This window comes from Panthera tigris, chromosome A3 (assembly GCF_018350195.1).
Source record: "Panthera tigris isolate Pti1 chromosome A3, P.tigris_Pti1_mat1.1, whole genome shotgun sequence".
NCBI lineage: Eukaryota > Metazoa > Chordata > Mammalia > Carnivora > Felidae > Panthera > Panthera tigris.
This window is the reverse complement of record NC_056662.1, coordinates 97507458-97579546: the sequence shown is the minus strand read 5'-3', so window position 1 is coordinate 97579546 and position 72089 is coordinate 97507458. Positions and strand designations below refer to the sequence as shown.

Sequence of the window (72089 nt, the reverse complement as noted above, 5' to 3'; positions counted from 1 at the left end):
GCAGAATTTAAGAAACAAAACAAAAGAGCAAAGGGGGGAGAGAGAGAGAGAGAGAGAGAGAGAAGCAAACAAGAAACAGACCCTTAAGTATAGAGAACAAATTAATGGCTGATTATCAGAGGAGAGGTGGATAGGAAATGTGTGAAACAGATGATGGGGATTAAGGAGTACAGTTGTTGTGATGAACACTGGGTGTTGTATCGAAGTGTTGAACCAGTATATTGTACACGTGAAACTAAGATTATACTGTATCTTAACTAACTGTAATTTGAACAAAAAACTTAAAATATAAAAGCAAAAGTTTAGAAGAAATAAATAGCAAGTGTTGTTATGGGAAAAATTAAATGAAATATTTAGAATATACAAATATTTACAAAGTTAAGGAAAAATCAAGTATAAAATAGAAGAGGAACTGAACAGGTAGTTCAAAGATGAGTATATTTAAATACCTTTTTTTAAGTTTATTTATTTATTTTGAGAGAGAGAGAGAAAGTGTGAGTGGGGAAGGAGCAGAGATAGAGGGGGGGGAGGGGGGAGGGAGGGGGGGAGGGGGGGAGGGAGGGTGGGGGAGAGAGAGAGAGAGAGAGAGAGAGAGAGAGAGAGAGAGAATGAATCCCAAGCAGGCTCTACACTGTCAGTGCAGAGCCCGATGCAGAAATCAAACTCACAAACTGTGAGATGAAACCTGAGCTGATGTCAGGCACTTAACTGACTGAGCCACCCAGATGTCCCAGGATATTTAAATACTTTAAGAGATATATAAAATCTGCTCAAAACATTAGTGTAATTAGAAAATTGAGAATTAAAATAAATGAGTTTTCCTCTACTACTGACAGGAACATAAACATGCACGGTATCATGGGAAACACTTTTGGTATATATCAAGTTGGCCATATTGATACTTTATGACCTAGTGTTGGAACTCCAAAGGATAATAGCCAACAGAAAATCATGCACATGTCCACCAATATATGTAGAACCTTGGTCATAAAAAACATTATCTGTAATAGCTTTCAAAAAAATGTAACCCATAAGTGTACCAACAACTGAATGAATAAACTGTAGTGTATCTGTACAAAGAGCAATGATATTTCATATTATTTATTAAAATAGGTGAAACACCTAAGTTAATCATATTTTTATTCAGAATAACAAATAGTTCAGAATTTCATCAACACATAAATTCTTGACAAAAGCTGTTGGTAAAAGGTGTTTTACACCATTAATATTTCTGATTAAAAAAATATTGATCTCTCAGTGCCATTCACACAATGATGGCACATAGATTAGATGTCTAATAAATTCATCCTTTGTCCAACTGAAAATTTTACTTAGATATTAATTTACTTTCTCATTCAACAAACATTTCTTGACACTTTTTAGGTGTCTGGAAGTGAGAATGGTCTTGAAGTTAAAATAAATAAGAGAATATTATTTTTACAAATGTCATGTCTAGTTGAATATTCAGAAAATACAGCAAGGAACATGCTAGGAAATCAGGAAACCCTGATTTTCCACTATACACAGTAAGCTAGCTGTGGTAGTTGATCTAAAATTTGAAAGGTATTGTTTAGATTAATATAAGTGGAATATATTCTAAGCAGAGGAAAAGCTATGATTCAAGTAGAGCCCAAAATCTTAATTAACAGATATATGCCATTTAAATAATAAATACACATGGTAAACTGTATCACTTGAACAATAAATGTTCGCTGAGCACTGGCTGGGAGGGGCATAAAAGCAGATAATGTAAGTGAGGTTAGCAGCAATCAAATAAGGCAGGAAAGTATAAAAACTGTAGATTTTAAGGATTTCAAGCAGGTGGTTAACTTTTTCTGAAGGATATTTATGTATCTTTATACACTGCTGTAGTTTTATAGAGTGGTGGCAGGGAGGGAACAGGTACTATTTGACTACAGCTATTAAGTGAATTAGAATTTGGGGATAAAAATATATATATATATATTTATTTTTAGATATATTTAATTGGGATCCCCACTGGTTTCTACTATGGGAGATATCCTATAGGTAATCAGAAAGACATTCTATCTTCTACCTATCTCATTCTGTCCATACACATCCCCTTCAGGTCTTAGTAACTTAGCTCTCACTAGTGTCACTTCAATATACTTACTTTCTCTGCTTTAACTACATTAGTGTTCTTACATTCCTTGAAAACACCTAGATTTTTGTTTTTGTTTTTGTTTTTAACATCAGGCCTTTGAACTTATTGCATCGTGGAAGGATTTGCTTTTCACACAACTTCTTATTAGGCCCTTATAATTATTTCAATCTTACATTATCATCTCTTATGGGAAATATATGAATATTTTCAAGCTGATTCATGGTCAGGGCTTTCTCAGCAAAAAACTAATAGCAATCTGGAATAAAGGACAAGTCTTGGAAGTCAAAGGATGACTAAAAAGCATGGAAACAAATTATAGTAACAACTCTTTGGGGAGATTTTTATCTCCTCGGAGTGCTTGTATTTCAAAGGGTAATGAGAGCCAAAGGCATACATTTATCCTTCAAAGAAATGTAAGACATTAGGCAACAAAAGTTTCTGTCACTCTCTTCAGTAGGGAGGGGACAGGCGTCCAGGTTCCATATATGCTTCCAGATTAATATTCTCTGTGTTACTTTCCTGTGGTGCAAGAAACTCATGTTTCATAGGAAGAGTGACATCTGCCCTCCCTCCACTCATTGCCTTGAAGTGAAAATTTGAGGCATGGGAAGATGATGCATGTATTGCTATTAAAAAGTAACATCTTTGCCTCTGTTCCAGAAACCTCATGTGTTCCTTCATAACAAAATAAGTAAACAGAGATAAAGCTATTAATCAGCCATAAAAAAAGAACAAAATCTTGCCATTTGTAACAACATGGATGGAGCAAGAGAGTATAATGCTAAGTGAAGTAAGTGACAAATACTACATGATTTCACTCATATATCAAGTTTAAGAAACAAAACAAATGAATAAAAGAAAAAAGAGAGAGAGAGATAAACCAAGTAACAGACTATGGAGAACAAATTGATGGTTACTAGAGGGGAGATGGGTGAAGGGAGTTAAGAGTACACTTATCATGGTGAGCAATGTACAGAATTGTTGAATCACTATATTGTACACCTGAAACTAATAAACACAGTATGTTAACTATACTGGAATTAAAAATTAAAACTTAATTTAAAAAAGCTGATCACTTCTTCCCAGAAGACTTTCTTAATCCTATTATTAGAGCAAGGAAGGAACAAGCTTGTTATACTTTGTTTTACATAATTCTCTGTTTTCTAAATGTACTTATTAAAATTTGTAATTATATTTTTCTTCATTTCCTATGGACTTAAAAATTATTGGTGTTTTAAACATTTAATCTCCACAAGTGTTTTTCCAATCTATAGTATCCACACATCAGCGAACACTTCTGTCTGATATCACTCTCAATTCTAAAATTTTGCAAATGAAAGTATTCAATGAATGCTTTATATCTGCCCATCATATTTATTCAAGCAACCTCAGTTTGGCAACAATTTACGGTATCATATGTGGGTATAGCCACAAAACAATTTCCACAGCTTTTCCAAGTGTCAAAAATGGCATCTTTTGAGGAGACTTGGTGGCTCAGTTGAGCATTTCAGTTTAGATTTCAGTTCAAGTCATATCCAAGGTCGTGGGATCCAGCCACAGGTCCAGCTCCACACTGTGTGTAGAGTTTGCTTAAGGTTCTCTCTTTCTCAGGGCACGTGGGTGGCTTAGTCAGTTAAGCATCCAACTTCGGCCTAGGTCATGATCTCACCATTTCCAAGAGTGAGACCCACGTCAGGCTCTCTGCTGACAGCTCAGAACCTGGAGCCTATTTCAAATTCTGTGTCTCCCTGTCTCTCTCTGCCCCTCTCCCACTCACACACTGTCTCTCTCTCTCTCTCTCCAAAATAAACATTAACAAAAATATTTTTTAATTAAAAAAAAATTATCTCTTTCTCCCTCTGCTCCTCTCTGTAGCTCATGCTCTGTTTCCAAAATTAAAAAAATTAAAATTAAAAATTAGAAAGGCATCTTTTGGCAACCACGGGTAAAAAAAATGGTCTTGGAAAAGTTGACTATCATTATAAATTTAAAAAAAATTCTTTTTTATATGACAAACAAAATAGTAGAAAATGGCTTTTCCCTAACTTTCCACAGAAAAATTGATGACAGAAAACAATACTATGACACATGTAGTTACTTCATTTAGAATAAATTAAAAAAAAATTTTTCTTACATACAAACACAATCAGCAAGAAGAAATGAAATTCAAATCAGGTCAAAAGACCGCATGATGTAACTATTAGTGACACTTTAGAACTGTAGTATGAAATAGTATATTTCAGTTTTTATGTCAACTGCTGATTATATTTACAAATCAAAACTGTACCGCGAACCAAGCTCACTGACATTCTGACATCTGAATTTTAGCATAGGGCTCTATGGAAAATACATTTATTCCAGAAACCATGAATTCAAACCTAGATCATCCCTGTTATTACACTTCTTGGAAATGTTTATTTTGATGCCTTGAAGTTGATATGGACATCATTTCATTAAAGCACTTTCAGGATACTAAGAAAATTCTAGTCATATGATTACTCTATTATCAAGAAATGCATTCACTACTATATTTTCAAAAGGATGTAGAAGTTTTATGGTAATTATAAAGTCTTGTTAAATTGTACTGGTTTTAAAATCAAATCAGTATAGCTTCCTCCTTCCTTCGTTATAATTATATATACATCAAGAATATTTTGTTATCTGGAATCAAATAATTTGGAAAACATCAGCAAATTAAACTGTCCTTTCATCTGAACTAACTTGTGTTTAATGACAATTATAAACATTAGGAAAATTAGACTAACCATATTTTTTCAAAATATTTCCTGTACTCCCATTGTACGTGAATACTCCCTATTTCTACTTGGGCTGTTCCATATAACGGCAAAGTGATATTTAATACACCATTGTTTTAATAGTGGTGGAGAAGTTAGCATCAGACCAACCATCTTGCAAGTAGTTCCTTCTTTGGACAAATATTTTTTAAAAATACCATTTGAGCAACCTACTGAATGGAGAAATATATTTGCCAATGATATAACTGATAAGGTGTTAATACACAAAATATATAAAGAACTCACACAACTCAATATTTTAAAAAATCTAAAAAGATGGGCAGAGAACCTGAATAGACATTTCTCCAAAGAAGACAGATGGTAGCCAAAAGACACATGAAAAGATGTTTAACATCACTAGTCATCAGAGAAATGCAAATCAAAACTACAAGATATCACTTCATCTTGATTAAGAGTGGCCATTATCAAAAAAGACATAACAATTTCTCTTTTTCAGTTTATTTATTATATATACTTATTATATTAAGTATATTATATATACTTAATATAATAAGTATTACATTATTATATTTATTATATATACCTTAAGAGAGAGAGAGATACAGAGAGAGCATGAGAGTGGGGTAGGGGCAGAAAAAAGAGAGAGTCCCTGTCAGCATGGAGCCTGATGCTGGGCTGTTCTCATGAACCATGATACCATGACCTGAGCCAAAACCAAGAGTCGGATGCTCAACCGACTGAGTCACCCAGAGGCCCCAAGAAATAACAATTTCTGATGAAGATGTGAGGAATAGGGAAGCCTTGTGCACTGTTGATGGGACTGCAAACTGGTACAGCCTCTGCGGAAAATGGTTTGGAAGGTCTTCAAATGATTGAAAATAGAAGTACTGTATAATCCAGCAATTCCATTTTTAGAAATATATCCAAAGGAGAGGAAAACACTAACTTAAAAATATATCTGCACCCTTATATTCATAGCAACATTGCTCACAATAGCCATGGCATGGAAATACGCTAAGTATCCATCAATAGGTAAATGGATAAAGAAGTTGTGAAACACACACACACACACGAATATTATTTAGCCATAAAAAACAAGAAAACCCTGCCATTTGCAACATCATGGATAGACTTTGAGGATACTATGCTAAGTGAAATAAGTCAGATACAGCAAGAAGACAGCTACTGTATGATTTGACTTATATGTGGAATCTAAAACAGAAAGAAAACAAAAGCAAACAAAACAAAACTCATAGCAAAAGAGATCAAACTTGTGGTTACAAGAGGTAGAGTATGGCAAATTAGAGGAAGGTGGAAAAGGTACAAATTTCCAGTTGTATGATAAATAAGTACTAGAAATGTAATGTACAACATGTTGGCTACAGTAACACTACTGTGTGATACATATGAAAGCTGCTAAGAGAGTAAATCCTAAGAGTTCTCATCACAAGGAGAATGTTTTTCTCTTTTTCTTTTTTCTTTTCCATTTATCTATATGAGATGATGGGCATTAACCAAACATACTGGAGAAATCATTTCACAATATATGTAAGTCAAACCATTTTGCTGTATACCTTAAAATTATACAATGATGTATGTCAATTGTGTCTCAAAAAACAGGAAAAAAAACCTTAATACAAATCTACAGTAAGAAAAAACAAAAACAAAAACAAAAACAAAACCAACATGATATCGGCATGAAGACCAATGAAACAGAACAGAGAGCCCAGAAATAAGCCCACATATGTATGTTAAAAATAATTTGACGATGTTCCCAAGACCTTTCAATGAGGAAAGAAGTCTTTTCAATAAATGGCATTGGGAAAGCTGCATATGCACATGTAAAAGAATGAAGTTGCATTCTTACTTTACACCCTATATTTTAAAAAATGATTCAAAATGGATCAAAGGTCTAAAAACAAGAAATAAAACTGCTGGAGAAAAACATAAGGGAAAACTTCATAATATTGGCTTTAGTCATAATTTCATGGATATAGTTCCAAAAGCACAAGAATCAAAAGAAATAATAGAATAACTGTGCTACATCAAACTTAAAAGTTTTTGTGCACAAAAGGACACAATCAACAGTATAAAGGTAACTCATGAAATGGGAGAAAATATTTACAAATTGTATGTCTTGCAAGGGATTAATATCTAGAAACAAAGAAATCCTACAACAATATGTAGTAAATAACCCAATTTAAAGTGTAGTAAGTAACCCAATTTAAAAGAGGACTTGAACAGACACTTCTCCAGAGAAGATACATAAAATGGCTAACGTCCACCTGAAAATATGATTAACATCCCTAATGATTAGGGAAAGGCAAATCAAAATAACAATGAATATCAAGATATCAAGCCATTCCCATTAGGACAGCTAGTATCAAAAATTAAAACACACACACACACACACACACACACACACACACACAATCAGAACACCAATATTGTTGGTGATGATTTGGAGAAATTAGAATCCTGGTGCACTGCTGGTGGGAATGTAACATGGTGAAACCACTATGATTCAAAAATAATATGATGCTTTCTTAAAAAATTAACAATATATTTACCATATGATGCAGCAACTCTACTTCTGGTATATTATCCAGAAAAATTGAAAGCAGTGTCTCTAAAAATATTTGAATACCCATGTTCATAGCAGCATTATTCACCATAGCCAAAAGGTGGAAGCAAACCAAATATCCAGCAACAAATCAATGAACAAAATGTGGTGTATACATACAAGAGAATATTATGCAACCTTAAAAATTAAGGGAATTATGACAAAATTGCAAACATGGGTGATCTCGGAGGACATTATACTATGTGAAATAAGTCCACCCCCAAAAGACAAAGACTTCATAATTCTATTTATGTGGTAACCAAAGTAGTCAAATTCATAGATACAGAAAGTAGAATGCTGGATGCAGGCATTAAAGGGAAGGGGTGTGGAATTACTGTGTAATTGGAACAAAGTTCAGTTTTGCAAGAGCAACAGAGTTCTGGAGATGGACTATGGTGATGGTGGCATGATAATGTGAATGTACTTAATACTAACAATCTCTATCACTTCCCTGCCTTTTGGCTAAGATGAAGTGTAATACTAATAATCTCTACACTTCAAAGCGGTTAAAAATGTAAATTTTAAGTTATATTTGATGGAAATTCTTTTAATTCTAGAAACTATATACTTTTTAAAAAAGGACAGTCCACAAAGATGTGCGAGGCATTCCCAAGTAGTCTAACATATTTACATTTGGAGTCATAGAAAGAAAAAAGAAAGGAAACATGTATTTGCTGATTTTTTACAGTTTGGTAAAAGGCATGAACTGATGAAACTTAGAATCCCAGTGAAAATCCAAAGATTGTTTTAGTTTCGATTATTTTTCCTTTGCTCTTTGTTCTCTTTTGTATATATTTTGGATATGAATCCTTTGGTATCCGCTGCACTGAATATGTAGTCTCCTATAATCTGTTTTTTGGTTTTGTTTTATATTTTTATGATATTTTTTTCAAAAGTGTTAAATTTCAAAGTAGCAAAATTGTTCAATTTTCATTAGTTTTGGTAAATAACTTGGTTGTCTTTATGATTTAAAAATATCCTTTCATGTTCTAAATGTAAGTTATTTTCATAAATAGGCTTCTACAGTATTCTCTCTCATCTCCTTACAGAACTTCAATGCCATATGTACAGATATCTTGTATTATCTACATTTTTCATTCTTCTGCCACAATGTTTTTTCCAAGCTTCAATCCAACATTTTCAACTAACATCTAACTCACACTCCTGCATATTAACTCTTCATATTTGTCTGATCTGCTATTACATACAGCTGCAGAAATCTAAATATCACTAACGTTATGTTCCTTTCGTTTGGATCATACAAACTTTCCTTTGTATCATTTTTATAGTTTCCTTTTTCTGCTTAATTCTCAATTTTTCATCTAATTTCTTGATAAAGTTAATCAATTATTCTACTATCTTTATCTATTCACTTCATTATCTGAATCTCCCATAGGCCTATTTCTGTCATATTTTTACTCTCTTATTTATTTATTTATTTATTTATTTATTTATTTATTTATTTATTTATTTATTTATTTTTGTTTCCAGGTATGCATTTTTTAAATTGAAAGTTAGATGTCTATCAAATTGGGGAAACAATATAAAGTGTTATATAGTGCTACCTTCTCCCAGAAACAGTTTCCTGTTCTGGCACAAGTTGAGATAAGAATACACTACTATGGTGAAATTCATATTGAAATTTGTATGGTGAAATTCATATTTTGGGTTACATCATTATTAGTGCTTATGTAGTTCTGGCCTAATCCTTTCCGGTGGCAATTCTTGGACAGCAACAACTGAAGCCTACGTGTTTACCAGATATTTTAGTCTTCAGTTGAGTCTCTGTCCCCTTAGTTCCTTAATACTGTTGAGCTTAGCCCCTTAGCCACTACTTTTTTATGTTTATTTTTTTATTTTGAGAGAGAGAGAAAGAGCACAAGTGGGGGAGACGCAGAAAGAGATAGAGAGGCAAGGAGGGAGGGAGCGAGGGAGGGCGGGGGGAAGAGAGGAAGAGGGAGAGAGAGGGAGAGAGAGGGAGAGAGAGGGAGAGAGAGGGAGAGAGAGGGAGAGAGAGGGAGAGAGAGAGGGAGAGAGAGAGGGAGAGAGAGAGAGAGAGGGAGAGAGAGGGAGAGAGAGGGAGAGAGAGAGAGAGGGAGAGAGAGGGAGAGAGAGAGAGAGAGAGGGGGGAGAGAGAGAGGGGGAGAGAGAGAGAGAGAGAGAGAGAGAGAGAGAGAGAGAGAGAGAGAGAATCCCAAGCATGCTCTGCACTGTCAGCACAGAGCCCAATGTGGGGCTCGAACTCATGAACCGTGAAATCATGACCTGAGCTGAAATCAAGAGTTGGGAGTTGAACTGACTGAGCCACCCAGGTGCCCCAGCCACTATTTCTTAATCAGTAAATATCTTAGGAGAAATGCAGGGAAACAAGCTGGTCTCATTTCTTGCACTGTGCTATTCATTATGATTTTGTACACTCTAGTTTCTGAAGCCTGGATACATATAATTGCAATTTATCTACTATGTAGTTTTTCTTGGATAGTATAACAGTATTATGTATATGTATATGGCTACAGATGTTACACAAAAAGTATAAATTACAGCATATACACGTTTCTTTTCTAATTTTTTAAAATGTTTATTTATATTTTGAGAGAGAGCGAGAGCTTGTGCTCATGAGCAGGGGAGGGGCAGAGAGAGAGAAGGACAGAGGATCTGAAGTGGGCTCTGTGCTGACAGCAGCAAGACCGATGTAAAGTTCAAACTCACTACCTGTGAGATGGTGACCTGAGCCAAAGTCAAACACTCAACCAACTAAGCCACCTAGGTGCCCAGCATATACGTGTTTTTACACTAGAATATATATATATATATATATATATATACGTATATATATATATATGTATATATATATGATATATATATACATATATATGATATATGTATGTATATATATCATATATATATATGTATATATATGATATATATACATACATATATATATGATATATGTATGTATATATCTCATATATAAGCTTAGTTTGGATACTGTGTACTCTATACTCATATAGTATACAGTGTATTGCATGTAATACATTTACATGTATATACCACATTTTTAAGTGTGTATTACACTATATTTAATATTTTGCCCACCTTGTTTTAGATGTTTTCATATATCACTTATATTTTGCCATGTCTCTGCTTGGATGTTATATGCTTTTTTCTTTTCTTTTTTTTTTTTTTTTTTCAAACGCATACATATTAAATCCTATCTCTTCTTAGGGCTTTTAGTGCTTTTTATATGTCCCTTCCCAAAGTTTCCAGTGTTATTTTCCACTGATTCTAGCCATGGCTCTCTTGCTGTTCCTCATGTATACTCATGATTTCTCATGTTGGTCTCATTATCTACAAGTTCCTTGCCTAGCTCTTATTCCACCATGCAATCAATGTATAATAATTTGGGGAACCTGGGTGGCTCAGTCTGTTAAGTGGCTGACTTTGGCTCAGGTCATGAACTCATGGCTCATGGGTTTCAGCCCCACATCAGTCTCTGTGCTGACAGCTCAGAGCCTGGAGCCTGCTTCAGATTCTGTGTCTCCTCTGTGTCTCTGCCCCTCCCCTGCTCACAATCTGTCTCTCTCAAAAATAAGTAAACATTAAAAATTATAATAATTTATTTTGTTACCTGTGTATTATCTTGGAAGAGACAAGAAAGCATCATTTATTTTTTTTATCTATTCTTCTCTCTCTTTTTTTTTTACTCTTTAAAGGAACTAGTCTGAGGCCAACTCCATAATCAGATAATCGTTTCTCTAAATTTGTATGTATCAAAGCTTGTTTTACTTTTCATATTAACATTTAATGAGGAATTATTTTCTAGAAGATATGGTAGGCACAAAGGTGGAAAGATGAGGGAGATATGAAACTTTTTAAAAGAAAATTATTCCTAGAGTCTAGTGTAGAGACCAAATTATTGTTGGCTAAAAGACTTCTCTCACTTCTCAGAGAGCCTAGAAATGAACTGGCTAGTCTCCAGCTGATATTAGCCCTGAAATGCAAAATTCCTAATACAACTGACCTCTTCAAGCAGTATGTTCACCTTGCCAATGAGGCAATATGCTCAACCATGTGAGGTCTTCTCATTTAAATTTATACAATAATGTTTGGGTGACCCTGCCACCCTTCGACTTCCACCTTAATCAGTGAAGTAAAATATGACATTTGCTTGGATCATTCTACGTAGAGGATAAGGGCTCAGGAGACCATGTGCGCTTTGCTGATCCTCTGTTTGCAACCCCCCCCCCCCCCGCAACCCTGCATTATTGATGTACTGTGCTATGGTGGTATTTGCATCCCCTCCGTGTACGTACTACATGTGTTTTGATTCCAGGCATAACATTTCAGTTCTCAAGAACTTAATTTTCCAACCTGTTATCTAAATTATATCTAAATTTATATACTAATTTATACAAGATTTCTCATCCAGCTCTTCTATCCTGGCTTTTTGAGTTCAGCATGTTACCACCCTCATACTTTGTATCATGTGAAAAATGAGGGACTGGACAAGTGGGATTTCATTTTGAAAAACTGTATCAGTTTATTTCATCTGAGTTTCATTTGAATGACTGTCTTTGTTATTTGAACACACTGTTTCCTTTGGAGTTACAGAAGTGACATTTTTTTAAACATTTACAAGGGAATATTTCATATAGTAATGCCTTTAGTGGATGATCTACCAGGAATTTGTTGTGAATGTGCAATTCTAATTCTTAAATGACAAATGCTAAAATGAATTAAGTATCTGTGTGAAGTGCTTCTTCTAGACTTAAGTTTTAAAAAAAAGAGGCTATCCCCAAATTCTTCCAGGTTTCGGATGGCATTATTCTCTTTACTCAACATAGTATACTCAACGTAGTATACATATTCCACATATAGAAACTCAACATAGTATACATATTCCATACAATAAAAACATTTTACAATCAAGCCAAAAAATGACATAGCAAATTTTTGATGGACATTATTTGATAAGTTAAAAATCCTTGAAATATCAGATGCTAGCTAATATGACAACTGACCTTTAGTTATAATACCAGAAATGGGATACTATAAAGATATCCACGTTCATTTTCTTCTATTGAGGTTATTAGGAAGAACTTGTTTTGAATATTTACTAGGAAAGAGCCCTGACTATGTTATATATCTAATAACAAAGCATATAGGTTTTTTTTTTGTTTTGCTTCTATATATTAATCCACATCATCCACTAGCTGTAGGAAGCAATGAAACCAAACTTTCTTAATAACATGAAATTTACCACTATCTTTCAGATGACCTATGTGTTTCCTTTAACATATCCCTAAAGAATTAGAAGTGTCTTTTACTTAAAAACTTAGGTAAGAGAATTACATGCCAAACATTCCATGAAAAGTTCTTCCCTCTTGCCTGAAGAATAGTATCGAGGCACTTTTACCTGGATATCCAGTGTTCTTTGATGTCAACCAATGTAATGTTCTAGCCTCAGCCCGGCACACAGACAGAGCATGTCCGAAATTGAACTTCCTGTCTTCCCCATCTGTAATAAAAACTTTGCTCTCTCTTTTCTACTTATCTCACCTAGTCACTATCTAGTAACCTGAGTCAAAAAATCTATACACAATGACAAATTCTCTTTTCTGTCTCCAGTTATTCACCAACTCCATGCTACCTCCTTCACCTTTTTTATGTTATTCTTAGCACCTTTTTTACTGATTCTTTTCTTTTTAATTTTGTTTAATGTTTATTTATTTTTGAGAGAGAGAGAGAGACAGAGTGCAATCAGGGAAGGGGCAGAGAGAGAGGGAGACACCGAATCTGAAGCAGGCTCTAGGCTCTGAGCTGTCAGCACAGAGCTCCATACAGGGCTCAGACTCATGAACTGTGAGATCATGACCTGAGCTGAAGTTGGACGCTTAGCCGACTGAGCCACCCAGGCACCCCTTTACTGATTCTTGATAGTATTCCATCATCCATGATCAACACTATTATGAAATCATGCTCATTCCTTTCTCCTAACCAGTTCTCATGCAAACCATTTTCTATTTATTTATTTTGAGAGAGAGAGGGAGAGACAGAGAGAGAGAGAGAGAGAGAGACAGAGAGAGAGAGAGAGAGAGAGAGTGTGTGTGTGTGTGTGTGTGAGCAGGGGGAGGAGCAGAGAGAGAGGGAGAGAGGGACTCCTAAGCAGGCTCCCTGCTGTCAGTGCAGAGCCCGATGTGGGGCTCAATCTCACAAACCATGAAATTTTTTTTTTTTAATGTTTGTTTACTTTTGAGAGAGAGAGAGAGAGAGAGAGAGAGAGCGAGCGCGCGCAGGGGAGGAGCAGAGAGAGAGAGGAAGACACAGAATCCGAAGCAGACTCCAGGCTCTGAGATGTCAGCACAGAGCCTAATGCCAGGCTAGAACTCACGAACTGTGAGATCATGACCTGAACCAAAGTCAAATGCTTAACTGTCTGAGCCACCCAGGCACCCCACAAACCATGAGATCTTGACCTAAGCGGACACCAAGAATCAGACGCTTAACTGACTGAGCCACCCAGGTGTCCCACAAGCAAACCATTTTCAAAAATTCTGCCAAAATCTGATCAAGTTAGTCATGTTGGAGGTACTCAATAGCTTTCCCCTATATATAGAGCCAGAAATCAGTGCTCTATCCCCAACACATAGGAATGTGCCTGGTACAGAAAACAGAAACATGAAATTATTTGGACTGGAATAATTTTGTCTAGATCTGTATGATTGAAATAATGAAGAAACCTCTATTCATTCTTATTCACTCATCCATTCATTCACACAATAAGTCTATTGAGTTCCTACATGGTACCAGGCTGAACTGAGTTATGTGACAGATAGCTGGATAAGAAATTCATACATTAGCAATTATAACACACAGACAAAAGACAACGAACTTTTAAGAAGGCAGAGATTAAGTGTTTTGGTAACTCAGGTTTGGGAAGAGGGAGTGAGCTCAAAAAATGAAGGGATGCAAATCAGCAATGGTCTCAAAGGGGGTGGGGCATTCAAGTTAGATCTTCAAATAGGAAAACTTTTTAAGAAATTTCACATGGACTCTGAAGATCGTTTGAGCCCTTTACCTCCAGATCACACCATGCTCCTGTTGTTCTGTGTTCCTTCTTTTCTTTCATATCATTAAGAATATCTTTATCTCTGTAAGTAATATAATATTTAACTAAAAGTAAAATGGTTAAGAGGTCATATTAACTTATGAATAAAGAGTCTGGCTGCAAGGTATGCCAAGAGTTGGGGGCCATCCCATACTGGTGTCTCCAAGAACTCTAGTGCTTCCATGTCTGTTATCATCTGTCTTTCAGCAGTTTCTTCCCCCACTGGAGCACAAACAGTATGGAGATTCCAGCTTCCTGTAATTATAACCATACAGAGCAAAGAAGAAACAATGCATTCCCTTCAATATGTCCCTTTGCTAGGGAGGAAGGCTTTCCAGAGCCCCTGAAGACTTTTTCCCACTTCCCATTGGCCAGCAGGGAATCATAAGCCATTGTTCTGGGTGCAAGTGGAGAGAGTAGAGAGTGGAGGGTAGTAGGTAAAAAAGCAAATATTCAGTGTTTTCAATACTAACTGGGAAGACAGGCTCTGTCAGCAAGGAAAAAAAGGATGAAGTTGAGTTCTTAGTAGGTAACCAATAGCATCTTCCTCCCTTCCTCCCTTCCTCAGCCTTCTCTTCCCACCTAGCTCTTCGTGCTGGCATCCTTCCTCTGAACTCCTTTCACAACCTTTGCCTATTTGAGTCATTTGACAGAGACAATGAGCGATATTTTTAGTTTCTGTTTTGTGAAGATGTCTGCCGTTAGTTTCTCAGGGCTTCTATAACAAAGTGCCATAAACAGAAAGACTGAAACAACGGCTATTTGCCTCACAGTTTTGGAGGCTACAAGTCTGAGATCGAGGTGTTGCCAAGACCATACTGTCTCAGAAGGTACTGGGAAAAAAAGCTGTCCCAGGCTTCTCTCCTAGCTTCTGACACTTCCTGAATTTGTGGCAATATAATTCCAATCCTCACATGGTGTTTTCCCTGTGTACATGCCCAAATTTCCCCTTTTCACAAAGTTGTATTAGACTGGGGCATTTTCTAATGATCTCATCTTACTAGAACATCTGAAAAGACCTTATTTTCAAATAAAGTTGCATTCACAGATACTGAATGTTAGAACTTCAGTACTTTTTTTGGATGAGACATTTTAACCCATAGAAAGGTCTACCCGTCCTATTGAGAAAGTAAACAACTTCCAAGCAAGAACATTTTATTAAACATATGTTTCACTGAGAGCAGGTAGCAGAAGGCTTTAAACATAATCATTGCTTAATAAATATTCTGATTGATCATGGTTCATATCGTCCTCTCTTGACTCAGTGTTAACCCAAAATAAGGTCCAACAAATTTCAATAAATCTTCTATGAAGGAAAAAATAAATCACCAAGGACAGAGATTTGGCAATAAGAATGTAGTACCATGGGTTAAATTCTTTTACACAGTCTATTTCCCCTCTGGGAAATTTCAAAGACTTTAACATGTCATATAATGTGGATCTCTCAAAGGGGGGGATGAGTTATTTGGTATTTCTCAAACATAAGGGCCATTTTTAGTTTCCCCACAGAAAACACTTGTTAATCTCCACATGAACAGTATCATGCTATAAATACTATTTGGGAAATCTGTTCATTAGGAACTGGCTCAGAGATAACAGCTAAAGAAACAAATAGATCTAACTTTATCAGTTCCCAATTTGTATGCTAAATCACACATCTAATCCATTTTTAATAGATAAATCTTTTGGTTTTATGATATACTATTTTTAATGAACACAAAGATTTAAATATTTTGCAGCCTTAAAATAAAAACCATCCAAAGAGAGTATGATTTTTTTTTTGTAGAAAGACAGATTTAGATGCTCTTATTATCTTTACATTCTGTTTAGATAACTAAAAGTGTCTACTGATATTATTATATATTGGATTATTCATACTTCCTCCTTTTACAATATTTCATATGTAGTTGGTTGTATGATTTGTTCAATTGGTAGTTTTCAGATTTGGTCACATTTAACTGTGATCATGCAGGAATATGATAAAAAGGGCCTCAAGTTAGAACTGAAAGGGATAAGAGAGAAAAGAGGAAAATATGAAAAGCCAAAGGTATGCACTGAGGAAACTTATTTAAATGTTATTTAGATCAGATCACACTAACACTCAGAAAGGCGGGTGCACCAAGATTAAACTCCTGACCCCAACATTCCAAACTCCTATCTGTTTTTCAAAACCCAGCAAGATGGCAGCCCAAGAAGCCTTCTGCCTGTTTTCTCTGGGAATATTGGTTTCCTTTCTCTGATCCTGGAGGGAGTTGCTCTCTGCCTTAAAGCCAAGCTAGAAAGGCTTGACTCCATGTAGTTCAGAGTAAGACAAAAGGTTAATATCCAAAAAAATAGAGTTTATACAGCTTAAAAGCAAAAGAACAATCTGATTAAAAATGAACAGAAAATCTAAATAGACATTTTTCCAAAGAAGATATAAAAATGGCCAAAGGTTGGGGCGCCTGGGTGGCTCAGTCGGTTAAGCGTCCGACTTCGGCTCAGGTCACGATCTCGTGGTCCGTGAGTTCGAGCCCCGCGTCAGGCTCTGTGCTGACAGCTCGGAGCCTGGAGCCTGTTTCCGATTCTGTGTCTCCCTCTCTCTCTGCCCCTCCCCCGTTCATGCTCTGTCTCTCTCTGTCTCAAAAATGAATAAACGTTAAAAAAAAAATGGCCAAAGGTATATGAAAAGATGCTCAACATGAGTAATCATCAAAAAGTGCAAATCTAAATCACAATGTGATATCATCTCATACATGTTAGAATGGCTATTATCAAAAAGGCAAGAAATAACAAATGTTGGCAAGGATGTGAACAAAAGGGAACCCTTGTGCAGCCACTGTAGAAAACAGAACGGAGATGCCTCAAGAACCTAAAAATAGAACTACCATATGATCTAGCAATTCAATTCTGGGAATATATACAAAACAATGAAATCACTAACTGGAAAAGATTTATGTACCCACATGTTAACTGTAGCATCATTTGCAACAGCCAAGACACGGAAACAACCTAAGTGTCCACTGATGGATGAGTGGATAAAGAAGTTGCGATGTATACACACAATGGAATATTATTCCGCCATAAAGAAAGAATGAAATCTTGTCATGTGCAATAACACGGATGGACTTGAGGTCATTATACTAAATAAAATAAGTCAGAGGAAGACAAATATAACATCATCTCACTTATATGTAGAATCTAAAAGATCAACAAATAGGTGCGCCTGGGTGGCTCAGTTGGTTAAGTGTCCAAATCTTGATTTCAGCTCAAGTCATGATCTCACAGTTGGTGAGATCGAGCCCCACATTGACTAATAGCACAGAACCTGCTTGGGATTCTCTCTCTCTCTCTCTGCACCTCCCCCACTGGTGCACACACTCTCTCTCTCTCTCCCTCTTTCTCTCAAAATAAATAAACTTTAAAAGGATTTTTAAAAAAGACCAACAAATAAAAAGAAAACAAAAAACAAGATCATGGATACAAAGAGGACAGACGGGTGGTTGCCAGAGGTGCGGGTGGAATGAAGGGAAAAATGGGTGAAGAATGTCAAAAGGCATTATTTCCAGTTACAAAATAAGGCCTGGGGATGTAATGTACAGCATGGCGACTACAGTCAATATTACTATTATTACATTTTTGAAAGTTACCTAGAGTAAATCTTAAAAGTCTTCATCCAGAGAAAAAAGAATTTTGTTACTATGTATACTGGTGGATGTTAACTAGACTTACCATGGTGATCATTTCACAATGTATACAAGTATCAGATCATTATGTTGTTCACCTGAAACTAATATGTCACTTATACTCCAATTAAAAAAAAAATCTAACCTTCACTCAGGACTCTTACTCTAGCAAGGCTGAATTTTTTACCAAATTGATTTGATTGCAGAAACCATGACAGCTTGAGGGTTCTGAAATAAATAGACACTCAGGCTTGAACCTCCAGTCATTGGATCCTCAAGTTGGTAGAGTTTGAACTCAAAAGAGACTTCGTTGAACACTAGTTGTATTAACTTCAGGCTTTGTATTTTTGGAGCATACTACTTAGACTCTCTATTCCTTAGTTTTTCCTTCAGCAAAATGGGTTCAGGGATATTGATTAGGTTGAAGAGTATGAAATTCCTGTTTTTGAAAGTCAAAATATTCAAATATGACAATTTCCCATACTTCAACTTACTGTACAGAATATTATGATGAAAATTTTTCATGAATGTGAAACTAAAGTTCCTGGTCTGCGGCTTCAGAGCAGCAGTAACAGAAATTATTATCTGTAAGTTTTTATCTAAAGGAAACTTTATTCCATATTAAACACTGGAAGCTACAGAAAGGAGGTACTGGTCACTCCCAAGGAAACTCCTGATTTTATCAGAAACTCCAAACTCAAATTTCAAAATTTCAACAGTACATCTTTGCATTCATTTATGCTTTAAAAGAAAAACAATGTAAATATAAGAAGCCTCAACATGTGTTATTTTCATGGATATTTGATTCACAAACATATTAGCTTAAGCCAGAAGGTTTTCCTAAAGGTTCAGCCTCTCTTCCTAAACAAAGGAGTTAAGAATAAGAACTTAAATTGTTTTTAAACAGAGAAAAATGATTTATTGTCACTGCCTGAAACAAATCTGTCTAACAGCTGTTTGCCAACCATACAACAGAAAAATAGAATCCTATTTTGAGACTCTGCTAGATCTGGTGCTACTTCTAAGGCCAAAGTTGCAGTTTGAAACAGTGAGATTAGAGTTGGCAGAGTCTGCTCTGGCCACCTGGGCTCAGGTTTGGAAACAAGGCTGGACATGCTGTTGCCTTTAGCATGACTTCAGGCAAAAGTTCTATACTCCAATCAGCACCAGCTATACAGGTCTACGTTGGCTACAGACAGACCATTCTTCGCTAACAATGTAGGCAGTATATTAAATCAGACTTCTGAAGCTGACTCTTTCAGTTTCAAGGTTGGAAGTATTACACACGATAGACAACAGCAACAACAACAACCAAGAGTCAGCATTTGGTGCTAGGAAGTCATACATTAGGATGAAAAAAAATGAGGGACAGACTTCACTTGCAACAATACCTAGGAAATATTAGGTCTGGGCTTGACACTGATCATCACTGCCATCGAGTTCTGCATCCCTAGTCCACCCCGAGAGAGATGTACCTGGTTCCAGGACTCTCCAAGCAAAGGCTGATAATGATGTTTTTGTCTCTTTGGTTGCCATCCTTTCTCCTAAATTTGATGAAGCCTGTTGGTCTTGAAATACATACAGGATGACACAATGATGTTTTTATTTTTGAATTTAGATACAAATATAATGTTAAACTAGAAGTATGACTGGTTCTTAGCGATTTCATTTGAGGGATTTGGAAGGTTGTCTGTGCTTGAACAGCCAACACTGTGAATTGGCTGCCGTAGATAAGAGTTAAAACCACACTCAGTCAATATCATATAAATGAAGTTCTCTGGTCCTCTTCCCAATGCAATCCAAAGTAATAGGAATCGTGTTCATTTCTGTTTCCATGCAGTTAGGTGGTAGAAGCCACTTGTGGGATTTCTGTCTTCCCCTACCTAATCTCAGATAACCCAGTACTCCCAGGGTCTGGCAAACCTATGGAAGAATGCTTCCTTTCTTTCTTGATTTTACTTGCCTTCTACATGTGTTTACAGTTACAACTCTTTTTTTGTTTTCTGGCTAAGGACCTTTCTACTCTCCCCTTTGGGATGAAGAGGATTTGCTCATACATGATGAATCCATATTCTATGTGTAAGGCCCTCCTGGGTCAGAGGACAGAGCCTACTCTTTTTCTCTTTAAAGTGAGGAAACTATCCATTAACTAGATAATCCCAAGAAATAGCTGTTCTTAAGGTGAATTAGTCTATCTTCCATCTTTTAAAATAGAAACATATAGGGACACCTGGGTGGCTGAGGTGGTTGAGCGTCCGACTTCGGTTCAGGTTATGATCTCACTGTTTGTGAGTTCGAGCCCCATGTCAGGTTCTGTGCTGACAGCTCAGAGCCTGGAGCCTGCTTCGGATTCTGTGTCTCCCTTTCTCTCTGCTCCTCCCTTGTTCACACTCTCTCTTTCTCTCTCAAAAATAAATAAACATTAAACAAAATTAAAATAGAAACATATAGACTCCCTTGTTAGTGAACTAGAAGAGAGATTTTAAAATTCAGGACTATTATTCCAACAATTTATCAACCTCTCTTTTTGTGAGTTTCAATGCCTATATTTCAAATTTTAATAGTTTATAAAAAGAGAGTAATAGACATCCTTTAAAACTCCACTGCTCAGGGTCAGCTAATTTACTCTTCTCCCCACATTAGAGTCTTATTCTTTTCCCTTCCCAATCTGCCACTGGGATCTCTCTTCTATGGTCTCATTCTGGTGGTAAGTTTCTGGGAAAACTTTGCTTAGCCACCAACTATGATTTTAACTAAGGTTTTCTGGATTCACAGATTTTGTTGTCACTTCTGCTAATAAACCTGGCAGTAAAAAAGTCAGGCCTTAGCAGATTGTACATTGGGTTTGTGACCTTTAAGAATCCTTGGCAATCATGCTGGATAAGAGATTTGTTTATGTATATGTTGGGCCCAGAATATCACTTATACATTTTTTTTCTTTTCTGCCACCTTATTTCATTGAGTCTATAGGAACGAGGGAAATTTCTTTGAAACACAAGTCAATATATGTATCCTGAATTTTTTACATGTCAAAATTAGAAGAATAGTCACCATGTGAATTATAATAGTTCAATTATGATTATTTTTTTTCTCAATTTTAGAAGAAATATGTATGCATGACCTGAATTCACTTCTACTGGTATCAAGACCATCTTATGCTTGACTAGATCACTAAGATTACGCTTGGTCATGAGAACCAAGTTAACTATAAAATTTGATTTCAATTATCAACAGTAAGTTCTCAGCTTTTATATGGTCAGTATAAGAGTAGAAAGAATGAAAAATATTTATAACTAGGTGCTCAGAGATTGAAAAGCAAAAGAAAGTCCATTTTGAAATCACAGGTGCCAGAATCGACTCCCTTCTTATTCTTAAAGCATGTTTACACATCATTTAGCCATTGTCAAAGAAATTGCCCTGGACAGAGTTAAATAGGCAAGGAAACTTTAAGAGTATTGCCATAAGGGAGAGAAACCAAACTCAATTTTACTGAAACAAAAGGCAGAAGCATATTTAAATGTTGGGGTGAGCTAGTGGAAGGGTACTAGAGTGCTTTAGCTGGTAGGTTGGTCAGATTAGGCCACCTGTGGTTGTTAATTGTTGCTCTTCTAAGTTAGGTTCCTACCCATTCACAGAGATTTGGGAGGTAGGTCTACTATCTTCCTTGATTAGGTTTCAAAAAGCTCCCAGGTCTTTGAGAAAGATATTCCTACATCTTAAAACTGGCAACTGGCTTTTAAGATTTATACTTCTCAGGGGCAGAGAACAAAATTTGCATTTCAAGTATTCTGAAGCATATGCTCTAAGAGGGAGGAACCTACAATTATGAAGAAACCTATCTAAAATTTAGTCAAGCTGATGGGGACATTAAGGTCATGTTAGCCACCATCCCACTGATCAAAGTCATTCATGCAGCCAGGGTAATTGTGATCATAACAAATTACTTAAACAGATGACAATGCGTATCCAACCAAACTATTAAGGGCTAATATTCCCTTCACTTCATCAGTGCAGAAGCTAATAATTTGATTCCTCAACTCAAACATATCAGCATAAAGCGGTGTCTGAATGGTTCAGCTGGTTGCACATCAGACTCTTGATTTCAGCTTAGGTCATGATCTCAGGGTTGTGGGATCAAGCCTCACATCAGGCTATGCACTGAACGTGGAGCCTACTTAAGATTCTGTCTCCCTCTCTCTCTCTCTCTCTGCCCCTCTCCCCTGATCACGTGCTCTCTCTCTAAAACACAAAAAAATTTAAAAACTAAAAAAAACACATCAGCATGCCAAATTGGAATACTTCTTATTATGATTATTAATGCTGTATAAGGAGAGAAGCAATTCTGTCTTTCATATTTTTTTTCATTTCTCTTAAGAATTTAAGGCGGTAAACTATTTCATGTTTGCCTGTTTTGCAATATTCAAGAACACTGTTTAAAAATTGCTGTAATGACATATTTTAGAGAGTATTTGAATTTAGTGTCCACAGAAAAGGGGAAATTCAAAGAATCACCTCAATAAACCATCTCTCATTTCTCCAGATCCTTTGGAATTTTAGGAACAGCAAAGACATGTACTACTAAATAATGAAAATTGGTTCATACACTGGCAACCTGGGAATCTGCCCAGGCAGCTGCACAGAGACCCTTCAGCCAGGATTGCCCTCAAATTCTCTGAGCACATGGCTGATTAATCCCTTCATAACTACATTTACATATAGTCCTATGAAAATCAGTCTAAATGATTTCAGGGACACGGTCTTCTCTGTCAAAATAATAGTTCCAGAACACAGAATTCCAGAGGAGAAAATGCCACCAGCAGTGAGTACTTTGTTTTTGATAACTTTTAGGTAACTGCCTGTCTTCCCTTGAAGCACTTTTTTTTCAAATGGATTTGCCTAGACATGTTTGCTCGTTAAGCCCTTGGAGACAGCGCTAAATGGACCCTCTGTCCATTTCTCCCTTCGAGGCAGTCAACTTTCACTGGCCACTTCCCTAATGGCTTTTACAAAGCAGGCAAATAAAATCATTATGTATTTTATATCAACACACAGATTACATTTTGTTGTGTCTATCCCTTCTATTCCCAGAGATACTCTGAACTTTATTAATATATCTTAATTAATACATTAATATCTCTCTGGCCCAAGAAATATCACTAATCATTTAAAATTCCTCAAACAGAGCTTTGAGCAACTTTATGATAAATTTTTACCAGGTAAAGTGGGGTGCAGCAAAAATGCATTTAAATATTCCATTTGCATATAATGTAAAACTTGTTTTTCTAGCATAAAAAAAGAAAAACTTCTTACACTTCGCTTGTTTTGGTCAATAGATGAAATTAAATCACATATAATGATTAATTTTAATATTTTAATCTAAGTTTCTATTTTTCAAAATAGAAAAAAATTATCTACCTTGCAGCTATGTTGTAAATACCAAATGTGATTATATGTAATATTTGTGTTTGTATATGTATTTTCAAATGAATATATGTATGTGCATAGATGTGTGTAGGCATATGTGTATATAAATACACATACATATTCCTTAGCCGCCATTTGCATCATACTAAACATTTCATATACTTTAGATAGAGTAATTGTTTTTTTCTTGTAATTATTGTGTACCTGTGGTATTCAGACTTCACTGGAATTTTAACATGACCCAGCAAATTACCTTACAAGAATAATTAAGGAAAGTTTTAAGAAAAAATTTTGAAAAAAAAATTCAAACATATCAGGGATGACATGCCAGACAGATGGAGTAGAAGGTGAGGAAAAATAAATGTAGATGTACAAAATGGTGCATCTGACCTAAAGAGATCATTTGGCAAGGCAGAGTAATAGGAGTATGAGATGTTTACTATAGGAAATTATGTAAGGGCTTTGAATCAGGCTATACTACAGTCATTTTGTGCTGAACAGTCAAATGCTAAAGACCTGTCTATTAAAATCAGACATATAACAATGCAGCTGTGTGTTGGAACAAATTAGTTACTACTTCTCTCAGGCTGGATTGGTGTTTATAAAGAAAATAAATATCATGAATAAAATGTGGATGGGGTATTGGTTCTTTGAATGAAGACTCTCAAAGAATAGGTTACCAAATTTAAACTGGATTGGAGAATATAACTGGGACCAATGCCAAAGTAGGGACATCTTATTTTCTCATCTTAGATTTTAGTACCTATGTATGGAGAAATCTAGGTCATAATGCAGTCTTAATACATTAACCAGCCAGCTGCCCAGAGGTCACTGTCTGCTTTACAGATCCATGTTCTACCAGGGCAGCGCCCACAGTGCCTTCTCAACGATGAGACTCTGTCATCTGGGAACCACAGCCCAAGGAACATGAAGGTTTTACTATTTTCACATAATGGGAAAGTTATTCCTCTCAAGGAAAGAGTGAAAAGAGTGTAAGGGACCTTGATTTTGTAGGAAAACAGAAGTTCCCATTTCTACGGCAAGATTAGGGTTTTTCTTTTAATCACTATGAAGCATCTACATTAAATGTCACTGTTGTGGAAGTTCTAGCCCATGTAAATATGACGTGGAAACAAGAATAGAAATAAAGCCATAATTATTTTATATAAAATGATTTAGGAAAGTGTTTGGAAGTGACTGGGCGCAATAGAGTTATATAAAGTAGTGTGTCTTTATGTCAGAAATCACAAGTTAGAAAATAAAATTTAATGAAATCCTATTCCCACTACAATAGAACATAGAAAGATACATGGACGTATCTAAAACATAATCCTAGTGAAAAAGAGGCAGAAATTTTTATTGAGAGACAATATGCATATCTGATTAAAGGAGACACATAATGGTGATATATATCTGAGTGGGTTGATTAAAAAGTTTAAATATGGATATCATTCAAATATATCCATTTGAATAATGATAGCGGAAACTAATTTTGTTCTTTAAAAAAATTTTTTTTTAGTTAGAGAGCACGCAGGTGGGTGAGGGGGGCAGAGGGAGAGAGAGTGAGAGAATCTTAAGCAGTTCCACACCAAGCGTAGAGCCAGATGCGGGCTTGATCCTATGACCCTGGAATAATGGCTTGAGTCAAATACCGAGTCAGATGCTTAACTAACTGAGCCACCCAGGCACCTCAAAACCAATTTCATTCTTAAAGAGAACATACTATTTATGTATGTTTCATCTACATAAAGAATAACTATCCATAGGGCACTACAGTACTGAGTTTCCCAGAGGAAACAGACTTCAGGCTTGAAGATCAAACTCAATAGAATTATTGAGGAGCTATTCAGGAGGTATGAGCAGGTGAAGGCATAGACATGGGGTAGTGAAGCCTCCAGAGACTGGCAGCAGTGGAAGCCATTTACCACCTTAGGCCTGATAGAAGAAGAGAGGGAACTGGGTCGCTGGAGCCTAGACAAAGCTCATCTCCCTAGAATAGGGACGGCCATCTCACAGGATTTGTCCTGTGGAATGCAGCCTCTGTCATAATGGTGAGGGAGAAGGCTGGGGAGGGGACACCTACCTGACTGACCTCTTACTCTTCCTGAATTTCTGGCTCTTGCTATTATTAACCCACTGTCCAAACCCAACAAATATTCACGGGGCAGGAGTGAGTGGATCAGGCCAAGAAGCATGGATGGGAGAGGAGGGGAAAACATCCTAAACAGGAACCACAGGTATTTCTAATATAATAAAAATAATGGTTAATTCTGACATATGAGTAATACATTTATTGAAATAGTCATGTCTATGTAATCTGAGACAAGTAGAAAATGCAGAACACTACTTATAAATATACAACTATAGATTAGTTACCTTATGTTACATTATGCAATGGAAACAAATAACACCAAAATCCCAGTGGTTTACAATGACAAGGGCTTATTTCCTGCTTAATCATGTGCCTACTGCCTGTCAGATGTGGCTTTGCTCCAACTGACTTCACTCTAGTCCTAGGCTGAAAAAACATACTCAATCTAGAATGTACTGGTCTCTTGGCAGAGAAAAAAGGGATGTGGTAAACTACATGCTGGCTTATAAAGCTTATGAATTTCACATGGAAAGCTTAATGTTATCCTTACTCACATTTCACTGGCTAAAGAAAGTCATGTGACCAAGCCCAATGTCACTACTGGTGGGCAGATTTAAGCATTCTTGGTGGGGAAGGATGGTGGTGGGCAAAACCCTTAAAAGTCTGTTTCTTCGTTTTTAAGTTTTGTGTTTTTTTTGTTTTGCTTTTTGTTTTGTTTTGTTTTGTTTTTGTTGTCGTTGTTTTTAATCTTGAGAGAGTGTGAGTAGGGTAGGGATAGAGAGAGAGAGGAAGAGAGAGAATCCCACGCAGGCTCTGTCCTGGCAGCATGGAGCCCCATGCAGGGCTCAGACTCATGAACCATGAGATCATGACCAGAGCCAAAACCATGGGGCCACCCATGTGCCCCAAAAGTTTATTTTAATTTTTGTTAACAGATAATATAATTTATCACATTCCTTTATTTGTGAGTTGATATTTGATAATGAAAGCATAAAATATCAATTGAAAGCCCATGTAAAAATGTGTTCATATAATTACATAGCCATAATGAGTTGAAGATAGAAGGGAGCTGGACCAATATCTGGATTTTACTAATGTAGGAAATGAGCCTCAGAAAGATGTAATGATGTGTCCAAGGTCATAACATTCAACAACTTGGATCAGATTGGTAATATCTAATTCTGCACTTAGGCCTCTTTCCAGCACAGGTCAGTTCTTTGTGAACAGGTTTTGTTAGGAAGGAAGAAGCTTGTCTTTTATGAATTTAATCCTATTTGTTGAAGGTCAATACCAATCACATTTAGGTACGAGGTATAATGCATTTTTAAGGACCTGCAGAGAGGTCACTGTCAATTCATTCTTCTTCAAATCTCTCTTCTATATCTACCTCTGTATACAAGAGAGCGAGTAACAGAAAGATCACTTGGTGTTTGATGGGGATAGAGAATACAGGCACCAGTCTCAGATTTCAAAAATCACATGTTTTCTCTTCCATAAAATCTCCTAGATTAACTCTTGATAAGCAACTAATTTCTGGGCCATGATCTTCTTATGGGGAATTATAAAGAAGATACAAATAAACTGATATATTTAGGTAGAGAGGCAATCAAAACATCTTTGTTGCAAAGGTTGTCCAGAAACCTTTCATTAATGCTGTGTAACCACTGAGTTAATTGACTTCCCTGTTTGAAATAACAGGCCAAATCATAGTAGTGGAAAAGAAGGGACTGCAATGGCAAGCTTTCCCTTTGTCACCTGAGAGGACAAAACCCAGTACTAACCGTCTATCACCTTTATCCGTCAGAATAATGAGAAGACAGCTTTCAGATTGGCCTCCTAGGAATCACTACCCTTTATAAGATAATCAAATCTGACATGTTGTTTATAGGTTGAATATTGTTAAGTTTGGGATGCTTATAATGTACAGTTGTAGGTTATATTCTAATTTGTTGGCATTTTCTCATCTGACAAAACAAAGTTACTAAAAAAATAACAATAGCCACTCCAATGTGTGTGTGTGTGTGTGTGTGTGTGTGTAGGTGAATTTGTAGCTGCTAAAGATACTTGCAACTTGCAATGATTTGGTAAGTATGTGACATTTATCCTTAACTGCTCCTCATAAAAGAATACTCAGAACTGCCTCTAACTCCTACTTCAATCTGTGTGGCATTATCAAAATTTGGTTAGACTGGAGCTTTCAGAATTTTAATGAGGTCGAGGAGTTAGACAAACAATGACTAATTTATAGGAAGGTCACCTTCAAAGTACAGTGAACATAGTTTTGTAATACAGCAAGAAAGATGATGCAAAAGAATGGGAGTTAAAAAAAAAACATTTTCTTATGTGCTCCAAACAGTAGGTTTACTACTGAATTATAACTCATCTGACAAGGCAACGGGATATTTTATTCATTGTGTTTAGACATTTTGATAAAAGTTTGGCTCAACTATAATGGGACAATTTGAGTGGGGACAAATCATCAGAGCCCACCAGACTGACTGAACATCTTTGTGCTTATTTGGTGTGTCTACTTCTCATTCTTTAAATATAACTGTCACGCTATTCTCAGAGACCGAAAGTACTTGCCTGCCATGAGCAGAATCTTGCCTGTGACCTTTGGTGTTCTCTCTGTTAAGCCATGTCAGTTCTCTCTCTCTTTTTAAATTTTTTCAATGTTGATGTATTATTTTGAGGGACAGAGAAAGATGGAGCATAAGCAGAGGAGAGGCAGAGAGAGAGAAGGAAAGGGAGATGCAGAATCCAAAAAAGGCTCCATGCTCTGAGCTGTCAGCACAGACCCCAACGTGGGTCCTGAACACACAGACTGTGAGATCATGACCTGAACTGAAGTCAACTGCTTAACCAACTGAGCCACCCAGGCACTCCCATGTCAGTTCTTATATAGATGCTCTCATGTACTTCAAGAGAAACTCCACACACAACGGGAACTTGACCAGACAATGAAATGTATAAAACTGAACATGGGCTCTAATTCCTACCAGGCCAAAGTGACTGCCTCACACATTTAAAAAGGTAGTTTCAAGTCAGTAAGCATTTGTCTAGGGAATGCAAACCAGCTTAACTATTCAATGAAAAAATATAAGAAGCAATTCACTGTTAAACAAAGTAGCTACATGCATATGGCAAAAAAAAAAACACAAAAAAAAAACAAAAAAAACAAAAAAAAAACCTACTATTTTATTAACAACGGTTTCTCTTTCCTAGCTTTTAGAGCATCCAGTCAAAATTTGACTGGATTCATACAAAAACGTTTCCACCTTCCAGAGGATGATTTTTGCCTAAAATAACCCACAGAACATTTGGGAATGTCCCAAATTATAGTTGCTATGTCAAATAAATCACATCTACTATTTTGTAATTTTAACTACTAAAACATATTAGGAAATATGGCCTGTCATTCTTTTGGCTGAAGCACATGATTAAGCAGCTTGGTGAATGGAATGAACAGGTGCTGGGATGAAAATCAGAAAGCCCATTCATCTTCATGCTTCCAGGGGAAAATAAACCTTTTGGGGATTTCAACCAGTAGGACATCACTTTCTTGTTTTGGTAGTTTAGTGTGTTTTGGGTGTTTCAGAGCTTTTTCCGATAATTTCATGTTAGTAATGTGGGAGACAATCATATAATGAATTGCTTGCAGTACGTTTGATGCCTCATTGTTAAATCATACCAACCATTAGGAGGGAAGAAAGTTGCTTCCCACCATTTGGGCATTACTGAATGATATATATCTTTTAGATACTAAGTGATGATATTAGACAGTGAACTCTGAATTCAAGAGTATGTCTAAATCCTTAATATCACATGTTCTTTACATATAATAGCTATCAAAAATGTTGGTTGAAGGACTGAATAGAAAATAACAATTAACTCAACAGGCAGATATTGCTTCTGTCCCTGGGATATCCTATATACTGTCCCCTATACTTGGTTCAAGCTCATTCATCCTTTATATTTATCATCAGAAATCACCTCTGACAGGTGTCCTTCCCTGGTCATACCCCAAAGAGAGATGATTACTCTCTTTTCCGAGCTATCTTGATACCATCTGTATGATGTTATGTTGTGTATATATACGCTTTTAAAGTTTGTTTAAATGTATCTCACTTCTGTGATTGAAGAGAATTCCTTTTGGTCATAGAATAGGGTTTTCTCTACTTAAAGGTGTGTGGTTATAAATATTCTATCTTGGGGCACCTGGGTGGCTCAGTCGGTTGAGCCTCCGACTTCAGCTCAGGTCATGATCTCACGGCTCGTGGGTTCAAGCCCCTTGTCAGGCTCTGTGCTGATGGCTCAGAGCCTGGAGCCTGCTTGGGCTTCTGTGTCTCCTCTCTGTGCCCCTCCCCTGCTCGTGTTCTGTCTCTGTCTCTCAAAACTAAATAAACATTAAAAATAAATAAATAAATAAATAAATAAATAAATAAATAAATAATTTATCTAGTATAGGCTATGTAATAGACTTTTGCTACAACTGGATAAATCCAGGATGGGTAAATGGGTTGAAGGAAAACGTGGTATCTTTACATCTGAATTTCCAAATATCTTAAAGGTTTTTGTTGTTGTTGTTTATTTATTTTTGAGACAGAGACAGAGACAGAGTGTGAGCAGGGGAGGAGCAGAGAGAAAGGGAGACACAGAATCTGAAGCAGGCTCCAGGCTAGGAGCTGTCAGCACAGAGCCCAACGCTGGGCCCAAACCCATGAACCATGAGATCATGACCTGAGCCAAAGTTGGACACTTAACTGACTGAGCCACTCAGGTGCCCCTAAATTTCCAAATATCTTTAAATAAGTATGATCTGTCATTAGCATGAAATCAGTTGAATGTGATATGTGAGCTATTAACTTTCTCTCCAATTGCTAAAGAAGAATCCTTTGAAGATCTACTTTTATCTAAATCCTGGAAAATGTATAGGAGTATGCCATAAATATAAGGGAGGAATGACATTTGGGGCAAATGTCATTGCAAATACAAAGCTACTGATCTGAAAGTTAGTCTGATTTATCCAATGTGATGAAGAGAAATTCACTGTTATACTAATAATAAGAAATGAAAATATAAATGTAGTCAGGAACAGGAATAAAGGTTTTATCCTATGACTATGGAAATGGAAAGCCAAAAAGAAGTATTCATTCATTTCTTTATTTTCTTTCTAAGCAGAAAAGTGATGTGATAAACCTTTAATCTAGAAAAAAAAAATGGCAGCAATGTGACAGATGGTTTGGAATGGGCATAAATCCATTTCTATGGAGAGCAGTTAAGAGGCTCAAGCACAAGAAAATGAAGACCCTTGGTGAATGAATGGCTTCATGGTTGAAGGGGAGTGGGAGGGAGGGGAAAGTGGGTGCCGGGCATTGAGGAGGGCATCTGTTGGGATGAGCACTGGGTGTTGTATGGAAACCAATTTGACAATAACTTTCATACTAAAAAAAGTATCAAATGACAAAATGGAGGAAAAAAATAAAAAATAAAAAGAAAAGAAAAATAAAGATACACCTAAAATACAATTGACCAAATATGTGACTATTTACATAGGGTTGAGAGACATATTGTACATTGTTTTTTGTTGCTACTTTTTGTTGTTTGTAATTCTAAGGTACTTGTTGGACTGTAGTATCATTAAGATATAAATAAATACAAGAACTGGGGGAGAAATGGTACATTACTTATAAAAGACTAAATTCTCTTACTGAAATATTAAATGTTACTGTATTTGCAGATGGAAATGTCCAGTAGGCACTATGAAATGAGTTTATCTCATGGGAGGGTTATCAGATTACAATTATAGATTTTGAATTTAATGACCTAGAGATAGTAGTTGAGGAAGTGGTAACAAATAAGGTCACTCAGTGAGTATGGGACAAAGAACAAAAAAAAATAAGTTTAGAATTTTGAAGATGACATTACTTTTGCGCTTAAGGATTAAATCCTGGAGAAAAACATCAACAAAAATGAACACACCTGAATACAAAAGAGGTAAGCACTCTAGTCAAAATATGTTTGGCTGCTGGCAGAACCCCTGACACTGAAAAACTGCTTACATGCCTGTTTAAGTTTAGAGGCATGCTGACAGGATGCTACAAACAAAATTACTTAAAAATGTTGCCATAAGACAGTGTTCCCAGGCCATAATCCAGTCTTCAGGTAACAGTGATGAATCATATAGAGTTACAGGAATTCCTTCTTTTATATGTCACATCTCCTTCTTAGTATGCTTGCTTCGGTCTTACTTTAGACACTACAGATTTTGCTAATCCAATGAGGAGGAAAGTTAAATGCAAAAAAAAATGCAAACCAAGGAACACAAAACAGCACAAGAGAAGATATTCCCCAAAGGTCCACAGCAATTCTTTTCTAGTTAGCTCATCAAAGTGTGTCCACAGAAAAATTAAAACTAATCATGAGGTGACTATGCAAATTTTAGAGTTTAACAGAGTAGAGCATTGAACTTTTCCTGGAGGTCAGTATCAAATAAGGGCAACAGAATTGGAGATAAGGAAGAGAGAGTTACAAGGAATAAGATTCACTCAAAAGTGACAACACACTCACACACACACACACACACACACACACACACACACACACAAATAGATTTGATGAACAGTGACATTACATTTTGAAAATTAATAATTAAGTAGTAATATATGGCCTATGAAAAGTGACATTTACCCACATGACACTCAAGCAAATATGACAAAATGTTAACAATAATTGACTCCAAGTGGAGTATAAACAGTTTCGCTACCTAGAAGATGCAGTTGTGGAGAGTGAACAGTGGAGCATTTGGGACAATAGCGCAGTGTGGTTTCCCCTTACAATGTCAAGAAGAAGATAATAACAGGTAGATATTTAAAGAACATGAAAAGCAAGATGATAAGTGTAAAATAATAATGAGAAACTATGTAGAATAATAATGGATGATGGAACTAATCCCGTTAAGGGAAGCTCTAGAGAAGCCAAAGGAAATTGATAGTTCAGTAAGAAAAATAAAAAGTGATGCTGAATGGGTCAGACCCTCTGAAAATTCCAGAGACCTAAACCAGGTAAAATGTCAGATTAGGGAAATCACAGGGTTAGCTGACAGTATATAGGGTTTCTCCCTATACAGAAGAATATTTCACTTGTTCTTCAGTCCTCTCCTCACTGTTAATTTTGAGAATTTACTCAAAAAAATTAAAATTGATATGTGAATCCAAACGATAAATGAGAAAACTCACTATTTTACATTTAGTTACATTTTGTGCACCATGACTAATAAATTAAGGGAACTTTAAATCTTCTCAAAGCTTTGCTTTGAATATATTTCCTAAAAATGCATTTCAAAGATGAACATGTATAAAGCTCAGTCCTTTTACTCTAGAATAAAACATCTTGGGTGCAAATGTAATATAATCATCTCTCAAAGAATTTGCATCAGTAGTCTGCTCAATTCAAGTTGTCTGGCTAATGTAGTAGGGAAAGGACTGATTACTATAGAGAAAGAAATCTCTGTAAAGAGCGTATCTTCTACTGGATATTTAGCTAATTAATTTGTTTCTGTTGGCATGCTCAACAGTCTCATATTTCACAAACACTGAATGATCTTATGGTAAATATTTCTTATTGCCCAAGGAGGCAAAAAAGAAGCAAGAATCATACTCTGTAATAGGAACAGATCTCCTTACTCCATACTCATTTTATACATGGGAAAGTGACTCCCAAAGTCACTCAGTGAGTTGGTGACAAAATTGGGACAAGAAGCAAGAACTTCACTTTTCTAGTCTAGTATCTTCTCTGCCACATAAAATAAAAATTAAAAATAAAAGGCTTGGGGTTTTGAATTTATGTCTCCTCCATGGAGTCTCAAGACAAACTATGATGGTGGACTCCTGAAAGATTTAATGAACCTAGTTCCTCCAGTCTTTCAATCTTTTCTCATTAGCTTGCTTTTGTGTAGCAATCCTAGTGAGCAAGAACAATCAACCAGGACTTTCACCATATTTTTGGTCTTTTATCCACCTTAGTACTAACTTTGTACTTTAATAAATACATATGTAAATGAACAAATAAAGTCCGTAGTTGCTAATTCAGTAGGATCTGTCTTAGGAACATTTATGTTTAACCCTTATACTCCTAGATTGGCTCCACATGACCAATTAGATTCTCGTGACCCTGCTGGTAGATCAACTGACTCAGTTGACATTTAGAATCATAAATTAGCTTCATTTGGACAAAAATCATGGCACTTGTATCTGTCAGGGTCCAAACTGGAAATGAGAAACTCACTCTTAGTATTTAAAATAGATGACACTTAGCACAGGGAGTTGGTTCAAATCCTGAGGGAACAGCAAAGAAGCCAAAAAGGGGAGCGTATCGCAACCCAAACACGAGCAACAGCAAGGGAAACTTTCACTCCTAGGAATATAAGGACAAAGGGAAGGAGTTCCTAGAGCCCAGGGCTCAAGAGTCAACTGGTAGAAGATGGAAACAGTGTGTAGCCCTCAGGTGGGAGGTGGAACTGTGAAGACCCTACCCAAACATATACCAGGACTGTCAGGGCCACAGGGTGAGGTGGGGCAGCAGGACACTCCATTTTCTCTTCCTCTCACCATGTAATCTCCTGGCAGCACTGGGCAGCACAAGGCAAGGAATTGAGGTAAAAAAAAAAAAAAAAAATGAAGACCAGATCAACATTGTTTCTCAAAATGTGATCCACAGAGTAACCACTATAGAATCAACAACTAGTGAAAATTCAGATTCCTGTCGCAGAAATCTGCATTAATTATTCAGAATCCTTGGGGGCTGACTGAGTGTGATTTAAAAACCTGCATATTTAATGAGCCAAAAGGTGTTTGAGCTCCAAATAGGAAAACTCAGGAATTACAGCTGACTAGAAACTGCTTAGGAATAAGAAGACCTTGGCTCAAAGTCTGCCTTACTGACTGTGGGGTCTTTGAAAGTTTAATTATCCAGGTCTCAGTTTTTATATCTAAAAATTGGAACACTATCATGTGTCATATATACAGTATAGGTCTGTGTGTGAGTTAAATGAGATAGTGTGGAATGCTAGAAATTAGAATATTAAAAGTGCTTTCAGGAGCCCTATCATCTATAACAACCAAGTTAAATTCAATTCTACTATGATAAGCTCCTTATTTGGTTTCTTGGGGCAATACTATATGGCCACCTTTATATACTGACCATATTTTAGTTACTATAACCATGATTTTTCTTGGACTTTTTAAACTTACATTTTATGTAACACACCAATTTTTGTTTTTTTTGTTTTTTTTTTTTTTTTGCACAATAACAGTTGTGGAGAAAATAATACTGGATTAGTATCTTTCAGTTGAAACTCAATTTATAATTTCTCTTTGATGTATTTTTAACATCTATTACCTGTATGTTCACTATGTTAAGTCAAATTCCCAATATAAATTTTTTCTTTCTATAAGTTATAGTTAATGATACTTCATGAAATCATAAAAAAAAAACTTTCATTTAAAAAAGAATATGCACATATTTTGGCTATTTTGAATAAGAAAATGAAAAGATTCTCTGAATTTCCTGTTAAATAGAGAAATTATTAATGTTCTATCTGATTGCAAGATGATATTATAATTTCATCATTTTAACTACTCAACACAATAACCTCAGCTTTGCAGCATAACAAATATGGTGGGTGGAGAGGGAAACAGCATTTATAAATGTGTATTAATGGCATAAATAAGATCTATACATCATATGGATCATTAAAACACACTTCATGGAAATATATATTCCCCAGTCTTACAGTTATACTGACTGAGGCATTGATATTTGATATACAATACTCCATGCCCATGTCTGGTGTAGGACTGGGCGAAGGTTTGAATTCATGTTACTCAATTTTTTAAAAAATCCATGAAAATTTTCCTGTATCAACTAGAAAACTATTGCATCTTTGTCTCTTTATTTCTTTTGTTAATTACAACAAGTCTATAAAGAAAAGTGCAAAAATTGTGAGGTGCATAACTTGATGAATATTGAAAAAGTGAACACACCAAAGGAATCAGCACCTAGATCAAGAGACGAACATGACCAGGACTCCAGAAACACTCATTATAGCATCTTCCGGGCACTAGCCACCTAAGGTTAAAGAAAAAAAAAAAATCTGTCCCTATTTCTAACATGATATATTTTTGCTTATTTTTGAAATGTAAGTAGCATTACATTGCCCATATTATTTCACATGTAGCTTCTTACTTTCATTTTTTTTTATTTTTTAATATAAGAAATTTACTGTCAAATTGGTTTCCATACAACACCCAGTGCTCATCCCAAAAGGTGCCCTCCTCAATACCCATCACCCACCCTCCCCTCCCTCCCACCCCCCATCAACCCTCAGTTTGTTCTCAGTTTTTAACAGTCTCTTATGCTTTGGCTCTCTTCCACTCTAACCTCTTTTTTTTTTTTTTTTCCCCTTCCCCTCCCCCATGGGTTTCTGTTAAGTTTCTCAGGATCCACACAAGACTGAAACCATATGGTATCTGTCTTTCTCTGTATGGCTTATTTCACTTAGCATCACACTCTCCAGTTCCATCCACGTTGCTACAAAAGGCCATATTTCATTTTTTCTCATTGCCACGTAGTATTCCATTGTGTATATAAACCACAATTTCTTTATCCATTCATCAGTTGATGGACATTTAGGCTCTTTCCATAATTTGGCTATTGTTGAGAGTGCTGCTATAAACACTGGGGTACAAGTGCCCCTATGCATCAGTACTCCTGTATCCCTTGGATAAACTCCTAGCAGTGCTATTGCTGGGTCATAGGGTAGGTCTATTTTTAATTTTCTGAGGAACCTCCACACTGCTTTCCAGAGCGGCTGCACCAATTTGCATTCCCACCAACAGTGCAAGAGGGTTCCCGTTTCTCCACATCCTCTCCAGCATCTATAGTCTCCTGATTTCTTCATTTTGGCCACTCTGACTGGGGTGAGGTGATATCTGAGTGTGGTTTTGATTTATATTTCCCTGATAAGGAGCGATGTTGAACATCTTTTCATGTGCCTGTTGGCCATCCGGATGTCTTCTTTAGAGAAGTGTCTATTCATGTTTTCTGCCCATTTCTTCACTGGGTTATTTGTTTTCCGGGTGTGGAGTTTGATGAACTCTTTATAGATTTTGGATACTAGCCCTTTGTCCGATATGTCATTTGCAAATATCTTTTCCCATTCTGTTGGTTGCCTTTTAGTTTTGTTGGTTGTTTCCTTTGCTGTGCAGAAGCTTTTTATCTTCATAAGGTCCCAGTAATTCACTTTTGCTTTTAATTCCCTTGCCTTTGGGGATGTGTCGGGTAAGAGATTGCTACGGCTGAGGTCAGAGAGGTCTTTTCCTGCTTTCTCCTCTAAGGTTTTGATGGTTTCCTGTCTCACATTCAGGTCCTTTATCCATTTTCAGTTTATTTTTGTGAATGGTGTGAGAAAGTGGTCTAGTTTCAACCTTCTGCATGTTGCTGTCCAGTTCTCCCAGCACCATTTGTTAAAGAGACTGTCTTTTTTCCACTGGATGTTCTTTCCTGCTTTGTCAAAGATGAGTTGGCCATACGTTTGTGGGTCTAGTTCTGGGGTTTCTATTCTATTCCATTGGTCTATGTGTCTGTTTTTGTGCCAATACCATGCTGTCTTGATGACTACAGCTTTGTAGTAGAGGCTAAAGTCTGGGATTGTGATGTCTCCTGCTTTGGTCTTCTTCAAAATTACTTTGGCTATTCGGGGCCTTTTGTGGATCCATATGAATTTTAGGATTGCTTGTTCTAGTTTCGAGAAGAATGCTGGTGCAATTTTGATTGGGATTGCATTGAATGTGTAGATAGCTTGGGGTAGTATTGACATTTTGACAATATTTATTCTTCCAATCCATGAGCAGGGAATGTCTTTCCATTTCTTTATATCTTCTTCAATTACCTGCATAAGCTTTCTATAGTTTTCAGCATACAGATCTTTTACATCTTTGGTTAGATTTATTCCTAGGTATTTTATGCTTCTTGGTGCAATTGTGAACGGGATCAGTTTCTTTATTTGTCTTTCTGTTGCTTCATTGTTAGTGTATAAGAATGCAACTGATTTCTGTACATTGATTTTGTATCCTGCAACTTTGCTGAATTCATGTATCAGTTCTAGCAGACTTTTGGTGGAGTCTGTCGGATTTTCCATGTATAATATCATGTCATCTGCAAAAAGCGAAAGCTTGACTTCATCTTTGCCAATTTTGATGCCTTTGATTTCCTTTTGTTGTCTGATTGCTGATGCTAGAACTTCCAGCACTATGTTAAACAACAGCGGTGAGAGTGGGCATCCCTGTCGTGTTCCTGATCTCAGGGAAAAAGCTCTCAGTTTTTCCCCGTTGAGGATGATGTTAGCTGTGGGCTTTTCATAAATGGCGTTTATGATCTTTAAGTATGTTCCCTCTATCCCGACTTTCTCAAGGGTTTTTATTAAGAAAGGGTGCTGGATTTTGTCAAAGGCCTTTTCTGCATCGATTGACAGGATCATATGGTTCTTCTCTTTTTTGTTGTTAATGTGATGTATCACGTTGATCGATTTGCGAATGTTGAACCAGCCCTGCATCCCAGGAATGAATCCCACTTGATCATGGTGAATAATTCTTTTTATATGCTGTTGAATTCGATTTGCTAGTATCTTATTAAGAATTTTTGCATCCATATTCATCAGAGATATTGGCCTGTAGTTCTCTTTTTTTACTGGGTCTCTGGTTTAGGAATCAAAGTAATACTGGCTTCATAGAATGAGTCTGGAAGTTTTCCTTCCCTTTCTATTTCTTGGAATAGCTTGAGAAGGATAGGTATTATCTCTGCTTTAAACGTCTGGTAGAACTCCCCTGGGAAGCCATCTGGTCCTGGACTCTTATTTGTTGGGAGATTTTTGATAACCGATTCAATTTCTTCGCTGGTTATGGGTCTGTTCAAGCTTTCTATTTCCTCCTGATTGAGTTTTGGAAGAGTGTGGGTGTTTAGGAATTTGTCCATTTCTTCCAGGTGGTCCAATTTGTTGGCATATAATTTTTCATAGTATTCCCTGATAATTGTTTGTATCTCTGAGGGATTGGTTGTAATAATTCCATTTTCATTCATGATTTTATCTATTTGGGTCATCTCCCTTTTCTTTTTGAGAAGCCTGGCTAGAGGTTTGTCAATTCTGTTTATTTTTTCAAAAAACCAACTCTTGGTTTCGTTGATCTGCTCTACAGTTTTTTTAGATTCTATATTGTTTATTTCTGCTCTGATCTTTATGATTTCTCTTCTTCTGCTGGGTTTAGGCTGCCTTTGCTGTTCTGCTTCTATTTCCTTTAGGTGTGCTGTTAGATTTTGTATTTGGGATTTTTCTTGTTTCTTGAGATAGGCCTGGATTGCAATGTATTTTCCTCTCAGGACTGCCTTCGCTGCGTCCCAAAGCGTTTGGATTGTTGTATTTTCATTTTCGTTTGTTTCCATATATTTTTTTTAATTTCTTCTCTAATTGCCTGGTTGACCCACTCATTCGTTAGTAGGGTGTTCTTTAACCTCCATGCTTTTGGAGGTTTTCCAGACTTTTTCCTGTGGTTGATTTCAAGCTTCATAGCATTGTGGTCTGAAAGTATGCACGGTGGGGCGCCTGGGTGGCGCAGTCAGTTAAGCGTCCGACTTCAGCCAGGTCACGATCTCGCGGTCTGTGAGTTCGAGCCCCGCGTCAGGCTCTGGGCTGATGGCTCGGAGCCTGGAGCCTGTTTCCGATTCTGTGTCTCCCTCTCTCTCTGCCCCTCCCCCGTTCATGCTCTGTCTCTCTCTGTCCCAAAAATAAATAAAAAAAAAAAAAAATGAAAGTATGCACGGTATAATTTCAATTCTTGTAAACTTATGAAGGGCTGTTTTGTGACCCAGTATATGATCTATCTTGGAGAATGTTCCATGTGCACTCGAGAAGAAAGTATATTCTGTTGCTTTGGGATGCAGAGTTCTAAATATATCTGTCAAGTCCATCTGATCCAATGTATCATTCAGGGCCCTTGTTTCTTTATTGACTGTGTGTCTAGATGATCTATCCATTTCTGTAAGTGGGGTGTTAAAGTCCCCTGCAATGACCACATTCTTATCAATAAGGTTGCTTATGTTTATGAGTAATTGTTTTATATATCTGGGGGCTCCGGTATTTGGCGCATAGACATTTATAATTGTTAGCTCTTCCTGATGGATAGACCCTGTAATTATTATATAATGCCCTTCTTCATCTCTTGTTACAGCCTTTAATTTAAAGTCTAGTTTGTCTGATATAAGTATGGCTACTCCAGCTTTCTTTTGGCTTCCAGTAGCATGATAAATAGTTCTCCATCCCCTCACTCTCAATCTAAAGGTGTCCTCAGATCTAAAATGAGTCTCTTGTAGACAGCAAATAGATGGGTCTTGTTTTTTTATCCATTCTGATACCCTATGTCTTTTGGTTGGCACATTTAATCCATTTACATTCAGTGTTATTATAGAAAGATACGGGTTTAGAGTCATTGTGATGTCTGTATGTTTTATGCTTGTAGTGATGTCCCTGGTACTTTGTCTCACAGGATCCCCCTTAGGATCTCTTGTAGGGCTGGTTTAGTGGTGATGAATTCCTTCAGTTTTTGTTTGTTTGGGAAGACCTTTATCTCTCCTTCTATTCTAAATGACAGACTTGCTGGATAAAGGATTCTCGGCTGCATATTTTTTCTGTTTAGCACACTGAAGATATCGTGCCAAGCCTTTCTGGCCTGCCAAGTTTCAAAGGAGAGATCAGTCACGAGTCTTATAGGTCTCCCTTTATATGTGAGGGCACGTTTATCCCTTGCTGCTTTCAGAATTTTCTCTTTATCCTTGTATTTTGCCAGTTTCACTACGATATGTTGTGCAGAAGATCGATTCAAGTTACGTCTGAAGGGAGTTCTCTGTGCCTCTTGGATTTCAATGCCTTTTTCCTTCCCCAGTTCAGGGAAGTTCTCAGCTATAATTTGTTCAAGTACCCCTTCAGCACCTTTCCCTCTCTCTTCCTCCTCTGGGATACCAATTATGCGTATATTATTTCTTTTTAGTGTGTCACTTAGTTCTCTAATTTTTCCCTCATACTCCTGGATTTTTTTTATCTCTCTTTCTCTCAGCTTCCTCTTTTTCCATAACTTTATCTTCTAGTTCACCTATTCTCTCCTCTGCCTCTTCAATCCGAGCTGTCATCGTTTCCATTTTGTTTTGCATTTCGTTTAAAGCGCTTTTCAGCTCCTCGTGACTGTTCCTTAGTCCCTGGATCTCTGTGGCAAGAGATTCTCTGCTGTCCTGTATACTGTTTTCAAGCCCAGCGATTAATTTTATGACTATTATTCTAAATTCACTTTCTGTTATATTATTTAAATCCTTTTTGATCAGTTCATTAGCTGTTGTTATTTCCTGGAGATTCTTCTGAGGGGAATTCTTCCGTTTGGTCATTTTGGATAGTCCCTGGAGTGGTGAGGACCTGCAGGGCACTTCCCCTGTGCTGTGGTGTATAACTAGAGTTGGTGGGCGGGGCCGCAGTCCGACCCGATGTCTGCCCCCAGACCACTGCTGGGGCCACAGTCAGACTGGTGTGTGCCTTCTCTTCCCCTCTCCTAGGGGCGGGATTCACTGTGGGGTGGCGTGGCTGGTCTGGGCTACTTGCACACTGCCAGGCTTGTGGTGCTGGGGATCTGGCCTATTAGCTGGGGTGGGTAGGCAAGGTGCATGGGGGCGGGAGGGGCAGGCTTAGCTCGCTTCTCCTTAGGTGATCCACTTCAGGAGGGGCCCTGTGGCAGCGGGAAGGGGTCAGATCCGCTGCCGGAGGTTTGGCTCTGCAGAAGCACAGAGTTGGGTGTTTGCGCGGAGCGAGCAAGTTCCCTGGCAGGAACTGGTTCTCTTTGGGATTTTGGCTGGGGGATGGGCGAGGGAGATGGCGCTGGCGAGCGCCTTTGTTGCCCGCCAAGCTGAGCTCTGCCGTCTGGGGGCTCAGCAGCTCTCCCTCCCTTTGTCCTCCAGCCTTCCCGCTTTCTGAGCAGAGCTGTTAACTTATGACCTCCCAGACGCTAAGTCGCGCTTGCCGTCGGAACACAGTCGGTCCGGCCCCTCCGCTTTTACCAGCCAGACTCGGGGGCTCTGCTTGGCCGGCGAGCCACCCCTCCGCCCCGACTCCCTCCCGCCAGTCCGTGGAGCGCACACCGCCTCACCGCACTTCCTACCCTCTTCCGTGGGCCTTTCGTCTGCGCTTGGCTCCGGAGACTCCGTTCTGCTAATCCTCTGGCGGTTTTCTGGGTTCTTTAGGCAGGTGTAGGTGGAATCTAAGTGATCGGCAGGACGCGCAGTGAGCCCAGTGTCCTCCTACGCCGCCATCTTCCCTCCTCTCTAGCTTCTTACTTTCAGCATGCTGTTTTTCCCCCATTGTTTTGAAGTTATAGTAGCAGTAGCTAGTTCATTCTTGTGTAGCATTTCCTTCCATGAATAACCACAATTTAGTTTTCAACAGCCAGAAAAGTTTTGCTGCTTATTAAAAATGTTACAAATTAGTTCTGAGCATACACATAGGGGAAGAATTTCTGGGCCATAAGAATTAGTCTGATTTGAATTAAAGATCAAATTGTATACATGTGTATATAATTCTGAATATATAGTTTTATACATATAGATACATGTATATAAAATATAAATTTGTACACACATGCAATTTTATATGCATACATATTCGATATGCTGAATTCAAGACAGATACCTTGAGCACAAAAAATACCACTTCACATTTGCTAGAATGGCTATAATTTTTTTTAAAGGGAAAAAACAAGTGGTGATGAGAATGTGGAGAAATTGGAACCTGAATACATTGTCGGTGGGAATGTAAAAAGATGTAGGCTATATGGGAAAAAAAATTAGTGGTTTCCTAAAAAGTGAAACAGAATTATCCCAAGCAATTCTATTCATATATCTCCAAAAGAATGAAAAAAGGGACTCACACTGATGCTTGAATGCCAATGTTCACTGCAGTTTTGCAGCTTTGCTCACAACAGTCAAAATCTGGAAACAATCCAAGTGACCATCAATACATGAATATATGCAATGCGGTGTGTGTGTGTGTGTGTGTGTGTGTGTGTGTATACATATGTATATACATATATATATGTATATATATATATAATATACATATATATATGTATGGAATATTATTCAGCTAGAAAAGGAATGATGTTCCAGTATACATAAGAACATCAATGAACCTTGAAAACTTTGCTATGTGAAATGAGACAAATTATATGATTCCACTTACATGAAATATCTTCAGTAGGCAAATTCATCAAGACAGAAAGTAGATTAGAAAGTTATCAGAGGCTGGAGGGAGGCGGGCAATGGGGAGTTATTGCTTAATGATTATAGAGTTTTTGTTTGGGATGACAAGCTTTGAAAATGCACTTAAAAATAGTTAAATATGGTTTTGTTACCTATAGTTTACCACAATTTTTTAAAATGTGTGAAAATTACTGACTTAAGGAACTTGCTATTTACTTGAGAAGAAAAGACAGAGACATATAAGGTAATCTACAATTTATAGTAATTATCAATGACATTTTTCTTCACCATTTTATCCCCTCTCCCTGACAGTTTACACCTCCACACAAATACACAAATACACGTAAATATATCCCTACATCCCAAGTCAATAAATCTTTTTGTATTAACTGTGTCAACATAATTGCTTATCAGATTTCTGCTATCCTAGGTCTGATTTACATGTTCTCTTATGTGATTTACTTAGTTTCTCCATCTACTCCCCTGTGTCCAGGCTTGTAGCCACTCTTCTGAGCTGTCTGACTGAATTTCTATTCATATTACTAATCTATTTGAGACCTTTAATAGATCTCCATCTTGTTATTTACATTTTCAGATGTCTTAGAATGTATTATGAGACCTTTTTTGATATGGCATACAACACTATTTCCAGCCTCTCTACTCACTGTACAGAGAGTACTTACTTTCCACTTAAGAAATGTGGGCACCTGGGTGGCTCAATTAGTTAAGCGGCCAACTTTGACTCGGGTCATGATCTCACAGTTTGAGCCCCACATTGAGCTCTGTGCTGACAGCTTGGACCCTGGAGCCTGCTTCAGATTCTGTGTCTCCCTCTCTCTGCCCCTCCCCCCCTCAAAAATAAACATTGGGAAAAAAAAAAGAAATGTGTAAAAAACAAAAAGAAAGAAATGTGTTCCCTTGGGGGAGGCTGGGTGGCTCAGTAGGCTAAGCATCTAAATCTTGATTTCAGCTCAGGTCATAATCTCACAGTTTGAGGGATTGATCCCCACATTGGTCTGTATGCTGATGGTGCGGAAGGAGCCTGCTTGGTATTCTCCCTCTCTCCCTCTTTCTTTCTCTCTCAAAATAAATAAATACACTTTTAAAAAATGCCAAAGACTCCTTGGCTTTCCTTGAAATAAAGAAAGAAAGAAAAAGAAAGAAGGAAAAAGAAAGAAAGAAAGAAAGAAAGAAAGAAAGAAAGAAAGAAAGAAAGAAAGAAAAAGAGAGAGAAAGAAAGAAAGAAAGAAAAAGAGAAAGAAAGAAAAAAGAGAAAGAGAAAAGTAAAGAAAAGAATAGGAAGGAAAAGAAAGAAATATGTTCTCTTGGGCTTTGTAGTTTTGTAGATGCTACCCCACCTATCTGGAGCACACTATATCATCTATCTCTTTCAGAAAAAAATCTTAGCACTTTTTTCCTTTGAGCTATATCATACCTTAATTAATTAAAACAGCCGTACTTACAACAAATGGTTCCAATCTTTTACATGTCTGTTTTCTAATGAGTTTTACAGACTTTCAGAACACAGCATGTCTCATTCATCTGTGTAACCTCAACACCAAATAAATTTGTGTTAAATAAATACATTAAACATTTGACGGATGAAAGAAAGAGAACTCATTTCCAGCTGAAGGGAAACATTTTGTAGATAAAAGACAACTTTACTTTCAAAATCATGTGATAACCAGAACACATTGCTTAGGAGCTGTTTCCAAGGAGGACTCTTTATAATATATCTATTGGTCCCATTAGCAGCAGAATCTATCTTCATAGAAACACTTACTGTGTTAGAGACAATAGATATTTTGTTCCTCTAAGTTAGCTGAACACGTCTTCTACAATCTCACTTACAAATAGGGTTGTTCCTCATATTTTCCCACAATAGATTGTGCACCAGACATTAAGTCCTTAATAAATTGAATCCTCACAAATCTGTGTTGCTCAAATTGAGTTAATGACGGTGGGGGTCACACAGTTCCGTAACAAATCAGATGAACTGTTACCATAGTGACATGTTCAACAACTAGAAAGCTAGTGAATCACTGAAGCCAGAAGCCTAAAATGAAGTTCTAAAATACGTCTACAGTAACCCATTGCAAAATCATACATTGGGTGTCCGGGTCTCTGTGATTTTCAAAAAAGAACCACAATCACATTTTAAACATTATCATTTCTCAAAGAAAAAAAAATAATGCAACTCGAAAGGCCCAAGTGTAAGACAGAAATAGCCTCAAAATGCCTAATCCTAATTTTGCTAGTATAATTTATTTCCCAAGAGGAAAATTCTTTGCTATAACATACAAGCAAATTTATCTAAAAATGCCAAGCCACACAACTTTACCAAAGCTTTTGGAACTTGTCTTTAAAAATAACCAACATACACGTAATAAAAGGAAATTATATAGAAAATAAACAAGCAAGTTATTGCATAGAAAAGCACAACTGTCTTAGAATTTTTAAAAGGGGACCAATGAAGAGTTTTCCAGAAGTTATTTATGATATGGAAGACCACTGGGCAGCAGTAAAACAAAAAAAAGGAAAGAGAGGGAAAGAAAGAGAAACAGAGAGAGAGAAAAAAAAAAAGATCCTATTGCGCTGCACACACTTGGGAATCACTGATGAACAATTTGTAGCAAGCATGCTAGAATGGCAGAGGCTGATTATAATAAACACAGAAGTGGCAATCAGCATTCTCTTTCCTCCTTTTTCCTCTCTATTTCTACAAGTATTCTCAGGTGTCTTTGGTAACATTATGTAACATGAAAGACTACATACAACTCCCTCAAAACCTCAACTCAAGAACACCACAGTCTGGATGAGTCAACACCTTCTGAAGAAATGCCCAGTGTCTTACTGTATGATTTAATCAATGTGGAACATGTATAAATTATAAAGTTAAAACTTAGAATAGGGCTAGAATGAAGAATAGCAACTTCCTCCCAGTGTCCACTTTGAAACCAAATTCAGTTTACCCAAAAACTGCACACACGCGCGTACACACACACACACACACACACACACACACACACACACACACACTATATCCATGTAAACAGGTGACCTTTCTTATATCCTTGAAAGCATTTCACTATTTTGTTAAATGCATATTCTTTTTATATTATCATGAGTGTGCGCTATTGTTCCCTGCTGAGTCCGTTTTGAGCTACATATATGGTTTTTTTTCTTGATCATTTTTCACATGCAGTTAATAATTACCACTTATTTTATAAGATTTCTAGGGGTGCCTGGATGGCTCAGTCGTTTAAGCCTGGAGCCTGTTTCAGATTCTGTCTCCCTTTCTCTCTGCTCCTCCCCCACTTGCACTCTCTCTCTCAAAAATAAATAAAACATTAAAAAAAAGATTTCTATATGCTTATCACTATTACAGGCATAAATTTTTTGACAGGAGTCTTAATCTACTGTCCATAAAAGCAAACACATGAGAGTTAATCATCCCCATTTTGTTACTGTTTGGGGATGGAGCCTAAGTTTTCTGGTACCATTTTGGATGGACTGTTCCCTTGACCAGCTGCAGAGCTGTGGACATGTGAAGTCTACACACTTCACTTCTATCTCCAGTTCCCTGTTTTGCATACAACACGAGCTCTTTGTGAGTGGTTTATTTCTTTGATTTTTAAGGACTACACCCTACCTTCTTACTTTCCTAAGGAAAGTTTCAAGAAGATTTTTTTCTTCTTTTTTAGAATATGCATGTATATTCATGCCTTTCTTCCCCTTCTATTTGACAGTTTAACTGGATACAGAATTTAAATTGGTTTTAATGTTTATTTATTATTGAGAGAGACAGAGAGACAGAGACAGAGAGAGACAGAGAGAGAGAGAGAGAGACAGAGAGAGAGAGAGAGAGAGAGAGAGAGAGAGAGAGAATGAGAATGAGAGGGGGAGGGAGACACAGAATCTCAAACAGGCTCCAGGCTCTGGGCTGTCAGCACAGAGCCTGACACAGGGCTCAAACTTATGAACCACAAGATCATGACCTCAGCTGAAGTTGGATGCCCAACCAACTGAGCCACCCAGGCATGCCTAGCTGGATATAGAATTTAAAGTTCAAATAATTTTCTCTCAGAAGGTAGAAGGCATTGCTCTATTGTGAGGTATTGATAGTTGCAAGTCTGATGTTATTTTGATTCCTAATTCACTTTTGTGACCTGTTTATGTTGTGTAGTTTCATAGTACGTGTTGTTTTGAGTTTTCAAGTTGTTGCTGTTTTTTGTTTCTTTTTCTATGATCCGATTGAAGTCTCTGAGGATAAAATCAAAATATACTCTCTGGTGGTAGCCAGGACAATGTTAATTTTTTAAATTTAATTTTAATTTTTTATTTGAGTATAGTTGATATACAATGTTACATTAGTTTCAGGTGTACGACATACTGATTCAACCTCTCTATATGTTATGCTATGTTCACTACAAGTATAGTTACCATCTGTCACCATACAGTACTATTACAGTATCATTGACTATGTTCCCTGTGCTGCACCTTTTATTCCCATGACTTGACACTAAAGAAGCATAAGATAGTTGAGAACATAGCAAAGGCAGTTTCAGTAGACTTCTGTTGGACATTTATTGCCTCTTTTCAGTATCAGAGTGGGCTAACAATATTCACTGCATTGCTGCTATAGGTAATGTCTTTCCTAAACCCATTTGTTTCTGAAAGGTGGGGGGGGGGAGAGAAGCTATTTTAGTGCATGTTTTCTGGTTCATGTGACATTTTTGTTCTGATTTTTAATTCATCACCTAGACCCATCATCCTCCTGACCATGTTACACTGTTTAGGAGACCAGGGACCAAGGGAGTGGTATAATTAACAGAGTCTATTTCACAGAAGCCTAACCACATTAAATTGGTCCCATTAGGATTCTATCCTTGCTTTAACTCTTTGAGCTAAGCAATCACAGACCAAAAGGCATTACAAATATCATGAATACGATTCAAACTACAGGGGAGATTAAAAAAAAGTAGCAACTAACCAAAACACAAAAACAAAACAACATTCAGAAAACAATCTACTCCAAAGCCACTGAGTCATAAATCACAGGTGCATACTTCTTCCATTCTTGCTCTTTAATTATTACTGCTGACTCGTTTTGTTCTTCCCACTGAGAGACTTTTGCTCATGGGTTTCATCAGTAACACAAGTTGCTATGCAGGTGTGTAAGTGAAGCTCATCCCTGATAATCTGACAAATATCAAGTGGGCTCCCAAGGGAAAGAAAAGCATAAAGGAGGGGCACGCACCTTCTGGATTATTTTGTTTGTGATGAGATGGCATCTCAAGCCACAAAACAGCTCTGCATTTTTATTTCTTAAAATTCATTTTTATCTTAGTATGCTCCATTCTGTTCTTCTTCTTGGAAGTTTCTACTTTAAAGCTTCCTGTCTTTTTTGTATGTCTATAAATGAATGCATCCCTTCCCAAATCAGACTTTTCATGAACATTCTTGCTACTTTTTAAAAACAAAATGTCATACAATCTCCCATTGTGAATGTTACGAGGTATTAATTCGCCTGTCAGATGAGTCCTTTCTGAGGCTGGGGCCCAAGAATACTGCTGTGAAAATAATGTAAATGATGCCCTCTGGAGCTGTCCATGTGATGGTACCAACTAACAATTTACTTGATCTATTGTTAAAGGATTATAGTCCAAGGCCTTTTTCCAGAATATTCATGTTCACTTGGGCTGATACAGTTCTAAAAAAATTGTTTTTTAAAAATAACATTAAGTGGTAGTTTATGTGTTTAAGAAAAATCAAGAAAACTCCACCGGTACAAGAGCCAAGATGTTGTACTGTCTGGGGCTAGCTGTGACATAGACAAGGGAGGTAGACTAGTGGGAATGGTCATACCCAAGACAACTTCCCCACTAGCCCACCAGAAAGACTATTACCTGCACATTCTCAAAACCTAGCTTCCCAGTCATGATGAGGAACATCGTTTCAGAGTAAATGTAGTAACCAGCACAAGACATTCATTTACTGATTTTTTTAACCCCAATGTGCCCTTGAACATGTTTTTCTCTTAGAGCCTAAGTTACTTATTGTGTGATTAATACAAACATCCCCTCCTCACAATGTATATACTCCAGGAAGTTCCTGACTGTCCCCTAGCATCAACTCCCCACGAGCAAGCCTGCTCCTCCATAGAATTCCTGTCTCTTTTTATACAATGCTATACTGTTCTTTTGCATGCCAATTTCCACACAGGATTGTTACTCTTATGTGCTTTATATCTCCTCAGTGGTTGCTGAAAGGATTATTAGACACATTATGGATGAATAAATGAATGAATTAAGCTATTATCACTTAAGAACATTTGAGATCAAGTAAATTTATAAAATTTGCCAGTTTTTAAATAAGCCCTGAAAAAAGTGTAACTCGGGACAGGAAAGATAGGATAGGGAAGACGGAAGTCAAGATATTCAGTAACAGTTTTATAATTTGATTATTATATTTGGCAGTGCTGTTAACCCTTAAATAAAATTTATATAAAACTCTATAAAACATATAACAGAGGAATGAAAAAGGAGATTTCCAAATGTTTGACCCTTTTACCTTAGGACCACAAGTATTTCCAAGAAACTCTACAGGTATGCAACTCAGTTTGTAAATCACTGAACTAACTTGCACTCAAGATCATAAACTCATAGGACATCCAACCAGAGGCGCATTACAGCTTTAATGGCTCTCCTGACTCTGCCCACACTTAAACTGACATTGCTGAGGGCCCGTCACCCACTGCCATTTCCTATATTCCCTGGGTTTAGCAACCTATCCTTAAAATAAGGAGAAATGTAAAGGGCCCAATGCTGGGTCTTGAGGCTCACCATTAGTTGACCCTGTTAGCTGGTTCTACTGTTATCTATGGCCAGTTACTAATTACCGGGTTCTTATTTTATTTCTTATTCCCACAACTTTCTATAGTTGTGCTGTTTTAAGAAGGGGTAACCCTCTCATTATTTATTCATAATCCAGTACACCAATTCTTCTAAGGCCGTGCATCTGCTTAGATCTCTATAATATCATGCTGTAGCACAAACTCTATTTGCTAGTCTCAGGTTGGGCTCCAGTGGCTGTGCTGGCATCCTGTTTGCCTGATGAACCTGCTGCTCCATGTAGAAGGCTCAACTCCAGGGATTCTTGGCTATTGTCCTGTCCATAGATACTGTCTAGTTACCAGATTCTGATACCTCCTGGTTTGGTCCATTCTCTAAAAAGGAAATTCAGACTGTTGGGTCAGGATGGGGTTAGCAAGGAGAAAGGAAATCAACATAAATGAAAATAAACTAATACTGCCCATGCCAGTTAGATAGGGCCAGCTGTATTTCTATGAGTTCACTAGACTGGGAGCCAAGTGCTGAGCACACTCTTCCAATTCTTCTAGGAGTTAAGTAAGATGTGATATTGATAAAACTACTTTCCTGAATATTGATCTCTGTATCTATAAAGTGAGTCTGCTCAACGGAATAATCTCTAATATATTTATAATAAATATTAGCAGGACTGGTATTTTAGAGTTTCACAATTATACCACAGAAAACAAGGACACTGTGTTTTTCATCTTTCTTCCACTTACGCTACAAATACTTCCCCAGATTGTATTATTATATCCACTCATGTGTATGCAATTGATCTCCTAGTGACACAGAGGAGCATGTACTCCACAATTTTCTTTCTCCTCAGAATCCCAAGTTTACATGTGGAACACTTCATCTCTGAGATCCTCCTCATTCAAGCTTTCCTCATCAATAATTCTTAATTCTCCACTGAACCAGAAAGATCAGGACACACACAGTCCTCCTGGAGGCCACTGCCACAATTACTGAGAGTAATCTTAACTTGGGGATTACAATATGCCATGCACTTCATCTAAAATTAACATATTGTAACTGCACAGTGATTTAAGAGATCATTTATTGTTCTCAGTTTTCAGATGGGATATCTGAGCCACAGAGAGTTTAGGTGCATAGATGAAGGTCACATAAATAGTAAGAGGCTAGGCAACTCCAGCATCTGTCCGTTTAAGCACTATGCCATCCTACTTCATTGGCTGACAGAGGAGGTTATAAATAACCTCTAATAGGCACATCACACAGACCACCTGCTCTTGTCTCTGCAGCTTCTTTCACTACCTCTCCCACTCTCCTGTCTGAAGCCCTTTTTCACCACCAGCAAAATCTCTATGCTGTCACATTACTTGTTTGATTTCTGCAAAAATCCATTTCCTCAAAAAAAGGCTCAGTGAAGTCAACCTTAAACTCTAAATGTCATGTCTGCCAATTAGCATTATGACCTTTACCAAGTCACTCTCCCTCTCTGGGTCTCAGTTTTGCTTTTCTATAGCCTATAAGGTTTGTTGCATCAGTGATTTTTTAACAATACGAACAAAGGAATTTGACTTTTAGCATCTCATAGGAAGAGTTCGCGCGTTAGCCGTCTATGAAATTATTTGTTATAAGTATTTCATCATTTTCAAATAAATCACTACATTTAGGCAATAATGACAGGCTTTAAAAGGAGAGGAGTTTTAAATATTTGTAGAACCTTGATAATACTTTGGTATATCCAAAGAAATCAATATTTTTTCTTAATTGGTTAAAAAAAAAAACAAGTGCATGTATTGGTGGATTAATAAAATAATTGTTGTTAAGTTTAATAAAATCTTATTCTTATAAATTCATTATATGGTATTCTAAAAAAAGATTAGTCCAAAGACTCTTGGCATCAATACCCAACAGACCAGATTTTGTCAGAGAGTCTCCATGCTACCAACTCTACCTTTCCCATCTATAGCTGCTGAACAGGTTCTTTTTTATCAGGTCATGGAGATTTGACAGAGCTCTTGTTGCTCACTAGATAACATCATCTACAGGCTGTCCTTGTTCTCAACTGATTCAGTCAAGCTGACTTCCCCAGTGCATGCTCCCCTTGCCCTTAGAAGCACCTCCATTATAATAGTTATCCTGCTTCATCATGATGGCTTACTGTTACACCCTCTAGACAGTAAGCATTTTGATATTGGGGACTGTGTCTTGTTTAATTCTTACTCACTTTCCATTCCTCCTCCCATGCCAGGTCTACATTACCATGAGAGAACTGCAGCTTGAGATCAACCCCAAACCACCTTGCATACCTACAAAACTGATTTGAGGATTAATACAACAATCTGCACAACCTGAACCAAAGAACTCGGCAGGTACACAGCATGGAGAGGTGAACTGGGGGAGAGAGAAGCCGTGGAGGGCAGGGAGCTGTTTTTGCTTGCCAAGAGAGGACAGAGACGGGGGACAGTATGGGAAAAGCACCCCTCACCCAAAAGCAGCTGGAGAGAAAAAAGAAGAGCAGAAACAGCTGCGAGGGACTGAACAAAAAAGGAAGAAAGGAGAAAGCAGAGGGTTTAAATTCCATTAAGACTCTATAAACAGAGGGATCACAGAGTCTTAAACTATGCAGCTCAATACCTGGTGGTGCTCTGATAGGAAGGGTGAATCGCCAGGAGCAGAGAGCAAAGTCCAAGGGGTCAGTGGGCCACATGGGGAGTGGTGGTTCCTCTGCTGGGAGGACATTTGATAGAATTTGTGTGGCCTCACCAAAGGCAAGGGTCCCAGCAGACAGTAGAGATCAGCAACATTCGCTGGTATTGGAACAAGGACATTGGAAGTGAAACCTGGTGCCAGATGTGTGTTGTGATTTGCCATAGTCCCTGAAATAATGATGCTACGTGATCCCAAGAACGTTTTCATGCAGGCTGGCACCAGGCTGCAGTCTCTACACATTGGCAGCACCACGGTCACATGAACATTCCTGAGGGCGGGCTGGCATTTCTTGGCTAGACGAGGGTCTGAACAGGTCAAGGCTGCAGTCCCTCAGAAGTGAGGGCTTGTGAAACACAGCCCCATCTGAGATAAAACTCTGGAGACAGGTTGCACCTGGCAGACTGATGGCTTGGTCCCGGACAGTGAAGAAGCAGGGAGTGGACAGAGGCCAGAGACAAAGGAGGGGTTCTTGACTGCCAGACGGGGAGAGCACATAGTTCCAATAGTGGAGACTGGGCAGCTGGGTGATGCCATTTTTACCCTTCCCGCGCATGTGCATACACACCTACAAGTGCCACGGCAATCCACCCCAGTAAGCTAAGCAGCACCATCTAGTGGAGAAAGGAGCCATTACATTAAGCCCGCCCAACTGGGCTAACTGTGCTCTTGAGGAACACCAAAAGTCTCTCCATCAGCTTAGTATATGGATTATAAAGTGCTCCTAGTTTGCCTTCTAGGGGAAACTGGAGGTAATTTAAATCATATTTCATTCTGTGCAATGGTCCATCTATTCAATTATTTTTCCTTTTTCTTTCTTTATTCTTGAATACAGAAAGACAAAATTTTTATTTTTATTTTCTGTTTTTGTATAAAGAGATTCTCCTTTAATTTTTTCTACTATATTTTTCACTTTTTTGTAAATTTTTAAATTTTATTTTACTTTCATCATCACAGTTCATTCTATTTTATTGTATTTTTTTTTTCAAATTTTCAAATGTTTTCCTTTTTTCTCCCTTTTTTTCTTTTCTTTTCCTTTTTTCTCTATTCTATCAAGCTTCTTTTAATAACCAGACTTTTAATAACCAGACTTTTAATAACCAGACCAAAACACACCTAAGATCTAGCATCCTTTATTTGACTTTTTGTGTTGTTTTAAATTTTTTTAATTTTATTTTTTTACCTTATTATTTTTCTTCCTTCAAAATGATGAAATGAAGGAAATGACCCCAAAAGAAAGAACAGGAAGAAATGACAGGCAGGGACTTAATCAACACAGATACAAGCAAGATGTCTGAACCAGGATTTAGAATCACAATAATAAGAATACTAGCTGGCATTGAAAATAGATTAGAATCCCTTTCTGCAGAGATAAAAGAAGTAAAAGCTAGTCAGGATGAAATAAAAAATGCTATAACTGAGCTTTAATCTCAAATGGATACCATGGCGGCAAGGATGGATGAGGCAGAGCAGTGAATCATCGATATAGAGGACAAACTTACGGAGGATAATGACGCATTTAAAAAGAGGGAGACTAAAGCAAAAGAACATGATATAAGAATTAGAGAACTTAATGACTCACTAAAGAGGAATAACATCAGAATCACAGGGGTCCCAGAGGATGAAGAGAGACACATAGGGATAGAAGTTTTATGTGAGCAAATTATAGAGGAAAACTTCCCTAACCTGGGGAAAGGCACAGACATCAAAACCCAGGAAGCACAGAGAACTCCCATTAGATTCAACAAAAACCGCCCATCAATAAGGCATATCATAGTCAAATTCACAAAATACTCAGGTGAGGAAAGAATCATGAAAGCAGCAAGGGAAAAAAAGTCCTTAACTTACAAGGGACGACAGATCAGGTTCACAACAGACCTATCCACAGAAACTTGGCAGGCCAGAAAGGAGTGACAGGATATATCTGATGTGCTGAATCAGAAAAACATGCAGCCAAAAATTCTTTATCCAACAAGACTGTCATTCAAAACAGAAGGAGAGATAAAAAGTTTCCCAAACAAAAACTGAAGGAGTGAGTGACCATTAAACCAGCCCTGCAAGAAATTTTAAGGGGGACTCTCTGAGGGGAGAAAAGACAAAAAACAAACAAAAAAATATAAACAGAACAAAACAAAACAAAAACAACAAAGCAACAAAGACTAGAAAGGACCAAAGAATTCAACCAGAAACTCCCAATTCTACAGGCGACACAATGGCAATAAATTCCTATCTTTCAGTACTCACTCTAAATGTCAATGGACTAAATGCTCCAATCAAAAGACACAGGGTAACAGAATGGATAAGAAAACAAGATCCATCTATATGCTGTTTACAAGGGACCCATTTTAGATCTAAAGACACCATCAGATTGTAGTAAGGGGATGGAGAACCATCTATCATTCTAATTGTCAACAAAAGAAAGTTGGAGTAGCCATACTTTTGTCAGACAATCTAGACTTTAAAATAAAGCCTGTAACAAGAGATGGAGAAGGGCATTATATAATAATTAAGGGGTCTATCCACCAAGAAGACCTAACAATTGTAAACCTTTATGCTCCAAACGTGAAACACCCAAATATATAAATCAAGTAATCACAAACATAAAGAAACTCATTGATAATATCATAATGGTAGAGGACTTCAACACCCCACTTACAGGAATGGACAGATCATCTAAACAAAAAATCAATAAGGAAACTGGCTTTGAATGACACACTGGACCCAATGGACTTAACAGATGTATACAGAATATTTCATCCTAAAGCAGCAGAATACACATTCTTCTCAAGTGCACATGGAACGTTCTACAGAATAGATCACATACTGGGACATAAAACAGCCCTCAACAAATACAAAAAGATCCAGATCACACCGTGCACACTTTCAGACCACAATGCTACAACATTTGAAATCAACCACAGGAAAAAATTTGGAAAGATAACAAATACTTGGAGACTAAAAAACATCCTACTACAGAATGAATGGGCTAACCAAAAAGTTGAAGAGGAAATTTAAAAGTACATGGAAGCCCAAAAAAGTGATAAAAACACAACCCAAAACCTCTGGGACACAGCAAAGGCAGTCATAAGAGGGAAGCATATAGCAATCCAGGCCTTCCTAAGAAGGAAAAAAGGTCTCAGATACACAACCTAACCTTACACCTTAAAGAGCTGGAAAAAGAACAGCAAATAAAAACAAAAACCAGCAGAATATAGGAAATAATAAAGATTAGAGCAGAAATCAATGCTATCAAAATCAAACCAAACCACCCAAACCAAACAAAAAAATAATAAAACAGATCAATGAACCCAGGCTTTGAAAGAATTAACAAAACTGATAAACCCCTAGCCAGTTTTATCAAAAAGAAAAAGGAAAGGACCCAAATAAATAAAACCAACCATGCAAGAGGAGAGATAACAAACAAGACAGCAGAAATACAAACAATAATAAGAGAATATTATGACAACTATATGCCAATAAAATGGGCAATCTGGAAGAAATGGACAATTTCCTAGAAACATATAAACTACCAAAACTGAAACAAGAAGAAATAGAAAATTTGAACAGACCCATAACCAGTAAATAAATCAAATTTAGTAATCAAAAATCTCCCCAAAAACAAGAGTCCAGGGCCAGATGACTTTACAGGAGAATTCTACCAAACATTTAAAGAAGAGTTAACACCTATTCTTCTGAAGCTGTTCCAAAAAGTAGAAATGGAAGGAAAACTTACAAATTCATATTATGAAGCCAGCATTACCTTAATTCCAAACCCAGACAAAGACCCCCACTAAAAGGGAGAACTACAGACCAATCTTCCTGATGAATATGGATGCAAAAATCCTCAACAAGATAGTAGCCAACCAGAGCTAACAATACATTAAAAGAATTATTCACCACAACCAAGTGGGATTTATACCTGGGATGCAGGGCTGGTTCAATATCTCAAAAACATTATACCTGGGATATAGGGCTGGTTCAATATCTGCAAAACAATCAACATGATACATCACACATCAATAAAAGAAAGGACAAGAACCACATGATCCTCTCAATAGATGCAGAGAAATCATTTGACAAAATACAACATTCTTTCTTGATAAAAACCCTCAAGAAAGTAGGGACAGAAGGATCATATCTCAAGATCATAAAAACCATATATGAAAGACCCACAGCTAATATCATCCTCAATGGGGAAAAGTTGAGAGCTTTCCCCCTCAGGTCAGGAAAATGACAGGGATATCCACTCTCGTCACTGCAATTCAATATAAAATTGGAAGTCTTGGCCTCAGCAGTCAGGCAACACAAAGGAATAAAAGGAATCCAAATCAGACAGGAGGAATTCAAACTTACAGTCTTTACAGATGGCATAATACTCTATATGAAAAATCCAAAAGATTCCACAAAAAAATGCCAGAAGTGATCCAGGAATTCAGCAAAGTCACAAGATAGATATAAAGTCAATACACAGAAGTCGGTTGCATTTCTATACACCAATAATGAAGCCACAGAAAGAGAAATCAGGGAATCTACCCCATTTACAGCTGCACCAAAATCCATAAAATACCTAGGAGTGAACCTAACCAAAGAGGTGAATAATCTATACACTGAAAACTATCGAAAGTTTATGAAAGAAATTGAAGAACACACACACACACACACACACACACACACACACACACACACAAACACACACAAGAAAACGATTCCATGCTCCTGGATTGGAAGAACAAACATTAACATGTCGACAATACCCAAAGCAATCTACAAATTCAATGCAATCCCTATCAACAACAACACCAGCATTCTTCACAGGTCTAAAACAAACAATCCTAAAATTTGTATGGAACCAGAAAAAACCCCGAATAGCCAAAGCAATCCTGAAAAAGAAAACCAAAGCTGGATGCATCATAATCCCAGACTTCAAGATGTATTATAAAGCTGTAATCAGGACAGTATGGTACTGGCACAAAATAGACACTCATAAAAATGGAACAGAATAGAGAACCCAGAAATGGACCCACAAACGTATGGCCAACTAATCTTTGACAAAACAGGAAAGAATATCCAATGGAATAAAGACAGGTGTCTTCAGCAAATGGCGCTGGAAAAACTGGACATTGACATGCAAAAAAATGAACATGGACCATTTTCTTACACCATACACAAAAATAAACTCAAAATGGATGAAAGACCTAAACTTAAGACAGGAAGCCATCAAAATCCTCAAGGAGAAAGCAGGCAAAAACCTCTTTGACCTTGGCCACAGCAACTTCTTACTCAACATGTCTCCAGAGGCAAGGGAAACAAAAGCAAAAACGAACCATTGGGACCTCATCAAAATAAAAAGCTTCCGCACAGAGAAGGAAACAATCAACAAAACTAAAAGGCAACCAATGGAATGAGAGTTGATATTTGCAAACAATATATCAGAAAAAGGGTTCGTATCCAAAATCTATAAAGAACTTATCAAACTCAACACCCAAAAAACAAATAATCCAGTGAAGAAATGGGCAAAAGACATGAATAGACACTTCTACGAAGAAGACATCCAGATGGCTAACAGAAACAGGAAAAACCGCTCAGCATCACTCATCATCAGGGAAATACAAATCAAAACCACAATGAGCTACCACCTCACACCTGTCAGAATGGCTAAAGTTAACAACTCAGGCAATAACAGATGTTGGCGAGGATGTGGAGAAAAAGGATCTCTTTTGCACCACTTGTGGGATGCAGGCTGTTGCAGCCATCTGGAAAACACTATGGAGGATCCTCAAAAAATTAAAAATAGAACTACCCTACAACCCAGCAATTGCACTACTAAGTATTTATCCAATGGATACAGGTATGCTGTTTCGAAAGGGCACATGCACCCCAATGTTTAAAGCAGTGCTATCGACAATGGCCAAATTATGGAAAGAGCCCACATGTCCATCGGCAGATGAATGGATAAAGAAGATTTGGTATATATATACAATGGAGCTTTACTCAGCAATCAAAAAGAATGAAATCTTGCCATTTGCAAGAACATGGATGGAACTAGAGGGTATTATGCTAGGTGAAATTAGTCAGAGAAAGACAAACAGTATGTGACTTCATTCATATGAGGAATTTAAGATACAAAACAGATGAACATAAGGTAAGGGAAGCAAAAATAATATAAAAACAGGGAGGGGGACAAAACATAAGAGAATCTTAAATATAAAGAACAAACAGAGGGTTGCTGGAGGGGTCATGGGAGGCGGGATGGGCTAAGTGGGTAAGGGGTATTAAGGAAGACACTTGTTGGGATGAGCACTGATTGTTATACATAGGGGATGAATCCCTGGAATCTACTCCTGAAATCAGTGTTGCACTATATGCTAACTTGGATTTAAATGAATAAATAAATAATAAATAAATAAATAAATAAATAAATACTGCAGCTTGAACTTTATAACCAAGGAGGCAATGGAGGTTTTAAAATAACAACAAATACCCTCTCTTCTATAGTTATGAGTCTACACTTGGGAGACTGTAAAAGTTCTGTAGGGACTATGTTTCTGAAACATCTGCTGGGATATCAAGTGGCAAGTATCTCACCCTAGCATCCCTTCTTCTAGGTATCCCTCTTCTGCAATCATTTTTGCTCCAGAGAGTGACTCTCCCTCAAACAGCAAGCTGCTGTCTGAAAGTCACATGCTTTAAAGCATTATGTGGACCCTGGAGCTGCCTAAAATGATCATGAGCAGCAGATCCTTTCACTGCTGTATATACATTATCTAAACTAGATTTTCACTTCTTCCAAAGTCCTATTGCATATCTTATTTCTTCTGTTTCCACTGCTACCGTCTTTTCTTTTTTTAAAATATAATTTATTGTCACATTGACTAACATACAGTGTGTAAAGTGTGCTCTTGGTTTTTGGGGTAGATTCCCATGGTTCATTGCTTACATATAACACCCAATGCTCATCCCAACAAGTGCCTTTCTCAATGCCCATCACCCATTTCCCCCTCTATCCTGCTCCTTCCCCCCCATCAACCCTCAGTTTGTTCTCTGTATTCAAGAGTCTCTTATGGTTTCCTCCCTCTCTGTAACTATTTTTCCCCCTTCCCTTCCCCTGTGGTGTTAAGTTTCTCGAGATCCACATATGACCACTGCTATCATCTTATTCCAAATTACTCCAAACCTGGACTTCTTTCTAAAGGTAATTGCCTTCTAACCACAAGTATTAGAATTTGCTTTGTCTTATGTGATAATAGGGTATATAATTCATAGTGTGAATGCAAGATATTTGTAGATAAATTGTGAAAACTAATTTGGACATTGATAAGAATTTGATTTTCCTGTAATATATCAAATAAATCTGAACAACCTATAGTAATAATGATACTGGAAAGCACTGTGAAATAAAAACTTTAAGATGGAAAGAAATAGAGATCTAAATTTTTAGACTGCCCCAAGTCTCAATATGCCCTGAATTAGCCACCCTGAATAACTGCTACAGACTGAATATCTGTGTACCACCCAAAGTCATATGTTGAAACCAATGTGATGGTATTTGGAAGTTGGGGCTTAGGGATACAATTAGATCATGAGGGTTGAGGCCTCATGAATGGGATTAGAGCCCCTACAAAAGAGACCCCAGGGAGCTCTCTTGTTCTTTCTGCCATGTGAGGTCATAGTAAACAGTTTATGAACCAGGAGGCTGACTCTCACAAGACTCTGAATCTGTTGGTGCCTTGTTTTTGTACTCCCCAGCCTCCAGACCTGAGAAATAAATGTTCATTGTTTACAAGTAACTCAGTGTATGGCATTTTTGTTTTAGCAGAAAGCAGAGACAGAAAATTGATGCCAAGAGATACAGGTGCTACTATAACAGATACCTAAAAATGCGGAAGTGGTTTGGAACTAAGAAATAAACAGAGGCTGAAAGACTTTGGAGGTGCATGCTAGAAAAAGCCTGCATTGCTGTAAATGGACCATTAAGCACAATTCTGGTGGATCTCAGAAAGAAAAGAGGAGATGCAGAGGAAGTCTCAATCTTCTTAAAGAACCAATTAAGAACTGAACAGAATGTTGGTAGAAATATGGATAGTAAAGGTCATTCTGGTCAAGTCTTAAATGGAAATGAGAAATATGTTATTAGACAATGCAAAAGAAGCCATCCTTATTATAAATTGGCAAAAATCTTGGATGAATTGTTTCCGTATTCTAGTGTTTTTTGGAAGGCTAAATTTGTGAGTGGAAAAAAACCCTGAATATTTGAGAAAATATCTACGCAAAATTTTGAAGGAGCATCCTGGTTCCTCTTGAGGACTTAAATTACTTAAATGCTGAATTGTTAAGCAAGAGGAAGTATAACTTAGACTTGGAAGAAAAAGAAGGAAGAAGTGAAATTATCTTTGTTTGCAGATGACATGATGATATATGTGTAATACCCTAAAGGATCAACCACAAAGTTTTAGAACTAAAAAGTAACTTTAGTAAAGGTGCAGGATACAAAGTCACATAAATCATTTGTGTTTCTACACATAAACAAACTATCTGAAAATGAAATTAAAACAATCCCACTCAAGATAGCAACAAAAAGATAAAATACTTAGGAATAAACTTAAAGAGGTGAAACATTTATACACTGAAAATGTAAAACATTCGGGAAGAAAATTAAAGAAGACACACAGATGATGGAAAGATATCCCATGTTCATGGATTTTAAGAATTAATATTGTTAAAATATCCTTATCACCCAAAGGTATCTACAGATTCAATGTAATGCCCAGCATAATTCCAATCAATGGCATTCTTTGCAGAAATGGAAAAAAGAAAACAAACAAACAAACAAAAACAATTCTACAATTTCTATGGAACCTGAAAAGACTTCAAATGGTCAAAGTAATCTTAAGCAAAAACAACAAAGTTGAATGTATCACATTTTCCGACTTCAAAATACACTATAAAGCTACAGTAATCAACAGTATGGTGCAGGATCTAAATAGAGATTTCTCAAAAGAAGACATACAAATCTTCAACAGGTATATGTAAAGTTACTCAACATCACTGATCATTAGAGAAATGCAAATTAAAACCTCAATAAGATAGCATCTCACATTTGTTTCAATGGCTATTATTGAAAAGATAAAAGATAGGGGCACCTGGGTGGCTCAGTCAGTTAAGCGTCTGACTTCGGCTCAGGTCATGATCTTACAGCTTGTGAGTTTGAGTCCTGCGCTGAGTTGAGTCTGATGACAGCTCAGAGTCTGGAACCTGCTTCAGATTCTGTTTCTCCCTCTCTCTGCCCCTCCCCCACTCACACTCTGTCTCTCTCTCTCTCTCTCTCAAAAATAAACATTTAAAAACTTAAAAAAAAGATAAAAGATAACAAGTGTTGGTGAGAATGGGGAGAAAAGGAAACCCTTGTGCACTATCTTTGATAATGTAAATTGGTTCAGCCATTATGAGGTCAGCCAATATGGAGGTTCCTCAGAGAATTAAAAACAGAGATAGCTTATGTTATAGTAATTCTGGGTATATATGCAAAGGAAATTAAATCACTTCTCAACAAGACATCTGCATACCTGTGTTCACTGCAGCATTATTCACAATAGGCAAGACATGGAAACAAGCTAAATATCTGCCAGTAGATGGATGGATATAGAAAATGTGTCACTTGCAAGAACGTGGAAGAACCTGGAGATCATTATACTAAGAGAAATAAGTAAGCTACAAAATGACAAATACTGCATTACCTCACTTATATATACGGCATCTAAAAAAGATGAATTCATGAAAGCAGAGAATAGAATTAATTGTGTTTGCCAGGGTTGGGGGGCGGGGGAAGTGGAGGGATGTTGGTCAAACATCAGAAAGTTTCAGTTAGGTAGAATGAATAACTTCTGGAGATCTAACCTATAGCATGTTCAGTGTAGTTAATAATACTGTATTATATACTTAAAAGTTTCTAAAAGAGTTGACCTTAGGGGTGCCTGGTGCCTGGGTGGCTCAGTCAATTAACCATCCAACTCTTGACTTTGGCTCAAGTCATGATTTCATGGTCTTGAGATCGAACCCCTCTCTCTCAGAAAGACAGAGAGAGAGAGAGAGAGAGAGAGAGGGAGAGAGAGAGAAAGAGTTGATATTAAGTGTGCTCACCAGACACAAAAATGTAAAGTGATATTATTATGCTAATATATTAATTAACTATGGCAATCATTAGCTAATTGTGGCAATCATTTCACTACTTACATATATTTCAAAAACTCACATTATACACCCTAATGTACATTATTTTTATGTGTTGATTATATTTCAATAAAGCTGGTAAAAATAAAGAGGAGTATTAAAATGTCCAACTATTATTGCTGAATTATCTATTACTTCCTTTAATTCCGTCAATTTTGCTCCACATATTTTAGGGTTCTGTTTTTAACTGCATGTGTGTTGGCAATTATGTCCTCCTAATATTCTGGCCATTTTATAACTGAAATTACTTTAATTCTAGTAATGATTTTTGTCTTACAGTCTATTTTGTCACTTATTAGGATAGATACTTTTGGTTTGTATGGTAATCTTTTTCTGTCCTTTTGTACTCCACATATTTGTGGCTGCAGATCTAATATGCATTCCTTGTGGACAATGAATAATTAAACAATATTTTAAAATCCATTCTTCCAATATTATTGTTTATCAGATTGTTTAGGCTATTTGCATTAAATGCAGTTGCTGATATGATAGGATATATGTCTGCATTTTGGTATTTCTTTTCCATACACTTTTGTCATTTCTTTATTGCTCCATGACTGCTTTCCTTTGTGATAAACAGATTTTCCATACCATACTATTTGAATTTACTTTTTGTTGCTTTGGCAATATTTTAGAAATTATTTTACTTCATGGTTTCCCATATAAATTTATAACAATCTAGTTTGGATTAATATCAATTTACATTCTTTATTATGCAAAAGCTTTAACATATCTACATTTTTCACTGCCCTTTGTAAAATTATGAATAAACTAATTTCATCTTTACATATTATGAGCCTAGAAACATAATTGGTAATTGTTTTATGCAATTGCCTTTTAACTGAGATAAGAGAAGAAAAGTCACAAAAAAAGATACCCTTATCCTATCTTCGTATTTGACTATGTATTCAACTTTATCAGGTTATTTATTTGTCTTGTGGGTTTAAATTACTGTTTAATGTCCTTTTATTTCATCTTGAAAGCCTCCCTTTAGTATTTTTTGCAGGACAAGTCAGCTAGCAACAAATTCTCTATTTTTGATAATCTGGAAATGTCTTAATTTCTCTCCTTTGTTTTAATGAATAGTTTTTCTGAATATAATTGCTTAGTTAATAGTCTTCTGGTCAGTACTGTGAATATGACTTTTTATCGCCTTCTGAAACATATGGTTTTCAATAAGAAGTAAGCTGTTAATCTCACTGAGGATTCCTGATATGTGATGAGTCAATTTTGTTTTGTTGCTTCCAAGATTGTGTCTTTGTCTGTTAACAATTTGATTATAATGTGTTCAGACAGGATCTGAGTTTATTCATTGAACTTGAATATGTGGATTTGTATCTTTCACCAAATTTGGGAAGGTTTGGTCACTATTTTTTTCAAATATTCCTTCTGCCCCTTCCTATCTTCCCATTCTGGGATTTGCATAATGTGTATGTTTGTATGGTATCCCCCAGGGGTCCACTTTTATTTATTCTTTTCTTTCTTTTCCTCACAATGGATCATTTCAGTTATCCTATTTTCAAGTTTATTTATTATCTTCTGTCTGCTTATATCTGTTGTTGAACTCCCAAATGAATTCATTTTAATCGTTACACTTTTCAGTTCCAGAATTTTTGTTTTGTTTCTTTATAATTTCCATCTCTTTATTAGTATCCCCATTTTGTTCATACAATGTTTTCTTGATTTCCTGTAGTTCTTTGTCTATGTTACTTTGTTCTTTAAGCATATTTAAGACAGTTGTTTTGAAGTCTTTTTCCAGTAATTTTGATATCTGAGTTCACTTGGAAAGAGTTTGTCAACTTATTTTGATTCTTTGAAAGAGGTGTATTTTCCTGTATCTTTGAATCCTTTCCAATTTTTTGTTGTTGTTGTAAAACTGAACATTTGAGTATTATAACGTGGTGACTCTGGAAATCATATTTTTATACTTACTCAAGATTTCTCTTTCTCTGTTTTTAAATTACTAAAGACTTTATTTTTTTTATTTCTTTTTAAAAATTTTTTTAAACATTTTTATTTATTTTTGAGACAGGGAGAGACAGAGCATGAACAGGGGAGGGTCAGAGAGAGGGAGACACAGAATCCGAAACAGGCTCCAGGCTCTGAGCCGTCAGCACAGAGCCCGACGCGGGGCTTGAACTCACAGACCGTGAGATCATGACCTGAGCCGAAGTTGGCCGCTTAACCGACTGAGCCACCCAGGCGCCCCTACTAAAGACTTTAAATTAGAGACTTTTCTCAATTATTTTTGCAGAGACTATATTTCTTTTTAAGGACTGTTAGTGAAGTCTCTATGAAATCCTAGCTAAGTGGACTTAAAATCCTAAAAAAATAAAAAAATAATAAAAAAATAAAAAAAAATCTATCAAATTATAACATATGAGGTGAGTATTAACCAGGAGACCTGAATTCATGGTCAATAGCAGAAATGACTGAGGTATGTGGACGATATTGTTGACAGCCCTTCAGAAACTAAGACTATGAGGAGATAGGCAACAGGAGCTTCCTCTTCCCATGATGTTCAGTGCATGCTGTATTAGTGAACTGACTTCTTAACAGGGGTTTTGTAGCCCAGAGGTTATATTCACACTGGTTTAAAGTAGTTCAGGCAAACAAAAAGAAAAAAAAAAGGATAGTATCCAGGACACTAAAATGTAGGATGTGTAAACATGGTAACCAGTGATATAAAACCAAACAAAAGTTTGAATTCCTCTCTTTGACTACTTGCTCTTTGCTTTGTAAACAGAATCCATGAAGGCAAGACTGGAAATACTGAAATATAAGAGAGTAGTTGAACATCAGAGGACAAGGAAGTGTCTTGAGAAGAAAAATACATCACATAAAGCAAAGCTGAGCTTCTTGAGCTTCTGAAAAAGTTGCTTTTGAGCACAAATGTCTCTCAATTCTGCATTTGATTTTCCAATCAATTCTGCTTGTCTTCTGCCTCCAACTACTAGATTGTTTTGTTTTGTTTCTGTTTTTGTTTGTTTTGTTTTGTTTGTTTGTTTTTTGGCTGGCTGTACAATTTAATCAGTGCAGATTGTTTTACAGAAAGAAATGTATGGGGGTGGACATGGACCTCCAAGCCCCATCCCTTAACTCGCTCTCTGGTTCTGAGGATGGAGGGGTACCAAGACAGCCTGTGAGAAGCCTCGCCCTACAGGGGTCTTGGGGATCTGGGTGGCAGACCCATTTGCCCTGGGCTGAGGGGAAGCAGAGGGGACAGAGCCGGCTGTACAGTACCATTTCCACAGCAGCCTTGCTGCCTGCTTACTTTGGGAAGGAAAAAAAGGAAGAGGTGGCTCTGCCTTTAGGGCTGAACCAAGAAAAAGGGGAGTCTCCAGGACCACAATGGGCTCCTTTGGGGGCTCCACAGCCACATTCCACAGTCTGTGTGAGGGGATGAGCTGCTGGCCCTTCTCCACAGTGTCCCCTCTCCCAGTGCCCTGGGGGACAGGGAATGGAGGGGAGGAACCCCTGAGCCTGGTGCCTGGTGCACCCGTCAGCACCCTGTCTCCCTGGGGCAGCTGGGACCCTGGCAGTGGGTGCCTGAGGCCAGTGGGGTTCTGAGACCCCTGAGGGTGGTGGTGTGGGTGAGGGTGGGTGGGAAGAGGCCCAGGAAAGATGCCCAAGCGCATCACAGCTCAGAGAGGAGTGGATGGGGGCTGGAAGCCCAGACTTGGTGGGAGTGAGGCTCCTAGGTGGAGGGGCCTTGACAGACCCCCTTTGGTCCTGGGTAAGGCAGGCCAGGAGATATGGGCTCCAGGAGGTGTGTACACACCAGGAGGTGTGTTACCAACACTCAGCTGCCCCCTTCCTCATCTGTCCCCTCCCCAAAGTTCCCCTCTCTGCCACCTGGGCCAGCCTCATGGCCCTCATCACTGCCCTCTCACTGTCACTGCCCACCCCGGGCTCTGCACACCCATCAGGGTTGAAGGGCAGACAGGCCACATGGGGCCATTGGAGTCCTGTGTCCACACACTCTTGGCAGCCTGTGAAGACCCACAGGGTGGATTTGGGGTAGTCCAGTTCCACTCGCAGGTGCTCATTGTCAAACCTTTAGTACTTGGTGCCCTTGTAGAACGACATGTAGGCTGTGTCTTTGCTCAAGAAGGCAGACCATTGATTTTAAGAAATATATTAGGGCTTGGGGTATAATAGATAATTTAAATGGATAGAGATAGATAATTCATAGTAAATCTAAACAATGAATCCTTAGACACATAGAAGATACTCCCTAAAAATTAATGTGTGCAAAGCACAGATTAACCCAAATAAATCTAGTATTATCTACATCTTAAATTCTACACATTTTGTCCATCCAAAAAGTGTTTTGTCTGCAATGATTCTATTTCTCTTTAAAGTCACCTAACTTATATTTTTCTTACTCATGTGCATTTAATCATGGAAACAATGTTTACTAAGGTTCCTTTGAGTCCTCTTTTTTTTTTTAATAATTACATGAAAAATAAGATTTTACCACCATTCAATACAGTTTGGTTACATTTAACATAAAAGCAATGAAATGTTAATAATAAGCTTGGTATAAATTTTGCTTTAGAATTTAGAATGAATAATAAATTTTTAAAAAGACAAAATAAATATATAAAGATCCATATACTATTCAGGCTAATAGATGTGTAAGTGGAAAGCTTAGGGGAAATACTTAAGCCTCAATCTATTTACGATCATATCTTTTGCACAGAGGCAAATGCTTTCTAAAATGTTCTCACATATCAACTACTTAGAATTTTAAAACTTTCACAATATTGCCATTAAAATATAAACATTTAGAATAAATTACAGATGTCCAAGGTCATGAAAACAGGTAATAACAAAGCCAAGATGCAAACGGGATTCTCTGGACTCCTTGATCAGCACTCACTCATTCCAATTTCCTCCTGCTGTCCTGGACATTATCCTTTTTTCCCTAGAGAAATCCGTTCTGCTATGTCTTCTTACTCAATTCTTTTCCTACAAGATCTACCCTTTTTCAGTGTTTTGCTATCAAAGAAAAATATCAAAATGAAAGAAAATATGCTGCTTTACTAATATGAAAATGACCATAACCTGGTATGTTAGCTTCCCCAAGAGCATGCTATTTTCAAATAGGACACTTGTTTTCCCTTTAGGGATAATATCTAACTTCAAACTATAGACTCCTATGGCAACTTGTGGTGAAGAATATTAGGCAGGGATTCATTCCCATTGCCAACAAAATAACAATGCGATCTGTTACACAGCTTGTCTGGTCTGAAACATCGCACTTATTCATGAATAACGCAGTAGATAAACTAATACTCAGTCTACAACTTTCAGAGTGTTTCTACATGAATTATCCCATTTAATCTCATGTCATAGGACATCACATATTCTGGCCTGATAAACTGACAGAAACAAAGACTGTGAGAAAAAGCAGGTGGAGTCAATGACCATGTTCCAGACTAGTCCCAAAATATGTAAAGTAGTATGTCATTAATGCTCAAGATTTTACTTAACATAATTAAATTGACACAAACCTACTGGTTTTGTATACAGTTAGGTGAAGAGCCCACCACACTGTTCAGGATATACTGTTGACATATGTCATAGTCTAAAAGCCTTTTTTGACCATTTTTATCCTCTGTCCTACACTCTGAAAATATGAAGTTTCTACTGATAACTTTGACATGAAAAGTTCATCAATGAAATAACTTCAGGCTTAATATGTCTTTGAATAAAACTAATCTGAAACTCATTAATAATGTTACTCTTAAAAATATAAAATAACATAAAAATAAAAATAAAATAAAATAAATTAAAAAGTCTCCTTCATTTCATCCTATTTTCCTAAAAAAGTCTCCTTCATTTCATCCTATTTTCCTTTTGCATCCAAACTGTAGTTTGATTGAAACTTGTTTCACAGCACTTCAACCCACAAAGCTAGAGTCACTTAGTAAACTACCCACACAAATTAACCCCAAATTCTATTTGTTTCCGAATTCTTTGTTTCTTTTCTAATGCTGGATTTTCTTTTTATTACTTGTAAAATAAAACCATAATACCAATAACAGAAACAACCATTATTTGGATAAGCATTTTAGTTCTTGTTCAATTTGTCTTAGCTTGAGTTCCTGCCTTTCTATCTGAGGGACTATCGCCAATGTGGTTCAGAATCCATGACTTGTTTCCTCCAAACCTGAAGCTAGACCACTGAGCTTACAGTGAAAATAATGCTTATTCTCTGAAAGCAGATGGTAAAGACACTGTGTGAACTCTGTTTTATTATAAAAGGAAGATACCATAGTCATTTTTATTTTCAGTGTGTAGGCTTCAAACATAGGATTGAAGGATTTCCCGACAGATATTTGTTGAGTTATGAATAAATAAACAAGTAAATGAATAAAGAATGTTTCTCGTGATTTAGTAAGCAGCTCACACTCTGGGATTATGTATCTGCATGTCTGTGTATATTATCTAGGTATTTCTTGAATACCTTGGGTATTGCTGACCCATCTGAGATGTTTTATATAGTCTTGTCACTCAAGTCTTCTTATGTCCCCAACAAATATACTCAGTTTCTGAGATGAAATGTGAGATTAAGAAAACTGTCTTCTGGGAGCACCTTGGTGGCTCAGTCAGTTAAGTAACTGACTTTAGCTCAGGTCATAATCTCACAGTGTGTGAGTTTGAGCCCCACATCAGGCTCTGCACTGACAGAGTAGATGCACTCACATGTACACACTCTTTTTCTCTTTTAAAAATAAATAAATATTAAAAAATAAATTAGGGGGCACCTGGGTGACTTGGTCGGTTAAGCGTATGAGTTCAGCTCAGGTAATGATCTTGTGGTTCCTGAGTTTGAGCCTGGCTTTGGGCTCTGTGCTGACAGCCTGGAGCCTGGAGCCTGCTTTGGATTCTGTGTCTCTCTCTCTGCCCCTCCCCACCAAAACTAAATAAACGTTAAAAATTTTTTAAATAAAGAAAACTGCCTTCTGTTAAATCATACCAAACATGTTTGAATTTATTATTTTTTTTGAAGAAATTAAGAAAGTGAAAGCAAATGTGCCTGCTGTAACTACTCCAGTCATGAGGGACAGACAGCAAGCAGTTCAGATTGTGGCAAGTAGCCTGCAGCATTTGATTGTAGTCGCCATGAGTTTGCCCCTAAATCCCAAAACCTTCCTGAAAGGATTAACAGGAAAGCCAGTAATGACAAAACTCAAGTCCAGAATGGAGTACAAAGACCACCTGGTATCTGCAGATGGCTATATGAATATGCAGCTCGCAAATGCAGAAAAATACATAGATGGAGCATCGTCCGGACATTTCAGTCAAGTTATAACAGGGTGTAATAATGTCCTTTATATCAGGGGTGTTGAAGAAGAGGAAGAAGATGGGGAAATGTGAGAATTGCAGCTTTTGTGGGGATTTTTTTAAAAAAAATACATATTTCTAGACGATAAATAGGTTTTTTTTCCCCTTTGGAAATCAATGCAAGATATTTCCTGAAAGTAAATGCAAGATATGTAAGTCTAAATCACATCTTGGGAAACTGAGTAATTTTCAGCAAAGTATCAGCCACGTGACCATGATAGCTTAGATCTGCCTTTTGTCTAAACTATCTACTCAGAAGTTACTTTTGATAGATCCTATGCATTTTGTACTCACAGAATAAGTTATTCAGAATTTTGAGCTGGAAGATATCAGTCATAATTATTTTAAATTGTGAAAATACCAAATCTCCAAATCTGGCAGTGATATAGATACATGTGTAATGAATTTGAATGGACTGATTTATGTGAAGGATAATATACTTCTCATAAGATGAGAATCTTACAGAGTGATTCTTAACCAAAATTGAACATCAGAATTATATGTAATTTTTTTGAGATGTACACATGCCTGCTCTGCTCTCACCATCAACCTAAACTGACTGGGCCAGATATTCATTTTAAAAGAAGTTTTCCAGGTAAATCTCATACACATCTCAAAATGAGTATGGTTGGTGGTTACTCAATTTCTAACCTAATAGTGACAAGTGAAAAGCTGCATTAGTTTATGTAAATCATGGAAACTGCTAAAATACGCATTCCCCAAAATGTCAGTGGCTCAGTTAATAAAGGTGTATTTTTTAATCAGATTGCAATTTGTTATGGGTCATTCAGAAACTAATATCCTTTCATGTAGTAGCTTCTAGTGTCTGTAGTTCCTTCCCTTAATACTATACATATAGCCTTTCGAGAGGAGAAGGTAGGCCTGCTTTTAATCACTTCATTCCAGAGGAACATTTTGTTAATAGGACACACTACATTGTCCCAACCAAATGAAAGGGAGACAAGAAATGTCAATTAGCAATGATCCAAAGGAGAAAGCGACAAACTTTGATATGGGTGATGACTAATCACATAATAAGTAGCCAATAAAAATTGAAAGATAAATATAATTCTGAAACATGATTTCTTATATGATCCTTGATATTCTTACATCGACTATGTCTTACTACAGAAATTTAATAGATCAATATGCTTAATACTGTAAAACAAATCTCATACTAGTCTAGTCCTGACTATAAAAACAAATAAATTACCAACTTCCTCAAGAGTTCTAGAACAATTATTTGATGAGTTCAGCACTTTTAGTATCTCCATTTAGTTTCATTGAGAAAAATAGGTCAAATCTATTTTTCATTGAATCAATTAACTGCTCCAATGATACACGGTCTTCCACCCAACAACTACTAGTGAAGGTGATTGCTCCAAGTGTTGCAAAAAAAGGGAAAAGATCATTTCATTATGGGAAATTGCACTGGTCTATGAATATTATACTTAGGCTACACATATGTATTTACTTCGTATTCTCCAATATTTGGCTCATTTTCTTCCATGTGAGTAAGCTCCGATCTTTAAACTCAGAATATACTTCAGCGCCAAAGAAGGAATGAATGGCCTTTGGTTATCAACTTGCAAGTCTAAAGATCAAAGGGAATATATCCAGGGCCTATAGGTTCGGTGAGTTAATTACAACTTCTGTATCATAAATTTCTACCTACTTTGTGTTTTTTTTTTCAAGGATGATGTGAGGATAATGTATAACGTGCATTACATTATGAATAGCAGCTATAAACAAACAAACCAAAAACTTAATATATAAGGTTGACCCCCGTGAAATTATTTACGATGATGTGGTAAAG

General features: G+C 37.1%; 1 protein-coding gene and 1 long non-coding RNA gene across 4 annotated transcripts; both read left to right on the top strand.

Moving 5' to 3' along the window:
- The first annotated feature begins 25678 nt into the window (after window positions 1-25678).
- On the top strand, window positions 25679-65867 carry LOC122237049. Of its 3 annotated transcripts, none has more exons than XR_006215249.1 (4): window positions 25679-25938; window positions 52233-52353; window positions 62269-62393; window positions 65664-65867. It is a non-coding gene; the product is annotated as an uncharacterized LOC122237049 (long non-coding RNA). The 3 variants fall into 3 exon arrangements; XR_006215250.1 differs by having other exon boundaries at window positions 25680-25938; window positions 62284-62393; XR_006215248.1 differs by lacking the exon at window positions 62269-62393 and having other exon boundaries at window positions 25734-25938.
- Window positions 65868-70051: 4184 nt separating this feature from the next.
- Window positions 70052-70306, top strand: LOC102950891 (small nuclear ribonucleoprotein F-like). The gene has a single exon (XM_015538027.1). The coding sequence runs from the start codon at window positions 70052-70054 to the stop codon at window positions 70304-70306; it is 255 nt and encodes an 84-aa protein (XP_015393513.1).
- The last annotated feature ends 1783 nt before the right edge of the window (window positions 70307-72089 follow it).

Coding starts and splice junctions, on each gene's coding strand:
- LOC102950891 (XM_015538027.1), top strand. CDS start 70,052: ATGAGTTTGCCCCTAAATCCCAAAACCTTCCTGAAAGGATTAACAGGA.